Genomic DNA, 62,880 nt, shown 5'->3' with positions numbered 1-62,880 from the left:
CCATGGTAGATATCTGGAGAACAAAAAAGAAGATTTTAAAAATTGAATTGAGAGAGAGACAGAAAGACAGAGAGAGATCAACTTGTTGTTCCATTTACTTAATGCATTATTGTGCCCTGACAGGGATCAAATCTGCTGTCTTGGCATATTGGATGATGCTCTAACCAACTGAGTTACACAGACTAGGCCATAAAAGCAAATTTTAGGGTGGGGTATCAATCCACACAAAAAATGGGAAAAATACTGAGCTAAGTAAGCAAACATCTTTCACAAGTGAAGTAATTTTATCTTCTGCCCTCAGTAACACCAATGTGCTATTTAAAATATATATATATATTCTCTTGATAAAAGTTGTTTGTGCAATTTAAAACCATAAAATTCAGTTAATTTTCTACCAAAAGTTGATACTTCATTGTGATTTTTAAAAATTTCATGTCTTCTTAGGCAATATTTAGGTACATAAATGGCTGGCAGAGTGACAATATGATTGGAAGATTTAAATGATTGCCATGCCTTTTATGTCCTGTGTTCAGTCTAAATCCATTATTATTACTCAGGTAAATTTTTAAATGTTCAAATATATCATGAGTCCAAAATGTGCACTATTTCTTTTTACTAACCTAATGGCTTAAATGAAGGACCTGAGAGAGTTTTAGAAGAGTAAAATTATTTGGGAGCTTCATCCCAAAACTGTACATATGATAGGCCTTTTTACATGAGCATGGTATGTAATTTTGTAAAATAAAACTACCTTAAGTTTACCCTTTCAGTTTCATTAGTCTTCATCCCTTCCTATGTTTTCTGTTTATTTCTTTTTCTTTTTGCAAGTTGCTTAAATATGCATTTAAAAATAGTCTCCACAGGCCAAAATGTTTGAATTGTAATTTTTAAGTTTGTTTTTAAGCTGTCAATACATATTTACCAGTGTAAAAATAATTTTTGCAGCCATCAAAATATAGTACGTATTTAACATCTTTTAAAATACTGATTTATTTTGTTGATGACATTTTCAGATAAAATGAGATACTTAAATATATATTTAAATTCAAGGTCTTTCACCCTGTATAATGCATTTCCCATTAAGCCCACTGTCTTTCTTATTACAGGTTGTTATATTTTATAATTGCTTATAGACAATTATGGAATAACTCAAGACAATAATTACACAAAGATCATTAGATTTCCTGTTGTGATGTACTAACCTAGTGACTAGATGTAACATAGAATGTACAAAATAATCCCAGAAAGTTAAAATGGTGAAGAATTAAGAAGTAGTTATTTAATGTTGTTATAAAATGCATATTATCAAACAGTGATACTTCTTCCTCTGTTTACCCTTTGTGTCCTCCATCCATTTAAAAATATCTAAATGAATTACTGTGAATATGAAAATTGATGAAGAAGCTTTGAGGGGAAAAAAGATGTAAAAAATAACAGAGCAATGAGGTGGGACAGCTAAATATTTGACCGAAAGCATTATAAAATTCCAGGGACTGATACCGTGAAGAATGATTTCACACCTGGATACCTGGATATTTGCTGCCATATCAAATATCTCGGCTATGATTCATATCCCTAGTTGGAATCTGGGCTTAGGAAAGATAATATTGACAGTTGAAGTATCTGAAGTTTCCCTTAAGTTTCAAAATTAAAGATCAGCTCCTTTAATATGGTTTTTTGGATCATGTAGAAAAAGAGAAGGTATTACATATCATTGTTTCAGAGATATGAGCTAACTCAATTTGTATTTAAACCTCTTATTGGATCAAAGGTCAAGGGGCATCTGATGGTGGGGAAACAAGTGGATGTTCTATGTAGCATTTTCCCTGATCTCTGATCTCACTTAGTTTTATAACTAACTTATGATTCCTAAACATGGTAATATCTCCGCAGAACTGCTATGAACCAGAAACAGTTTGCACCCCAGCTGCATTACATATAATTTCACCTCACATTGAGAAATACAATTGGAAAGCAGCAGGGTTCCAGATACAGTTGCGTCCTTAAATTTTTAATATCAGCATACTACCTGAAGTTTAAAACAAACTTATGTTTATTTTTTGTTATTCCCTTTGTTGTGAGCTACATTGTGTCCCCTTCCAAATTCATGTTGTCTTCTTAGTCTCCAATTCACTTCAGAATGTGGCTGTATTTGAAGATGACGTCCTTAAAGAGGTAATTAATTTAGAATGAGGTAATTAGGTTGGGCCCAAATTCAGTATGACTGATGTCCTTATAAGAAAAGATTAGAACACAGGCATGAAGAGGAGCTCTTGTGAAGACACAAGGAAAATACAGCCATCTCCAAGTCAAAGAGAGGGGCGTCAGAGGAAATCAACTCTGTCAACACCTGATCTTGGACTCTCAGACCCTAGAACTGTAAGAAAATAAATTAAGCCATCCAGTCAGTGGTACCTTGTTATGGCAGCCCAAGCAAACTAATATACCCTTCAAGTATGTTTTAAAACATAAACACAGTAGTTGTGGGTTAATGTATTATGTGAGAATGGAATCGCCCTCTTATACATTTACTCCTAGAGGAAAATAAATCTTGATTTATACGTTTTTAATTAATTTAGCTATTCACAAATCTTTGCCTTAAGTAAAATGCCACTGTCCTAAAGCCTAGCCATTTTCCTCTACTGACCATTACTCCAGGATGCTATATTTTTACCTACCCTTGCTCAGTAGGGTTTAATGGAGTGGTTAAAGGTGCGGAATCTGGAGCCAGACTGTCTGGGCTCAGTGCACTTCATCACCAACTGTGTAACTCTGGGCGACAGTTTTCTCTGAGTTTCCACATCTAATACGTTACCTGACACAGGGCTGCTCAGTGACTCTTTTTCTAATGAATACAGATTTAATATGTGGGTAGGCAAGTATGTCAACCACCTAAGATGTAGTGTTTCCAGCATGTGAAACTTCATATCGGAGGTTCCAATATGACTTGGGGTGAGTCATTGACACAGCATTAAGGACACAGTCATATAGAGAAAATTCTCCTTTCAATTTGATTTAAATACTGATTAGTCAAGGAGAAAAATCTGGCTCTATTTTTAAATTCTTCTTTAATGCTTTCTGATTTCTGCTTTTAATCAAGAGATTCAAGTGCCTTAGCAGGTAATATCTTAGCTAGAATTGAATCACATTTGAATCACACTTATTTTTACTATTATTTTTTTAAATGTATGACAGGTCATAGTGCTTTCCATTAATGGTAAGATACAAATATTTTCTTTTAAAATATTTATTTAAAAAAGGTAATCGATTTAAAGAAAAGTACTCAGTATGTAATAATAACATGAGGCGAAGGTGATAATCAGTGAAGGTAATATATGGGTTTGGGCAACACTGATTTATATAAATCATTATGAATTATTGTGTTCATTGCATTTTAAGGAGGCTTTTAAGTTCATTCTCTAACAGAGGCGACAGTAGCAATTACTGCTGTATCAAGTAATAGTTTATAGCAGTTCCAGGAATGAACTAGAAACAGTACCATGGTGAACTGAACGCAGCTGCTATCTCTGTCCTCTGCACCAAACCCCGATAGTCCCGAAAATCCCAAGGGAGTTGGTGGAAGACAGACACTGGAATTGGTGTACAGACCTCATTCACGCTCGTCCTTGTCCTCTGCCTTATGCAAGGCTCAGCCCTCTGCAAGGCGAACATCTGTTGAAGTCTGAACTTGAAGATGATGGAGACATGAGGGCATTCAGAGTGCATGTAACTTTTTCCCACTTTCACTTTTGATCAAAACTGTTCTAGGATACATTGCAATCATTTTACCACCAGTGTCCTTTCAGATGCGCTAAAAGATTAGTTATAATCCCTGACGACACGGGGAATACATTCAGACTTCCATATTTTAAAACAATCCTATATCAGTCTGCCCGGTGGTAAAAGGCTACATCCCAACGTTAAGCTGAGAGCATAAAGATAACTTCTAAGGAGACCTCCTCCTCACGTGACTTTCCTAAACCCTTGCGCGGAGGCGCGCTAGCGTCGTGACGTCATTCGACGTGCGGACGTCGGCGTACCCCATTTGTTTACGGGGTTCCTAGGTTTTTTGAAGTGTGGTTGAAATCGGTTCGCAGGGCACTGACCACGGCATCTTCAAACCGAGCCGTGCGGCCGATGGCGCCGTCCAGTCTCGGGACGCATTCTTGACGCCTCTGTCGCGCGGGCGGATGTGGATTCTTGCGGGTCCGGGCTGGTGGCGCGGACGCGCGCTCGCGGCATGGGCTACCCCGGCTGCCCGTCGGGGGCTCCGCTGGCCTCCCGGCGCGCGGACGCGCGAGGCTGCTGGCGAGTCCTGGGGTCTGGGCAGGCTCTACAGTTCTGCAGAGCGCCAGGTGACCGCCCCTTAGTTTCTTGTTAGCCATGTATTAAAAATTGGGAAGGGTGCTTCTTACGAATTTGGAGATTTGTACGGCTTCGTAAGATTACCTGTGAGCGCAGGTAGCGTTTCTGTAACGGAGCCGGAGCTGAGAGAGTACGCGCGCCGCTTGGAGTTTAAGAAATCACCGCGCACCAGTGTGACCTTGCACAACTCACTTTAGGTGTGGCCTCATTTGTGATGTCCGTAACTTTCGTTGTTTATGCGAGGCTGAACGGGTTCCATGTCTTACTTTAATATTCCTAAAATATTATTGCGGAAGTTGCTACAATATCACCTTCATTTTTTTGAAATTTATTAGCCGTGTGACCTGGGTATGCTACTTGACCTTTCTGTAAATGTTTCTAAATTTGTTAAGATTATATACTAATAAAATATCGAAAGTCTTTTTGTGAGGTTTGCACGATGGAAGGCGTAGAACTTTTAGTCCAATACCTAGACTATAAGAAGCGCTCGGTGCGGCGTAACTTCTGTGGTGTCACTGTATTTTGTGTCAGCCAAAGCAAACTTGTGTAATTCTGACTCCTTGTGGTCGGAGAAGGTGGAGGTGCAGCAACTCTTAAAAGTGACGCTATAGATAATTATGAAGAGATAAATTTAGAAGAAAGTGAAGTTAATTGATTACAAGTTCCGAGTAACTTGAAAAAATAAGACTTTGCATAACATTAATTAGTTTTGCCCATTTCTAAAATGTAGAATTTAAAATGAATTTATATTGCAATTGAAAGTTCTTAAATATGATGCAGTCTGTGTAGATCTTTAGTTGTATGGTGAGGAAAAAAAGTCTTACAGAGCAAACAAATCAGGTTTAGTTGTTTTGCAGATTTTCTTTCAGATATAGTTACACTGTTATTGCCTTCCTTGTACAGGCATATTTATAAAAAAAGGAAACAAAGCTTATAAAAATATTTTTCATCGTAATTTTATGAGTTTTTCTTTTTTTTTTTGCTGATTATAAAATAACGATCTTATTGGAAAAATAAAATGTTTAGAGTACCAAAAAACTGACATATTTTACTTGAATACCACTTTTGTAGCAGTTTATAATGAGTCCCAGTAAAAATTAAAGATGTATGCAACTAAAAATCAGGAGTTATACTTTTGAATTTTATTGTTAAATAAGAGCTTTTTTCTTCCCACACGTGATCTTTTTCCTTCAGAGAGGTTGCTAACAAAATGGTATCTAAATTAAACTTTGAAGGCTCAATTAGGAGCACAGATTTTTAAGTAGACATAACCAGTGATTAAAACTGACACCAGCAAAGTATTTCTTTCTTTTTTTTCTTTTTTCTTATTTTCAGCTTTTCTGTAGCTTTTTTGGCCTCTAGGGGTGTTCTTTGGCTCAGTGCTCTAAGGCATTTAGTTCATGAGTTCTATCTAGGTATCTTGTGTTCTCCTTTCACGAAGATTCTGTTCCTCATTGACCCTCTTAGTGGTAGAAATATTATAAAGAACTTTTATTTAACCATAAAAGTCACCTTTGACAGTGAAACTAACATATTCATTAAGTCATTATAATTAGTTGCTTATGAGGTTAGCCATATGTGACTTTAATGTCAGAATAATAAAACTATAGGTGCTATAAATGAAGTTTTTCAAAGAGGGCTAAAATAACAGTCTGAATTAGTATACTTATTTCATATTGTGTGAAATTTACAATGAAATATATTTCTCCTTTCTAGGAAAAAATTGACATGTCTAGATTCCCTGTTGAAAATATTAGAAATTTCAGTATCATTGCACATGTGGATCATGGAAAAAGTACTTTAGCTGACAGGCTCCTGGAACTAACAGGTATTTTCATTTTACATTATTTAGTTGATTGATGGCAATAAGTGATTTATAATGCCTTTTAGCATGCTTTGTAAATTTGGTTTTCATTTTATATGCAATATTATTTCCTTTTAAAAGCGCATATAAATATGTGTTTCTATTTATAGGAACAATTGATAAAACAAAGAACAATAAGCAAGTTCTTGATAAATTACAAGTGGAACGAGAAAGAGGAATCACTGTTAAAGCACAGACAGCATCTCTCTTTCATAATCATGAAGGAAAGCAGTACCTTTTAAATCTTATCGATACACCAGTAAGTTTAATGTTAATTTTTTCTCCATTGTTAAAAGACAGCCTTGTAGTAATAATGTAAACAGGTCCTTGTTCAGTTTGTGAACTGAACATTAAACACTTGACTTTGCTTTTTGTGTTTTCATTGTTCTTCCGTTAGAGTAAATCGTTTTAGCAGCATGGGCTAAATTGAAGAAGCCTATTAACTTTTTACCAAGTGGAATTAGTAGATTTGCCATATTGGTCCTTCCTTAAAAAATTATAGCAAATGTTTAGAGGTATCAATATTTTTTGTTTCTTAGGGCCATGTTGATTTTAGTTATGAAGTATCCAGGTCACTCTCTGCTTGCCAGGGTGTTTTACTTGTGGTTGATGCAAATGAGGTAGGTACTTTTCTGTTTGGTTGTTTCAAGATGTTTCCTTAAAATGTGTTTTGGAAATAGAATTTTTTATGTTTAAAAAATAAGATTATTATATTACTTAACCAAAGTCATATGCTTTGGTCCTGTTAATATGAAATTTTATTATACTAAATTTTTGTGAAGCTGACTAGTTCATCTTTTAAAATTTTTGAGCTGATCAGAGTATTTGTTCAATTATTTATATTTATTTATATATTTTTAATCCTCACCTGAGGATATGTTTATTGATTTTAGTGAGAGAGGAAGGGGGGGAGGGGGAGAGAAAGAGAGAGAGAGAGAGAGAAAGAGAGAGAGAAACATCAATGTGAGAGAAAAACATTGATTGGTTGCCTCCCATACATGTCCTGACTGGGGATCGAACCCACAACCTAGGTATTTGCCCCAGCCGGGAATTGAACCCACAACCATTTGGTGTACAGGGCAACGCTCCAACCAACTGAGCCATCTGGCCAGGGTTGTTCAATTGCATTTTTTGTTGAAATATGTCATACATATATCCTACAATAATACTGCTCAATTTTTAACAGTTTTTAATTTGAGTTTTCCATATCAATTTTTAGCAAAACAGGAAAATGTATTTTTCAGGTCATTTTGAGTAGTTTTAAGGTAATAATATGGGAAGTGTTAGGTTTAAAGAAACATGCCAGTAACATTACCACCTTCTTTTGTGTTATAAATAATCCATAAAAACCTATTCAAGAGACAACCACGTAAGAGCTATGATATGCTATTTAAAATAAGCTTTTCATATATTCAGTTTCTCACACACTTTTCCTTCAAAAGCCAGAGGTTTTTTTGTTGTGTTAAACCTTCCCTGATTCTGTCAGGGAAAGTTGGTCTCTACCTTATATACATAATACTGAGCTTTATAAACTGCATCTCATGACTGTACCCTATAGTGGGCTTTGATGACTTTGAGGGTCTGTGTCACTTTTGTGTCTCTGATGCCTAACATAGTTCTCTCCAATAAATGCCCACTGACGGGAAAGGAATTTCCCAGAGAATAATCGATGCATGGAAGTATAAATACCATAGTTTGCCTTACACGTCTGCTTTTGCTAATATGTGGAATGGTCTTGAATTATAAGTTTTGTGATAGATGGTAGAATGAGCATCACAGTATCCTGTGTTTTGGTTTTCCAGGGTATTCAAGCCCAAACTGTAGCAAACTTCTTTCTTGCCTTTGAAGCACAGCTCTCAGTAATTCCAGTTATAAACAAGGTAATTATAATGAGACAACAATGTTATTTATTACTGTATTTTCTAAAAGTAAACTTAGTGTTTGAATATCAAGAGTACTATTTTTTAACATTTTTTTATTAAATATATTGTGAGATTTATTTCTTTGAATTGCACATGATAGAATTGTAACGCATACTCCTATAACCTTGCATGTAGTTGAAAATGTAGTTTCTCTAAATTACACAGAGCGATGGAGGGCTGCTTCTGTAGGAAAGGATGCTGCAGGATGGCTAAAATGTATCTGTTACACTAAACTATGTATGTCTTGGAAAAGAAAAGGAGCTTGTGATCTACATATTATACATGTATTGAAAGGTCTGTCCAGAAAGTATCCAGTCATATAATATGACAAATAGAGACATTTATTGAAGAAGATACAAGATACAAGAAAAACTATACATAGACAATGACACCTTAGTCCCCATTCACAGTAGGCACCTTGGGACCTCACAGAGTTAGTTCTCCCAGTCTCCATCAGCTGCCCTATCATATTTTTCTGAATCTCACTGATGGTCTGAAATCTTTTCCTTTTCAAAGGTGATTTTAGTTTTGGGAAAAGCCAGAAGTCACAGGGCACCAAATCTGGGCTATAGGGAGGCTGAGTGATTTGATGTTTTGCCAAAAAAACCTGTACGAGACGTGATGCATGAGTAGGCATGTTGTGATGAAGCTAACAATCACTAGTTGCCCATAGCTGTGGCCTTCTGAATCATCCGAATAGTTTCCATGGAGGAATGTTCAAGATTAATGCAAAATTTGATGCAGTCTTGTTGCACTGCTCCCTCGGGCATTTTAAATATGACCGTCACACAGTACACATGTTCACTACCATCCCCATTGACTAGTACAGTGAAGTTGTCATTGTTCACACATGCGCATTCCAGTCCACTTTCATTGTCTACGAGGTTACATCGATGTCATGCAAACTGTTTTTGTTACATTAACAATGGCTGGACTTATTCCAGACAGACCTCATATAACAGTTAAGTGCTAAACTGAGCCCTATGAAAAACCTTAACTTTTATTTTTTTTAAATAATAAATAAAGAATTTTAATTTAAAAATCTGCATTGCATCCAGTATGTTTTTTGATATTGGAGTTAAGTTTAAAAGAAGCCATGTTGACCTGTAGGTGAGACAGTTTGTTGTAGTAAGTTATATCTAACTTATAAAGTCTGTTTACATGGTGTTAACTGATAAGTTGTTATTGAACTCTTCTCCTGCTTGAGTAGCTAACTGCCTACATTTTTTGCGTACTCTGCTGTCTGCCCTCTGTTTTTCAATGGCTGTTTATTAAAATTGTATTTCTTATTCCTAGAATATTTTAATACTTTTGAAAGAAAAATAATATAGGGGCCAGTTATGATTTTAACTACCTCCAAATACTATTATTTAATATGTTATACACTTTATTTTTATTAAGACAATGAATTACTTTCTTTTAAGATAGATCTGAAGAATGCTGATCCTGAAAGAGTTGAAAAACAAATTGAAAAGGTGTTTGACATTCCAAGTGATGAATGTATTAAGGTAAAATACCTTTTATTTTCCCCAAGACTTTTTTTAAATTGGATCATTGGCCTAAATGAAATTTCAGAGTGCTCTTTTTGAAAACCCATCATTATATAGTGTTTTTATGGTCTTACAAAGTTCTTTTTATTAACATTTCATTTGCTCCTCACCAAAAATTCTTATTACATAGGACCGATAGAAATTATTCTTGTGATACAGTTGAATGAACCAGCTCAAAGATTTTATCACTTTCTTAAGATTACAGATCTAGTTGGCTGGTGTGCTCAGACTAAAATGTAGGTCTTCTGCAATGCATTGCAGTGTTGCCTCTATGGAAATAATTTCTTTGAAGAGCAGGTGCAACCTGATTTCAAGGCGTTGTATGTATTCTTGGAATTGACAATAGTTTCTTGTTTTGTTTTTTTTGTTTGTTTTTTTTTAATAAAAGAGCTAGCTAGAGTAATAATCTTAGAAAACAATAGATTTTATTTATGTCAAAGTTAATACTATTTTAAATTTGAATTTTTAAATTTACCTTTCTAATGCTCGTTTTGGTGTTAAATAGCCACAGCGCAACTGTGCTATGCTACATGCTTGTGTAGTAAGTATGTCAGTGCTCAGTGCAATATTAGAATGTTTAGCTTTCACTTTCAATCTTGTTTAATTTGTGCAAAAGCAAATTTCAGGTGATGAGATTTTTGTTTGTTTAACCTTAACTGTGGATTGATACGTACAACTTGGTAATGACTGAAAAAGCAGTCTTTTTTTTTTTCTTGAATACATACACACACACAGAATTCAATTGTTTTTTAATACGAAGTGAACCTATTATAAGGAAGTCCTGAAATTTTTATTTTATAACTTGGATTGTTATATTAAAGTTTAATGAACTATTCTAATTTTAATACATCTTTGCAAAATTCATTCAGATACTTATCTGATATGTGCCATCTAGGGGCACAGCAGTGAACAGGACAGACAAGATCCCATCTCATTGTGTTTATATTCTACCTGGGAGGCAGTCATTGAATAAGTAAAGGAAGAAGTAAGCATATTAATTATTGAATAAAACAGATGTTGTCAAGGAAATTCATTCAACAGCTTGTGTTGTTTCAGGTGGAATACCATAGTTAACAGTGGAAAAAAGATGTTATGCAGTGTAACTTAGGGAAGTCCTCCCTGAGGAACCTGAAGAAATTAAGACATGTGAGAATTGCATTCCAGGAAGAGGAGGGAGTAAGTGGAAAGACTTGACATGTTTGGCAAGGGTTGACATATTTAAGGAACAAAAAGGAGGCAATTTAGATGAGATGACTTTGTAGTAAGTGGGAATCTAGTCATGCTGGGACTGTTGCTGTACTACAGGGTTTTAAAATTATTTGAAGATAGTGAAAGGATTTTAAAGCAAGAGAGGAAATAAACAGATCATTCAGGTTGCCTTACAGAGAACAGATTGGAAAAAGGTAAGAAGAGATGAGGGAACAGCTTTCAGTGATAGCCTAGGTACAAAATGCTGGTGGCTAAGTATGTGATGGTGATGTTGGAGAAGTGGGCAAATTTAATGTATATTTTGTAGATATAATAGATTTGCTTGTGGGTTCATGTAAGGAAATGAAATAAAAGGAAGAATCGGGGAGCTTTGGGTTTGAGCAACTAATCCAGTATTTGTATTAAAATGGAGAGGACCTATGGATAAATAGATACGGGGGAAAGTAAAAAGCTCTGTACTGGGCAAGAGTTCAAAATGTCTGTTACACATCTAAGTGGAGATAATTGCATAAATCAACAAATCAGGCAGTCAGAGAGCAGGCTGGGTCAGAGATAGCTATTTAGGAGTCATTAGTATGTATACGCTATTGGGGCCATGGAAATGGATGCAGTTTCCTAGGAGGAAAGGGCAGATAAAGAGGAGTCCTAGGAGTCAGACTACCTTATTGTCAATTTTTACAGTGTTAGGAGTAAGAACTTGAGAAGGATTAGAGAAAGTATGATTCAGAATAGAAATGTGGAAGGATTGCGTTTTCAGGAAAGTGGGTATAATTCTCAGATTGTAACAAGGAGAAGGCAAAGAGGGTACAGCTGGATTTGTATATTTTGATAGGAAGTTTTTGATGTGTTCTGTTTCTTTAAATGAAATGAGAAGCAAAGTTGTCAACAGAGGGGAAAATGTGTAGACTGAAGGAAGATGGTGTGCATTACCTTACTGAGTGTGGTAATGAGAATTTACTAGGGGGTGCATCCTGGGACTGCCAGGAAGTGTTAACTATATAGTGAGACCTGTGGTCATGAATTCAGAAGATACTGGTCAGACCAGTTACTTGATATTTCTCCAGTTCCATTAAGCTGCTCTGGTTATAAGCATAGAAAAGGCATATAGTTGGACAGTCACAGTTGAGGTTTCACCATCTGCTTACGATAGAGAATAGAAGATGGTCGAACAGTGATTTTAAGTAGTGGACCTTGGAGTCTCAGCCAGAAAAGAGGGAGTGAGGACTAATGAATAATTCTGAAAAGTCGTCCATTCAGTGGATTAGAGGCTGTGATCTTAAAGGGTTGGTCAAACAAGGTACTAGAGTCAAGAGCAGTGGTTCTCATTAGGGATTAGTTTTGTGCCCCAGGAAACGTTTGGTAGTGTCTGGGGACGATTTTTTGTTGTCACTGTGATGGGTGGGTGCTACTGGCATCTTGTGGATAGATGAGATTCCACAGATGCTGTTAAATATCTTACACAGGATATGCCCCAAAACAGAATTATTCAGCCCAACATGTCTTTATTGCTGACTTGGAAAACTGATCTAGAGGTGTTGGAAGGGTAAGAGGTGGTATTCAGGGACTGGGTTTTCAAATCAGAATTTCAGAGACAGTCCCTTTACTGGTGATGGCAAAGGTCAGTCATGTACATGTGTTTTGAGTCTTGGCTTTTTCAGTGTGAGAACAATAGTATAACATGCCTTATATGCTACCTGTATGCTGTCCACATATTTATTCTGTCCACACAACAACATTGAGATTTAGGCAAAATTTGAATAATTATTTTATCAGATGAAGAACTTGAAGCTCAAGGAAATATGTATGGGTCAAAGTCATACATTCCATGAAGTCATGATTGTTAGCTAGCATTTTTGTACTCTTAGCCCACTACTCTTAAAACACCGTAATCAGAATGCTCTTGTAATTAATCCAAGAACCATGGACTCACCTAACTGTACTGCAAGGACATTCATCAATATACTTTATGCTTTGTGCTTACTTTTACCAAGTTCTTTAAACAAATTGATGACTGTTAGAATCCTTTATTTATTCTGATCATAAAGCTCTGTCACTAAGATAGAAGGCAGAATTTTAAGTTTAAGTGTTTGTCTTTTTACATATATATTTTTAGATTTCTGCTAAACTTGGAACAAATGTTGAAAGTGTTCTTCAAGCAGTCATTGAAAGAATACCCCCGTAAGTCTTTCCCTATTTTTATACTGTTTATCTTTAATAGTACTAAGACCATCAATTTGATCTATAGTTTTAGTTTAGTAGATATGGGAAATATACTCTTGTGGTCAAAGAAATAAATTTTTAAATTTATTTTAATAATACAGAAAGCAAATATAGTACAGAAAAATAAGAAAAATGATAGGGATCTTTTAACAATGAGTGTAATAAGCCCTGGCTGGTTTGGCTCAGTGGATTGAGCGTCGGCCTGCGAGCTAAGTGTCGCTGGTTCGATCTTCCAGTCAGGGCACATCAGAGAAGGAAAACTCTGACTCCAAAAAACCTCCGCTGCCTTGCGGCATACCTCTTCAGGGGAAAGGCTAAGGGAGTAAACCCCGACAGAAAATCCGGAGCCGGAGTCCCTAAGGCGGTTTGACGTTGCAGTCAACACCGGCAACTCCTGTGGCGCACCTGAAGCCAAGCTGTATTGACTCCGTCTTTCCCTTGGATCCTTCAGCTGCGAAGAGAGGGGGGGTCTGCTGCATGGGCAACAGCAGACCCTCCATATCACCCTGCCCAGGCTCTGTAGCTTCAGCTCCACTGGAGAGGACACTCCAGCGTCATCGCAAGATGTTGATTCAACACGGGAGGAGACGGATACCGTGTCACTCCCAAGTCGGACTGCACAACCATTCTCGGCGGTGCAGATAGACTCTTAAGAAGCTACACCATCGTCTCTCGAGACGGACGGCTGCCGACGACGACGTAATAAGGAGACTTGAATACATTAACAGTTACTGGTCTTTGCTTTAATACTAACAAATATATTTCATTAGTTTTATAAATGATTTTAAAAGTCGTATATTTAAAACTTGAGGTTAAATTAAAACTTACTTAACAATAGACATTATACCTTATTTTATAGAAAGATCTTTTTATTTTGGCTGTCAGTTTTCCTTTCTCAAGGACTAGAATAAATTAGGCATAGTATTTGAGTTAAACTAGTTATTTTATTAAGATTTTAATTTACTATGTGAATATTCACTTTTTGCTTGTTTTTAATAGTCCTAAAGTACATAGCAAAAACCCCCTGAGAGCGCTGGTGTTTGACTCCACCTTTGACCAGTATAGGGGTGTGATAGCCAATGTAGCATTATTTGATGGAGTGGTTTCAAAAGGAGATAAAATTGTATCTGCACATACTCAAAAGACTTATGAAGTTAATGAAGTAGGAGTCCTGAATCCTAATGAGCAGCCAACTCATAAACTGTAAGTAATCGACAGTAGTCATGATAATACACGTGTATATATTTCTGCCTCATGCTTTCTCAGCTTGGTATACTTAGACTGATTCAAAATGGAGACTCAGGAAAAAACAAACTGATTTTATAATGCAGTGACCTAGGGAATAATCTTTTGAAAGGAATGTAATGTGGGAAGGATACTGGAAATTTGATACATTTTTATGCCTTTTAGCTCGTCATAACTAATTTTGTGATCCTGTGCAGATAGGATTCTGTATTGATGTATTTGATGTGACAGGGAAAGAGAGAGTGCCATCATCCATATCCATATCCATATTCATACTGAGTATCATTTTGACATTTAATTTTTTATAATTAGGTTTTCCAATGTGAAAGTAGTGAAGAAAATGTCATAACTCTTTTCTTTAGCGTGGGATTCATGGTAGAACTTTGATCAGCTAGAATCCCTGCGTGTGGGGTTAGCGAAGTAGTGTACATTGGGAAAGCTGAGTCCTGAGCTCACGTACAAACACCTGAACGCCTGCTTGTCAGTGCTCCAGGTCCTAATGAGATAAGTTACCTCGGGCACATAGTTGGAGCTTTCTGTGGGCTTTGTTTTCTTATCTGTAAAATTGAAGATATTGAGCAAGGCGACTGTGTGGGTCACACTTGATAGTTTAATATCGTATGTCTAACACTAGCACATTTTGCTCATCACATTTTTTATTTGAGTCGTAAAGTAGTTTATCATAATTTTGTTCAAACATTTCTAAAGTCTGTCTTTATTCTGCCATATATAACATACTCACCATTACTTCAGTGTGTTATTATATAGGAAATTTGCTTTAAAAAAAAAAAAAAAACTAAACTAAAACTCTGAAATCTTGTGATTTGCTTTTTCCTTACAAGAGGAACATCAGATATCAGATTTGTTGAGAATTCATTTATTTCTGCTGTTTTTTTAAAGCACATTTGTAACACCGTTAATAGCGTTTTAGACTACAAGAAGTGTTTTTATGTTTCTGCACGTACCACTTTCACTATGTTTATATTTAGTTGGTGTTGAATATGCAAAGGTGAGCAGAGTCATAAAATAGGCCTTAGGCTTATTGTCGGCAATGGATTTTAAGGCATGGTATGTGCTTTTGCTGATTACCCTTAGAGTTTTGTTTGGAAAGTGATTTCCAGGAAAGGTAGAGCTTATTGTGAGTATGCACTTGAAACATTAAAGCAGTAAATATTTCCATATAATAATTTTATTTAGATATGCAGGACAGGTGGGCTATCTGATTGCTGGGATGAAAGATGTCACTGAAGCACTGATAGGAGATACATTATATTTACATAAGCAACCAGTGGAGCCCTTGCCTGGGTTTAAATCAGCGAAACCAATGGTATTTGCAGGTGAGGAGCTCACAGATTCAAAGGATGAGGGTCAATTTGTTCTGTCAATTAAAATAAAAATTACCGGAAATGCTCATTTTAAATAACAGCTAATTCCAGGATACTCTGTTTTTGTGTGTGTGTACTACTTACATATTAGCTAATTTCATATGTATATTAAAACTTAATGTGGGAAATAATTTCCTAATTTTTTTAGGACTTCTTAAGAAATGAGCTCTCTGATACATGGGTGAGCATAGGACTATGAATTTTCTGCTTGTTTCCTTAGAGAGTAGGTCATTATATTTGACGTATTTTTCTAATTGTTTATTACTGCATACCTCCCCTAAGCTGGCCTTTCTTTGTACTAGTGTAGACAAAGCAGAGACTAGTGTCATCTCACGTATGTGTAACTTCACAAACTTTCACTGCTGTGTGGAATTACAGACGTTTGGAAAAGGAAGACCTGATTGAAGGTCATCAAGTTACTCTGCTGGGTGTCCCTTCAGACATGTTTTCCTCCCTTAAGTATCTCTCATTGGGAATCATGAACTTTGTTTATCCCCATGGTTTGGCAAAGTCAGTCATTTGGATTTTGGAGGACCTGGCAGGTGAGGGCTTGAGGTGTCAGATGAGAGAGAATATGATGAATCAGTAACTTCATAGTTTTTGCCAGTGAATTGAAAAATGCAAAATTTATCTTTGATTTTAATGGATAATCTGTTGTAGGGAATTAAGAATTCAGCGTAGTTTTCATTTCTACTCCTTTTATCTATCTATCTGTTAATGGAGTCTCATTTGTGGTTGTGGAATGTGATCCACTTTTTTTTTCTTCTTGAAGTACACAATGTATTTTCCTAGGCCTAGTTCCTGATATTTTTGCAAAATCATAAAAAGATCACTTGGAGTATGAATCCAGCTGTATATTCATTAAGGCTGTGAGACTTGCAAGATATTTTAAAGTCAGGGTAATTTAATATTCATAGTTCTCAGCAAACTAATATCTTAGTGAATATAAGAAATCTTTTGACTTGTGATAATTAGAAATTATTATGTCCTTAGGAATGTACCCTATAGATCAATCTGAATATAATAACCTGAAGAGTGCTATAGAAAAACTGACTTTAAATGATTCCAGTGTGACAGTTCATCGGGATAGCAGCCTTGCTCTAGGTGCCGGTTGGAGGTAAGCTTCAATTACATTGTAGGGTTCCATGTTTATTGAAAAGTAAAGTTAAAATGGTTTATTACTGTTGAACATTGCTGAAGATAAGTTTCGTATTAATGTAAAGTGAAATAAAAGAATATCTTCCTAATTTACACTGTGGATTCATATTCTGGAGGTAAGCTTTACAGCAATTTTAAGTAGAATCCCAATGTATGGTGAAGGTGCCTCACACACCCTAGGCTTGGTTGGAAGTTGCTCTGTCCAGCAGAGGCTTCATGACCACGGCGGAACAGACTTTTACCCAGGACACTTTGTTATGTCTGGGGGAAGGAAGGTGACTGCCTCTCTAGTGGAGACTAGCAGCTAGACCTTCTTTCCTCATGCCTTTTATTGGGGAGGATACACATGAGAGATACAGGGTCAAGATTCATGAATCATCAATAGTTCGGAGGCGTTAGGGTTACAGCTAACAATAACAGATTACATGTACGAGTACAAGGGGCACAGTGACCAGTCTGTGTTATGGTTTATTAAACGTCTTGGCACCACACTGGCATTAGGTGTAAGGTTTCATACATTCCTATTTAGAGACTGTTTATGTTATACTACAGATAAAGAAAGCAGAGCAAGTTCTAAAGCATAATAAGCATTTTTCAAATCTAATTCCCATGGCAGCACTCTGAGTGGTTGTCAGTCATGTTCCACACACAGCCTTATGTTGGGACTTAAAGACAGGCACGGCCAGGATTGCCGGCGGCAGTCATGCTCAGGCTGGGGCTACAATTCCCCAAACCACGAGGAGCAGTTGCCCACACCAATACAACATGGGAATCTTATTTAATGAAATTATGTTAGCATTTAATTGCGTGTGACTTGCTTGAATTATTTCTGATTCACCCCTTCCCTACAAAGTAACAATATAGAACCCATGGGAAGTAAACATTTTGGAGTTTGGCTTTTTCTCCCCAGATTGGGATTTCTTGGACTTTTGCATATGGAAGTTTTCAACCAGCGACTAGAGCAAGAATATAATGCTTCAGTTATTTTGACAACCCCTACTGTTCCATATAAAGCTGTTCTTTCATCAGCAAAATTGATAAAGGTACTGTTGTGAACCAGGAAACAAGGGAAAACTGCACATGTGTGTATGTGTATGCTGAATGCAGGAGAAACTTGGTACACCATTAGCTGTCTACCTATTAAAACTAAAAATTTTTGTAATAGCAATAAAAATTGAATTACCTTATGATCAGTGATGGAGAAATTATGTGAGAGATAATTTATGCAACATTTTATTTGATAAAATATCCATATTATTAATACTAGTCTTACTGAATTAGTAATGAAAATACTGTTCTACATTTAGTACAAAGATAATGAATATAATTTTGGTCATAAGTAATTTATTAAAAAAATGAAGCATTCCTACTTAGCTGTAGGAAATTTTAGATTTTAAAATAATAATAGAGACAATACCGTATTCCAACTAAGTGGTAATCTGTTTATTTTAAAGAAATAGTAACTTTGGCATCTGTATCTTCCAACAGAATTTACTTAAGAAACTGATATAATGCCTTATAAAGGGTAGATTAAAATGTATTATTAATGTCATATTTTCCTAAATGGCACATGAATTATGGTTAGTAAATGTATATCACCAGAATATATTGCTTGTTAAGTGATACAGTTGCAGGGTTTGTAAATCTAAAGCATGTTAAGATAATCTAACTTTTAGGGGTTCTGCTGTTTTTATTAATTCCAACAACTTCAATAACAAAAGAAATTTTAACATACACTTTAAATTAAAACCTGGTAATTATTTAGTAAGATTTCTTTTTAGCTGTTGGTGATATTTCTTATTTTTAGGAATACAGAGAAAAGGAAATTACAATCATCAATCCTGCACAATTCCCTGATAAATCAAAAGTAACAGAATATTTGGAGCCAGTTGTCTTGGGCACCATTATAACACCAGATGAATATACTGGAAAAATAATGATGCTTTGCCAGGTAAATGTGATACAATTAAATATAAAAGTAAGTTTTCATCCTCTCAGGCAGTTTTGAAAGATTTCTCTGAACGTATAACAAGTTTTCATAAAGATCTGTATCTACATAAATACATACATATATAGATATATTATCTATCTTTGAGTATTTGATATTGCATTGAGTTTGAAATGTAATAGTAATACTTGACAGACCTTTACTTGAAAGGTGTTTTCCATTTTGCTTTAGTTCTCACCGTATTGTAATAAATGATTTGTTCCAAATACTGAATATAATCATAATCCTCAGAAATACGCACTTGAAATACTCTGACATCTATTGGAATGAACTCTTAAATGATGACTAATGGACTTGAATTTTAATTCTGTTATCACAAACTAGATTTTAACTTTGGTCAGTCACTTAATTTTACTGGACCTAAGTTTGTTTATCTGTAAAATAAGAAATTAGAACTTTGACTTTATCTGTAGTTACATGTGACTCATTGTTAAATACTTAATAATTTAAAAAGATAAAATTGTTAAATACAAAGGATTTAAATCCCTTGGTGTATACTGTAACTGAAGTGCAAAATGGTTTGCCTTGTATCTGTAAATAATGCTTGTAAATGTTTTCTAGGCCATCAAGGAAATATTCTTTCATTTTGTCCACCAATCATTATTTGCATAGGCAATCATAAACACATTTCATTCTGCCCTTTTTAGGCTCGAAGAGCAGTTCAGAAGAATATGATGTTTATTGATCAAAGTAGAGTTATGCTTAAATACCTCTTACCTTTGAATGAAATTGTGGTGGATTTTTATGATTCTTTGAAATCCCTGTCTTCTGGATATGCTAGGTAAATATTTAATGGGATATTCAGATACTTGAACAATTTTTTTTGAAATACTGATCAGCAAGAGTAGTCTCTTCTTTGTATTTTGCATTGTACTTAACATATTATACTTAATGTTTTTGTTGAAGAAAGAATTTTTAGCAACACTTTAGGCAGTAATCTGGTTTAAGAGAGTATTACTATCACTTTGCAACCTTCGTGGTTTAGAAACAAAACGTATTTGTAGTTTTAGGTGCCAGTTTCTTTTAAAAATACGACATTAGGAATACATATGTTCTTGTTCATAATTTGGAAAGATAAGTATAATTGAAATTTTATTAGACTTTGTTTTGTAAGTTAAACCTGTGTTTTGATTAACATTATAAGCTTTAGTCATTTTATTAACATTAATAGCTGACACTCAGTGCTTCTATCTGCTAGGTTAGGCTCTGTACCAAACACTTTTTTATGTACTAGGTACTATTAAAGTGCTTTACACGCATTAACTTATTTCATCCTCAAAAAAATCCTGTAAAGGCTGAGACTGAAGAACCATATCTGAAATCCCTAAGTCTCCTTCATTAATAGCTATTTGTCAAAACTGGAAATAGAAAACAGAAACCCAACTTATGAATTTGAGAATGACCCATTAGTATGTAATATTATTTACAACCCGCCAGCTGTGGGAAGGAAACATTTGCTTTCATTATCCATTTCCTAGACTAGCTTACCAGTATCCTTTCCTTCCCCCTTTAGAGCACTTTCCTGGCCTTTGCCCTTCATCTCATAAATGCAAAGATGGTAAAGTTTGTTCCTTACTGTGATCATTTAGATCCATTCATCTGAAATGTATATGTAACATTTTGATTGAAAGTTAAATCTTTTGGGGGAGGTATGGCAAAAAGTGTTTTGAAAAGAAAAAAAAAAGTACTCTTTTGGACGTATATGTTTATTAGTTGGACGTTTTTCCTTCTTAGTTTTGATTACGAAGATGCAGGCTATCAAACTGCAGACCTTGTGAAAATGGATATTCTACTGAATGGAAATATTGTAGAGGAGCTAGTAACAGTTGTACACAAGTAAGTTGAATAGAAACTAATCATGGAATGTGAAAGTAACCATTTTGATATATTTTTATTTAGTTATTGGTTGCTCTATTTTATTTGACAGCTACAGTTTGAAAACTTAAAGGTAAGTAATTAAATTTCCCTGTACTAGTTTTATCTTCCATTCTTTTTTCCATGCTTTCAATATTATTAACCCTTTGAGTGCCATGTGTAATTCAAAATTTGAATCAACATGAGAAAAAAGTGATATCAATATATAACCCGAGGTACAAAAAAAGAGAACAAAACATAAAATCCAAATTATTCCGTTGTTATTTACATTTATAGCCAATGGAAAAAGTCGATAGGAGCGGCACTGGCACTTTTGGGAAAATTTGTCAGTGTTGCTCACAGCAATGTTGGCACTCAAAGTGTTAAAATATAAGAGGAGAATCAAGTTACAATAGTCAAAAAGAATAGTATCATGGGAAGAAATATTTCCCTTACCAGGTAAGATAAATTAAAAAAAAAAAAGTTTTTTAAACTTTATCATTGGTTTAGAATTGAGAATAAAGGTTTTTTGTTTTTTTTTTTTTATAAAAAACTTATAATAATGAAAAATGAAATACCCTAGATGTTCAAGAAATAGTGGCTTGGTTAAAAGAAATTATGGAGCACTCATATAATTTGTTTTAAGCCATTAAGACTATATAGTGAGTTACTATTTAGTAACCTAAAAGTACTTATTAAATAAAATAGTACAATAAACTATATTCCAAACTAAAAGAATATATATGTAGAAAAATGACTAGGAGGATATGTTTAACATAACCATTCTAAAATGTTTAACAGTGATTTTGTATGGGTGAGGGGAAGGCATCAAGAATGGTTTTTATTCTCTGAAGTATGTTTGTTTTTCTATATTTTTGTACTAGATCATGTTATTTTTGCAATCAAAAAAGTTGATTTAGAGTAAGATGTTTATGATAAATTATATCTATTTGAACATTCTTAAGGAATCACCTTTACGTTGATTATGCATATGAACTAGAAAGTTAAAGTAAATACTTGAATTTTCTCAAATTCAGAGACAAAGCATATACTGTTGGCAAAGCCGTATGTGAACGTCTGAAGGATTCTCTCCCTAGGCAGCTGTTTGAGATAGCAGTTCAAGCTGCTATTGGAAGTAAAGTCATTGCAAGAGAAACGTGAGTTGAAATTTCTTTTTTTCCTGGTTGTGTTTAGAGATGATATACTTATAGAAAATGAAATATTGAAAAATTTAACTTAACACTGGCCAAAGCCAGCGATTTTCCATCAGTATGCCATCTGCTATGAATGAATCAAAATTATACCATTTTTTTGTGTGTGTCCTATCAGCAAAAAATATTTTTGTTGTGCTGCAGTGCTTTAGTAATTAGTGTAGTGTAGCATGAGATGAAAAGGGTTGAAAATTGCTAGTCTAAGCTTTATTACTACTCATAGAAACTATTCTGTGTCTTAATTACACTAATTTAAGTGATGACTGTTACTTTTAATTATGTAACATTTTTTGGTAATATTACTTAACATTTATTAATAGAATGTATATGAGTTTGAAAAATTGCTTTATTTATACTCATTTTATCAAATGACTTGAATTTCCTGGGTAAGAAATTTCTGTAAAGTTTTTATGGTTTTATCCCTTCAAGTATATTACAAACTAAAAGGAACTGAAACTAAAAAGCTTTTGGAGATATTCTTCCAAAAGCCAAAGTTAAGTTATGATTTTTACTTGAAACATTCCTCAGCTAGTCAGGTTGTAAATCAGATACTAGGCAGAAGAGAGTTGATAAACTGGGAACATCCTGGAAAGTGTAACGTAGAGTAGTTAGCAAACATAAGTGTGTTGAGGTAGGCAATGAGGAGAAAAGATTTTTATATCTTAGGAATACATAAAAATTGAGCTATTTTCGAGTTTCTCATCTTCAAAAATTCTCAGCAATATTATAAAAGTAAACCTAGATTAGCTTATAACTGCTTGGTTATATATATTAAAACTTAGGTTACCCTATAGTGAGTTCTATAAAACTCATATATTTTATATTCCTAGTCACTGTTGCACCACATTCAGTGGAGTTAGTAATGAAATAATAATAATTTTTATTTAATATTTTTGGAAGTAGAAATGGTTGTATTTTTAGGTTGAGCCAGAATTAACCTTACCATGCTTGAATTTAGCCTTATCGACACTACCACAAGCCTTGACCTTTTTTATTCTTAATAAAATACATGTTGGTACTCATGTTGAATTCTTTTTCTGTTTTATCCCAAATATATAAACTACAAGAGCATTTGAACTACCTAATTTTTTGCTTATGGCAGTTTAAGTAGGTCTGACATGATCATTTAAATCTTTAATAAAGGTGAGACTTTGAAAGTAAAGTACTTTTAAACAGTATAATGAAGTTATGTACTTACACAAAATTTTCTCTTTTACAGTGTGAAAGCCTATAGGAAAAATGTTTTGGCAAAATGTGTACGTATTTACCTGATAAATAATGCATCTACTTTATGAGATTAAACTTAAAGGGGTATAAATATATTGGTTTCCATTTTGGATTTTATAATACCCCTTATTTCATTTCCAAGTGTTCTTTTTAAATCGGTAAATTTTAGCTTGACTATGATAGCATATTCGTCTTGATGATGTTCTTAAATGTTTTTCATCTTATTTATAAAAATTTCCATATATGGAATACTATCTAAGAATGTGTAACAGTTATGAAGAGGAAACATTTCGTTGACCTAATTTATAACAAAAGATTTTGAAGACAATGGCTGAACACTGGAGAGTATGGGACTGAAATCCATCTCTCCTGCATTGGTTTACTGTTTCCTGTCTCATCTTTTAAATATATATATATATATATATATATGTACCCCCTGGCTGGTTTGGCTCAGTGGATTGAGCGTCGGCCTGCGAGCTAAGTGTCGCTGGTTCGATCTTCCAGTCAGGGCACATCAGAGAAGGAAAACTCTGACTCCAAAAAACCTCCGCTGCCTTGCGGCATACCTCTTCAGGGGAAAGGCTAAGGGAGTAAACCCCGACAGAAAATCCGGAGCCGGAGTCCCTAAGGCGGTTTGACGTTGTAGTCAACACCGGCAACTCCTGCGGCGCACCTGAAGCCAAGCTGTATTGACTCCGTCTTTCCCTTGGACCCTTCAGCTGCGAAGAGAGGGGGGGTCTGCTGCATGGGCAACAGCAGACCCTCCATATCACCCTGCCCAGGCTCTGTAGCTTCAGCTTCACTGGAGAGGACACTCCAGCGTCATCGCAAGATGTCGATTTAACACGGGAGGAGACAGATACCGTGTCACTCCCGAGTCAGACTGCACAGCCATTCTCGGCGGTGCAGATAGACTCTTAAGAAGCTACACCATCGTCTCTCGAGACGGACGGCTCCCGACGATATATATATGTATATATATTCCTTGCTCTGTTTCTATGAGAATCAAATGATAAAGGCTATTTCTAAATCTTTTGCTTAGGGAATGGCACATTTATGCCTATGCGAGTTTCTATATGAAACTACAGTTGTATAATCCAAAATTTCAAGTCTTGAATCAGTAAGGAGATTGATAATTCTTCCTTGACATGCATAATGTAGTACTTGGGTTCCTTGTGGATCTTCATCTCCATCCAAAATTAAATAAAGCCTTTATCATTCTTGAAGGCAGTAAAAATAGGATCTGCCAGGAAGGGTACTAGAGCGGTATATTTGCAGATGTCTTCATGATTCATGGGTAATAATTGTATGATTGTTGTATTGATGCCACTATGTAATTGTATGATTATTTTTCTATGGACTGATTTGCACTTCCAATTTCTAAATTATTTTTCAGTATGGTGGTGATATTACCCGTAAAATGAAGCTCTTGAAGAGACAAGCAGAAGGAAAGAAAAAACTGAGGAAAGTTGGCAATGTTGAAGTTCCAAAAGATGCTTTTATAAAAGTTCTGAAGGCACAATATGATAAATAATTGGTGTGAAAATAAAAGTTTTTTTTATGAATTAAAAATTGTGTATCTTTTAGTTTTCTTATAAATCTGTAATATGTTGACACAGAACGAAGATGATAAAAGAAACTAATACTTTGTATTGTCCAACATCACAGTTAATGACAGAGCTGAGGATCAAACTGGTTTCTTTCTCCAAACCCCAATTCTTAGCTACCATGCTTCATTGACTCCTATGGAAATATCTTCAATAGGGTTCTTAGTTCTTTCCTCCACAGAACCTTAGCTCCTAACTTAAGGAGCTAGAGTGGCCAGAAAGCAGTTTGCTGAGGAGCTGAGTCCAGGGACCTAAACTACCCTCCTCTAAGATCAAGGGCAGAGATGGAAAGAAGACTGTGCTTCAGCCTACACATAGAAAGCACAGTAATAATTGGTGAACCATACACCCAGACCGGTATCTAGCTTTTTCACTGTTATCACCTAAGTTATATAGTGTAGTCTGCAGTAACCGATACTTTGTTACCAGGTGTGACTGGAAGATGATCCTGATTGACTAGTCATTTAAAAGCCATTTATAACGCAGCTATTACAGCTTCCTTATCTGGAATTAAAGCAGTATTTTTTTTTTTTTTTACCCTAACAATTTAAATTATTTTTATTGAACTTTTTATATATTTACTATTTAAGTATTTTAAGCAACTTAACTGTAAATACATTTCAACCACAAAGGCGATTAAGCAGGTAATATGTAATGCTTATTCTACTGGACGGGCTTATAACATGCAAAATATTCAGAGGAAAAGGGGGTGTCTTTTACTCTTCAAGGAGCAAGACTAAGAAATTATAGGCAGAGTCATTGTCTCTTAACTTAAATCGCCTATTTGCATGATGGCAACAAACTAAATTAAATGCAGGCTCAATAGCCATTGTTAACTGTCAGAATATCTCAGATGCATGTATTCAGTTTCAGGTCTGGAAATAAGATTTAGATAACGTTTATTTATTATAAGCTTTATTGGAGTTAAAGATAGAAAACAATATACTTTTATTTGCAGTTTAATGATGCAAGTTCTTATGGCAATGTAAAGTATTTTACAATAACTTTGATATATACTTCATTATATTATCCTTTTAGACAAGTATGTAAGGAATAAAGCTAATCATTTATGAAGTTTTAATAATCAGAGAAGTTTCTTTAGAAGAACTTCCTTACATGTGTTACTAGATATAAAGCTCATAAATTGCCAAAATACTCATATTAAAAGCATGAATCCAAGTCATTAAATAAAAACAAGAGCACATTTGTAAAAAAAAAAGGTGCACAAAAATCATGCCCTTATTCACACTTTTCAGAAGGATGTATATATACTTTTAGGCACTGTTATCTCTTCAAATTTTCTGTACCTACAATATATAGCAGGACTTTTGATGTCCAGGATGCTACTGCAGGAAAATGACTTAAGGCAACCACGTGCAGAAAGCTTGTGTAATGCACAGAAAAATACAAAGAGCATTTCAAAAGTAAATGTTTGCATTGATAGTTCTGGCTTCATGTGATTAAAAATAATCTAACACTGGAGTCATATGAATGTATGTGGTGTAACAGACTCTTTACCTTTAAAATGACTTAAGATATTTAAACAGGCAGACATTTCATTTCTGTGCTGGTTTATAGAGTGGATATGTGGCTTCTGTACTTTAAAACAAATAGCTGATTAACTACGAAAGCCAACTATTCCTAAACCCTAGTATAAAATGGACACATTCTAAAAATGGAATGTTTAATATATAGGTATTGGACTTCAAAAATGACAATCTCCAAAAATTCTCCATATTTTATCATATTGCATAGGTGCAAATTCATCTATTATAAAAGTGTTCTGTTCATTCAAGCAGAATTTTGCTCCAATCTCCTTCAATGTCCTTCTTTCATACTGTATAGTGGATCCACAAGTTTATTGTGCACATGCATTAAACCTTGAAGAAAAAAAGCACAGTGCTAGTCGTATTTTAAATTTCAAATTATATCTCATTTACTTCAGAAAACAAAGATGTTTAAGTATGTAGGTTCCCATATGATATAAAATTGTTTATTTTTAAAATGCAAATGGAATTATTTCAGAAAGTTAAGTTTTAAATATCTAGTAAATACCAACTTACAATTATTTATGAATCTGTAGACCTAGAACGTGTACAAGTTGTTTGGGAGTAATCAGAAGCAGAACAGTTCCTGTCTTCAGAGCTGCATATTTTAATACCTACTTGGTTAATACATTTAATTACATGTAAGTGTTGAGTTTGATCCTCAGTCATTTCCTCTGCCAGATTCCAATGAAGAACTCAGAACTCTTGTTACACTAGGATAGACTTGCAAGCGATTTGGTCTAACCCAAAACATCCGTGGAGATATTTGGTCCACACCAAATGGTCCTTGAAATTTGGTTCTACCAAAAATGCCCATGCTGAGAAAATATCCCTGGGTTTAAATAGCCCGTAATGTTTATACTTTTGGTTTACAGAATTAATACATAAAAAGTACTCTCAAGAACCTTTTGGCATGGTCCAAATGTCTTCGTGGACATCTTGGACAGGATCAAATGCCCACTAATACTGGGATAGCTTTAGTTCTCCAATAGATCATTGCATCCATCCATCTGGCAAATGATTTTCCACTGTTTTGACGTATATACAATAGAGGTTGATTAAGAGCCACACCAAGGGAGGTTTACTAAAACAATACAGCAGAGAACCTATATTAAATACTGATCTTCCAAGTAGATTTAAATAATTGGTAATGCTTATAAATTGTTTTTATTAAAGTTTCTTGGGGAATATCTTCCAGTTACTAATGTCTTCATACATACATACTATATTTCTTTGAAGGAAACAAAAAGATTGTCCCAATTAATGAACTAAAGATTTTGTATTCTGAAAGTTAAATGAGTTAAACTGTTCATACTGTTAAGAACAAAGAGGCTGGAGAAATGGACTTGTAATTTTCTTAGGAAATGGGATTATTGGATTGTGGAGACAGCGTCTTGGTTAATAAGTGTTGTATTATAGATAGTCCTTGTCAGGAAAGCTGGAAGAGTACTCTAAAATCTAAACTGTGAGGCGGTCCTGTAAGAATTAAGTGAAGACAGGAACACGCAAAGAACACTTAAGTATTTAAGTAGTAGGAGAAAAACCATAAGCCACAAGTCTTAAAAGGAGAGAAAAGAGAAAATTCATTAGTGCACATCTGAAAGTGAGAGAATGCTAACTGCTCAACAGCCTACTTCATTATTAATCAGCATCTTAAATTTAACAGGGTCCAGATCAGTTTGTTCCCTTCCAAACCGTTTTTCTTCGGAAATCTTCGTATGCGGTGTTACACTTCAGTGAGCTGCTCAAGTTGGACAACTATAACCCACTGTTAATCTTCTGTTTTAGAATTCAGCAGCAAGACTAGTTGGCACTACAGACCTTCACTTGATGATGAGGTTCTCTCTTAAAAACTCCTAAGTTGAATTTGTCAAGTGAAAATGTGCTGAGCACTACACTGTAGAGTATGGGATGTTGACCCTCATGACCACGTGGCTGACTGGGCTGCCCTGCATCACAGGAGTATTTTACTGCATATCGATAGCCCAGGACAAGATCAAAATTCAATGCAGTTTTTACTGAATGTATCACTCTCGCACCCTTATAAAGCTGAAGGACTGTCTGCACTTTCAAAATGTATCCCAATTAGCCACAGTCCTTCATCTCCCTGCTGCCACTCTTGTTGAAGCCATTCTTCAAATTTAATTGCTTCCGACCCCCCAATTCCATTCCCTGCCCCCGTACTGTAATGCATGTGCCACACAGCAGGCAACCTAGTCTTTCTAAAACAGAAACTGGATTGTACAGTTTCCCTGACTAAAATTCTCCAGTTGCCCTGGTCACTTAGAAAACAATTTAGGTTTTATTCTGTTGTCTTTGTTTATCCTTCTATCCCCTGTCCTCTCACCTTCCCATCTGTATGCTGTACTCAACCCTAGGTTTGCTGCTATTACCCCAGAAAAGCTAAGCCTAGTTCCAGGGCCGGACCTTTATCGCTGCTGTTTGATTCAGCATGGAATGCTCTTCTCCCTGAGCAAAGCATCACTCCTTTTTATTTACTAGGTGACAGCCCAAATATCACCTTAAAATACACATTCATGCCACTTTCTGAAAAGCAATTCGCATTCTTAGAAAGTATGATTTTCTACTATGTCTCTAACTAGAAACGAAGGTCCAGGACCTTCTATTCACTGTTTTAAGTCCAGGGTCATTACACACAGTGGAAGCTCAATAAACATTTATTTTAAAAAGTCCATGAAGCTTTAGTGAGATGGTCATACCTAGTAGCATTTTTTAATTTAAAAATCAATCTAGAACATATGATAGAAATAAGTTAGTAAAACACAGAAAAGAGACAAGAGAAAGATTCTATAGTTCATGGTCCTTAAGTTAGGACAGAGGAGGATCACGGGCATTGACAGAATGGCTAGACCTTAAAGGAAAGGATGGCTGGGGATCAGGGTAAATTTATAATATTGGAAGCAGGACTGCAGAGGGACACATGTTAAGCCTTCTGTGCAGCTAGAAGGAAAGAAGAAGGGTCAACTGGTTAAAGTGAGTAATGGGAAAAGTTTAAAACCTGCAAAAGTTGGAGCAACAACTAACCCAGGAAATAAAAGGGTTTTGTGTAAGCTCCAAACTAAGCATGAAGGCATTTCATTGGTTCAGCCTCCGCCTCAGGTATATATGGCAGCCATTTAGCTCTCTGACCTTATTTATTAAATGAGCAATCTCAGCTCAAAAATTCAAAACATATTACAGAAGTCTTATAATGATGTTTCATTTATATATGTCTTAAATAGTATAATATCTAATAGTTGAATGTTTCCATAGTGATAGGTCCTATAAAGTTATACAACTGCCCCCAAATGCTTACTAGTGTTTTGAAGACAAAAAGCCTGTGATAAAAATTCGTGAATATGTGGACGAACCAATAAATGTTTCATATATTTCATTCATTAGAGTGTTTTACGCAAAGCTATCCCTGAGGCTGGATTTTAAATCATCAATTTACTTCTCAATATGTAAAACTATTTTTCTCAGGGTTAATAAAACCCCCTTCCCATACCCTTTTGGTGCTATAAAGGCTGCTACAGTTAATTTTATACCCTTATAGGGAAGAAATTAGCTCTTGGATGTTCAAATGTAAGAGTTCTGAGGGAAGCCAGAACAGAATTAATCCATAAGCATTTTTTCAATGAACATTCTTTGTGTTCTTCATGGAGGCTAGTTTTAAACTAAACTAGCCATTTTGCCCATGGCCTACATTCTAATATTGGGATTTCCAAGGTTAAAAAAACAAATAACAACAACAAAAACCTAAGGTACCATCATTGTTTAAAAAAAAAACGTTAAACACTCCATATTTAAACATAACAACAATTAAACTCAGAATGCAGGAAACAGTTGACACTGAACCACCTCTGACTCCTAGGCTGACGACAGTCAGAAGCTGCCACCTGACAGAAATCACGTACAGTACAGCATCAATCGACCTGGAGTCCTGGGACATAACTGAGTTGGAAAAGGTTCAAGGAGTCCTCAATTCTCCCGCATTAATCTATAAACTTATATGTATGAATGTGCATTTCTTTGAGGATAGTTCCTTTTCACCAGATTTTCAAAGTGGCCCATGTAGCAAAAAGGTGAAGAGCCACTTACAAGTCAACCCTGGTTTGCCTTTGTGCTCTTAATCTATACATTTCCTTTTGTTTTTGAAAGGATAATTTAGCCCCATTTTATGAACACCCATTAAATGTTCTTTGTTCTATTAACAGGAACTTTTTCTCCTGCTATATTAGCTCATCCTTACATATGTGTTACCCTTCTTCCAGTGTTTTCAATACCGGCTGATTAGTTTTCTTCAACGATTATTTATAACTATCTTCCTTATTCAATATCCTTTGGATTTCATTGTATGATTTACATAGTATAGCATTTAAACTGATAGGGTTTCATAGTCATGTGGTCATCTACCCATCTGCCTATCCAACCACCCTAACCTTGATCAGGTGCCTCCAGTGTACCAGGCACACTCCTAGATGATGAAATAATGTAGTAAACAAAACTAAAGCCCCTACCTTTGTGAAGCTTTTATTTTAATGCAATATATTACATTTTATCTTCTCAAATCATGTAATGAGCCAACTTTTTGTGAAGAATATGAACTACTTTCAGTCAGGGATACTTCTTATACTTTTGACTAACCCTGTGTTAGACAATGTGCTTGAAAACACTTTAACCCATGTTTCTTGGCTGATGGCACTAACTGGAAAATATAATTTACATTTACCAAAAATATTACATCAACGGAAATATCTGCTAATGAAAAAGATTTACCAGATGATATCTCCACACAGAACCAATCTTTCTTAAAACAGGATTTAACTGAAATGTTTAATCCATTTTCACAACCAGTATATAAAGAGCAGTAAACTGGAGGCTGGAGGGAACCAAGAAGAGAGGGCACAACAAAGACAGTGGTACTTTCAACCATGGGGTTCAGAAGATGTTTTGTCTTCTGGAGGATCAGCTTTTAAGGATCATTCTTAATACAATTCATCTATCATTTCTTACAGCTTTGATCATGGAAAAAAATACATTAGAGCTTTAAAACACAACCAAAAACATCAGGATAAACATTAAAAATTCAACTCCTTTATAAATTTTTCTCTTTTAAAGTATACATTGGCTATATATTTTATACGTAAGATAAAGCCACTTCCCAACTAGAAATTTTGAACATTTTATTAGTTGATATTTGGATAATAAGAATTTACTATGACTTAAGATAAAAACTGGTAACTTTCTGCATAAGAATTTGATAACATAAATAACTGCTACTTAAATAATAAATAAGTAAATTATTCTAATGAGTATTGAAAAATGTATAGACTTCCTGACATGTTGCCAGAAGAAGAAAAGTTAAATATCATAGACTATAAATGTCAATTTTACAGTTTGAGCTCAATGTAAACTCATTCAACCACTGTCAAGGTATTGGAACAGGAACTAAAAAGGATGAAATAGAACAAAAAAAAAATGTTCATTTAAAATAAATATTATCTCGCCCTATCTGTTGTGGCTCAGTGCAGTGAACTCTGGCCTGAGAACAAAAAAGGTCACCAGTTCGATTCCCAGTCAGGGCACATGCCTAGGTTGCAGGCCAGGTCTCCAGTTGGGGGCATGAAAGAGGCAACCACACAGTGATGTTTCTCTCTCTTTCTACCTCCCTCCCCTCCACTCTCTAAAAATAAATAAATAAAGTCTTTAAAAATATATTATTTCAAGCACATAAAACATAAGCTTTACTTTAAAAAGCAAAAACTATGTTTTCTTGTGATATTCTTTTATATTTCAAAAGGTATACATTAAAATAAACTTCCATTTACTGATGATTCTTACTGTTTTAAATGTCATTAACCAACATTTTCTTCAGAAGCTAAATAAGCAAAACCCTTTCAAATTCCTGTGGTACATTTTAATGATGGCAGAAGAAAGGGTAGTGATGGAAATGGAATTTGAATGACAGATGATAATTGTAGAATTCATATCCTACAGTACATAGTGAAGTGGTAGAATAACTCAATGAGGGTAAGACAAATATAAAAACTACATTTATAATATTATAAAATCTTATATTTATTTATAATATTACAAATGTAGTTTTTATAGCAATTATTCTACCCTTTATCAAAATACTTGATTGTAGATGAGCCCAGAACAATACCTCAATTCCATTTTTCTCCATATTGAAAGAGGGATCCTGACAGAAGCTAAGATTCTGAGCTTCTTCAGAAATACCTATGGCTCAGGGAAACACGCAGTGTCCTCAAAAGGCTCTGCAGCAATTCTCTCATGAATACTAGCTGTGCTCTTCAAACTGTTTCAGAAAGGTTTATAATCTGGAGGAGGAACTGAAAGAACTAAACACATTTAATCATCTAGTTCCCTTCTATTTTTACATTTTCTTTAACATACGTCTATGCCTTTTTGGAAGCAATATAGTTTAGATCACACCGTATCCAGAGTTTACCCTTCTATGAGGTACAACCACAGTGGACAAAAGCCTGGCTCACCCGCCCAGCTCACCCATGTGTAAGCTGTATGACTTCGGGTACATGACTTAATGAATGTCCACTTCACAGAAATACTTTTGAAGAGTATTTTGTAAAACAGGAAAACTCTCACAACAGATAAGTGCAAATACAAAACTATATACACATGATCAAAATGTACAAGTTAGACTATTTTAACTGTTTACCAAACTCCCCTTTGTGCATCACCTTTCAGATTTTTGCCATATTCACACACTTACATGAACTATGAGTTACCCATATCCTTTAGATTGACTTACTGTTTTTAAGGTTATGTACTATATTTCATGAATATGAGGCACTGAAGACTTTTAGACACACCATTATTTTATGTACTACTAAGAAAAAAAATGCTACTAGATACACTACAATAGGCCACCAGTTTTAAACACATCCCAATCTTACACAAGATAAAAGTAAAAAAAAATGTGTGCGGCAATAAAATATGGTAACTTCTTTAACGTTTATATCCATGAAATACAGGTTTGATTGGTATAATTGTACTAATATGTGTTAAGTAAATACCTAGTTACTGAAGTAAAAATTAAAAATTTATATTCACATATTACATACTTTATGGATTACTCACCTACACATATGACCAATTACATATTTTTATATCAGCTATATAAATATGGTGCTTTATAAAGAGTACCTATTTATATAGCTTGTTTATGCTTGTATATGTATGTATATTTATACATGGAGTTGACTCTTAAGCAGGAAATGAATGGCTTCTAAACTGAGTGTACTCAAAATTTTCCTTGAAAATCTTTTAAATTATCCATTACATCAAGCACAGGTGGTTTTATACACATAACCTGGTATGATGAGGTTTAAGAATTACCGAAACAGACTGATAGACTGCAGGAAGAAGCAAGAGAGAAATACATGTGCAGAAGTCTGGGCAAACTCCTGCTTACTTGTAGAGTTTATGCCATACTGTTTGACATTTAACAATTATAACTTTAATATGTGGGGATAATTTGTTTGAAATTGTGAAAATTAAATGAGATAGTGGGCAATCTATCTTATCTGCTGATTAGACTCTAAACACAGATACATACCTTGGGGAAAGAGGTGGGACAGATAAAAAATCAGAAACGACATATATACACACATACACACACACATTTCCTTTGGGTTATTTAATCTTGTGTATTTGATATGAAATTAAAAATCTTATTAAACTTTGGAGTTCAAGAAAAATCTTGTGTATTAAAAATATAGAATGAAGAGATTCTCTTCATGAAAATAAATAGGATATTACCTGAAAGCGATTGTGTGAGGTGAGATATTCCTTGAATATCGTTTCTATACTTGAAAGAACTGGCTATATGTCAGCACATTGCCAGTTTTTAATAGACCACAGTGCAGGCTGTAACTCTACAATCATATTAAGTTTCAACTGTCATCTATAAGGGAACATCCTCACATTCTGCTTTTGAAATTTCAATGCTCACCTTTAAAGTACTTCACAGTTTTAACTCTTAATTCTAAGGTAGCATCCTCATCACACACAAAAATAGTTCGGGGATGCTGCTGGAAAGCTGAAACAGTCCACATGTGGTTGACTCCTTCTTCTATTGCTTTGTAGAGAGCAAATGCCTTATGTGCGCCAGTTATGAGGATCATTACCTGAAACATCATGAACATTACTTGTTAATTCTTAGAACATTGCAAATAATGGAGAAGCTCTATTTGTTTTTAAAAAAGTGACCTTAGCATCAATATTGTTCTGATGATAAAATAAAAATAAATAGCCCCATATTTCTTCATAGTGCGAGGTATTTATTTCTATTCTTTAAGGTAATAGGAAAATAATTAAGTATGAAACATACTTGTTTCAAAAGAATGCTATAAAAATATTAATGCACTAAGTCCTTGGGAAAATGATAAAGCCCTTGAATAGTTCTGCCAAAATGGTTTTCTTTATAATCCTACTGGGAATGAATACTTGACATGAATGGCCTCATATAAATGTGTTGGAAAATTTTACCAAAAGAAAAAAACAATCAATATTTGAGTAATTCTCTGTTCATTTTAAGAATCAGCACAAGAGGTGCATTATAATTTAAATCTTGCTAAATATAAAGAAATGGTTGCATAACTTTCAGTTTCATATTTTAGAAATAAGATTGTTCTAAATCTGCTTTTCAATTTATTTATACAATAAATTGTAGTCTTTGAAAGGTTTTTCGTACATTGATGACTTTTAGATGAAAAACTCCTACACTGTGAATAACAGTTCTTTCTGTAAGTTCAAATCTAGACATATTTTCATCAAGATCAGTTACGTAGTACTCACTCCCTTGTCTGTACTCTTTCCTCTGAAACTGCCCATTTGGCTGCCAGAAAGGTATGAAGTTCAGGGTTCCCCTATAATGTAACCACTTATAATCATGAGCTGACTGCTTTTACTATTTTCAGGGAAGGAAATGATAGTCCAATTAAAATTGTAAATTAGACAGGGTCTACTGTTTAGAGCTCTGGCCTTTTAAAATATACCAAATTTAGAACAGATCCAGTCCTAGATGAGTTTTCTGCTGGAAACCAACATCCCCATACAGTCAAGAAGCACATTACGTTAAATTATTCTGAACCTCCAAAAGTAGTTTTGTATTAACTATCATTGCATCTTTGTCCCAATAGTTCTTTACAAGAATATTTCACTTAAAAACAGACCAAATATCATCAGGGTGATTTTAGGACCTCAAACTAATAAGCAGGAGTAGGCAAGTCAAGGAGTACCCCAGAAGAGGTAGTGCCTAATTCTTAGTTTACAGCTCAAAAGACTTAATTTAGTTGAAGTCTAAACATGGCGATGAGACAAAAAGGTTCCTGAAAGCTAGACAATGTAAAGTGTAAGATGCAACCAAAACTTAACTTATTAGGTACCATAATTCCTCCAATATCTACGAATATCAAAGGAAAAACATTAATTCTTACTTCTCTAGCATCCATCACTGTCCCCACACCAACTGTTAGAGCCATAGTTGGCACCTTTGATAAATCTCCATCAAAATATTTAGCATTTGCTAAAATGGTGTCCATTGCTAGAGTCTTTAATCTTGTCCTTGATACTAAACTGGATCCTGGTTCATTGAAAGCGATATGACCGTCCGGACCAATTCCTTTAAAAAAGACACACACAAATATAGATATGTAAATAAGGCTTTCAAAATTCAACATGTCTTAAAGAGCAAAGAAACAATTATAATCATGCTTACCTTGTTTATCTAATAGCTGAATTCCTATTGTTGCTTCAAAATATGTTTCCATATGTATTTGATTCAATAAGCATGTCACTTTTTTATATGCTTTGCATTGAGCTAGCATGATCCCATTAGCAGTAAAATCAAGCATGTCCTCATATTAGAATAATACATTTATAAAGCATTTCCACGTGCATCATCTCAACAACAGATATATTTAGCAATCCTGTGAGACAGATTAGGCTTATCTATTTCCCTTACCTCCCCCAACTTTCTTAACCTCAGAAGGACTCACTGATGCTCCAGGATAATATATGACTTATGCATGGTAAAACTGTGTAATTACTGAGACAACTGAAATCTGAATTTTCTGATTCCTACCCAGTGGTCTTTCTTTACACTCACACTTTAACTTCCTTGGCTCTAGTCTGGCTGGGACAATTAATTCCTCCTCCTTCCGGTAGTACAGTTCCCTCGTTATAAAAATGTCGGAACTGGACAAGATATTTCCTAGGGCAGTAGCTTTCTTCAAATTTTTTGTTACTACAACCTCTTGTAAGAAATACATCTGAGGCTGCAATCTAGTATATGTACACACCCATGCTCACATAAATACGATCAAAACGAGAATTGCATGAAACAATATCCTTTATTAGGAGCCACAGAAGCTACTTTGGATTACAATCAATTTCATTCACATACCATACAAAAGGGAAATACTGGTCATGACTGACTGTATTGATTTTATGACTTAATAGGGAGCGACAACTACAGTTTGAAAATCCTGCTTCAAGGAGATCTACTGTTGGCTCTAATACTCTAAGATGGCCTCTAAAATTCAGGTAAAAATATGACATTCCTTATTTGAAGGATATTGCTGGTATACCTTTTTATAAAATCAAGACTCTTTCTATGGCATAATAAATCAAGTTTCACTTACATGTACTAGCTAATCAGATTTCAGGTAACCTCAATAAAAAAATACACCCGTCAGATCTCTGAGTCAAAATATCTATTACATTTATAATCTGCATATTTATTTTAATGATATTGTATTTTACTGACTCCTAACAAACAAATCTGACAAATTACTCCCAGGCTAAAACAAGATAAAACATGACAGAGTAACCTGGTTTTGAAGGAATAAAAATGAAATGAAAACCTTAGGAAGCAGATACACTACTACCAAAGCACAATAATCTAGGAATTTTTAATGTGGACACATAAAGCCAGACCTACATGTGGTTAATATGTATGAATTGTTTCCACTATTAAGCATGTATCTGCTTATAAACACAAGTTTTAAATTATAGATATGAATCTTTCTAGACTTGTAAAACTGTTTTGTTTCACCTCTTTTTTTTTTAAATTATTTATTTGTTTGTTTGCTTATTTTATTTTTAGAGAGAGGGGAAAGGGGAAAGAGAGGGAGAGAAACATTTCTGTGTGGTTGCCTCTCACTCGCGCCCCCAACTGGGGACCTGACATGCAACCTAGTCATGTGCCCTGACTGGGAATCAAACCAGCGACACTTGGCTCGCAGGCCAACACTCAATCCACTGAGCCACAGCAGCCAGGGCTTTGTTTCACCTCTTAAATAAACTTCTCCCCAAATATTTATATTTCTCCATGTATGTAGAAAGAGGAAAGGATGGAGCCAGAAAAATAAAAGTTCTGGGAAAAACAGGAAGTCCTCCAAGATCAACATTAGTGTTCCTACTGGTGATTTGGGTCACACAACAGAGTACAGCAAAACTGAATTCATCAGCAATAGTTCATAATGGAGAAAGGCCCTTACATTCCTTTACAGACCAAGAGTAACTATCAGAAGTTGAGCTTCCTGATATAAATTATATTTTTAAAATGTTCATAGTGTTTTACAAAGCGTTATAAAACTTTCTTAAAAATAATTGTGAAATCTAAAAACAACAGCTAATTCTTGCTCAGTCTTGAAGTCAAAACTAAGATATCAGAACCGTTATGAAACACCCCTAAAACCTCAGAGTCTGGATTACATATACAGGGTGGGACAAAAGTAGATTTACAGTTGTTCATATGGGAAATAATAAATAGTAAATAACAATACAAGAATAACCTGTTTGGCGTTCTCACAACTGTAAACCTTTTGCCCTACTCTATGTCTTTCTTGTGTTACTATCGTTCTGTGGGGTAGACTGTGAACTTCATGAGAGTGAAAACTTTATCTTCATCATCACTGTGTTTTTACCATTTAGATCAACACATGACAGACAGGAGGTCCTCACTAAATAACGGGTGAATAAATAAATGGATGGCTGCTATCCTTGAATATGCTCCTAGTTTCTCCCTGCTTCATCTGCCCTGCTCTGCTCCTCTCGAAACAGGGATTAGATCAGTCATAATACCTACATGCCTCTTAAGCAGAATGACTGTGGTCTAAGGATAAGTAGTTGCCCCAACCTGAAGCAGAATTTCTTTCTGGAGATTCTGAAACCTGACGAGGGGTAGAGCTGAGGCATCTGATGACAGACAGCAATGTGGGAAAGGGTTAATGAGTCCCTGCTTTGGAGATACGAGGCACCCCGGTTCTTGTTCCCCGAAAGACTTGGTTTAATTCAACTCTTCTATCCAGTCTGTGAACTACCCTACAATCACTCCAATTACTTCACTTTTGGTCCCATTAGTAGACTATTGTTACTTGCAAACTAAAGTATCTAATCAGGTATCCAAAGGAAAATGTTAAAGCTTTCCTAAATATTTTTTTATTATCTCTTTTTAAAAACAAATTGCCTCATGATAATTTTAAAGTTAATAATGCCTTTAGAGTGTTATTTATAAAATTCCACATTTGTATACTTTACTGCTGGAGAGCATGATACGCCTTAATCTCAACATCTGAAATCAGAGGAAGAAGAACTTGTGAGTGTGTGTGCCCTCCTTTCTCTTTTCTCCTGAAGGAAGGGACTCCTGCTACATTCCCCAGCAGTGCAGCAGTGTGGCTTAAAATTCGTAAACTCCCCATTCTGGCCTGTAATCTCTAATCCAACTTTACCTTTAATAAAGCTGACATTTTGATCCCATTTGGCTCAGTTCTTAGTGTTTTTATTAACCAAACCCTGGAACAAAAGAAGGGTAAATGGTAAGACCCAGATACCAAGCCTCATCTTGAAAATCCAATGATGAGAAACCTACCTAGATCAACAAAGGCAAAGAATCAAATAAGATTCTTTCATGAGTACACATCCAATAATAGGGTACCAAATGGGAAAAAGGTCGAAGAAAATGAAATAAGCTAACCCTTCATTCCCTATACACAGCATAGTTATGTCCTTTGAATGGTAAACATAAACTGTCAGACCGTAGACCATCACGACTACAGTGAAGATGCTAACGGAAGAGGCAAGGAAATCCTCTTTAAGTTCTGTTGCGAGGGGCACAAAAACTACAGAAAGCTTAAGACAAATTGGTTAAAAAGAAAAGGAAAGTTCTTTTTAATAGTAGAAGTGAGTGATAAATAATTACAATTTATGCACCATTTCTTCAAAGGGAAAAGTAAGGTGACTTATAGTAAGTAAATGCACCAAAAAACTTTAGCTAAAAGGAAATGAGAAGTGACTTAAAGCTATTAGGAAAGAAGGAAGTTCTATTAGAAATCTTTGATAAGCGAGATTAGATTCAGCCTAAAATATTATGCTAAGCTATAGATGCTTGCTGAAAAGCAGGCAAAAGGACAAACTGGAATTAAAAACTTCTTATCAGTTTTTTTCCCAGTAAGTTCTATTTCCTGACATTTAGTCCACTAAGGGATTTGACACATGGGTCCTTCTGTAAAGTCAATAAATTAATAGGAAAAAAAAGTGTTCGATGAAGAAGAAAAAATTAAAAAAAAAACAAAAAACATTTTTCATGCACCCATTTTTAATAATGAATCTCTAAACTATAATCCTTTTTGTATAACAGTAAATGAGTGAAAATATTTCATGATATAACTAAAGTAAACAGTTTAGGTATATTATATTAGAGTAAGTCTACTGATTTTGGTATAGAGTTTAGAAAATTTGAAGAACACAGGGGTAATGCACTCCTTAAATGCTCTCAAGTATCTGTTGCCTTAGCCTTGATATTGGCAAGTGCAAATAGTAATTATCTCAGAAGTGAGCCATGTAGACGAAAGGGAAGTACAAATGTTTCCAGGAATACTGAGGTACTATTAGCAAATTTTATGTAAAACAGATAAGTTTTCTATTTTGAAAAGCAAAATAATCAAAGATTCTTGCTCAAATAAAAACCATTTCATCGACACAAGAAAGTAATTGATATTGGTTCTGCTAGGCAGGTGTAAAAATTTCCTTAAAGAGAGAATTTTGATCTTGCCAGATACCTTCATAAGTAGGTAATTCAGTTAAAAAGCAGGAAATCAAAAAAAAAAAAAAAAAAAAAAAAAAAGCAGGAAATCTAGTGAATTAAGAAACAATTATTTCAGCAACTATTGTTCAGAGAGAAAGACCGAACTAACACTATGGTGTACCAACAACATACCAACCACTGTACAAGACATTTTATAAATGTTGTAACACAGTTAATTGTTCCAAACTTTGGAATGGTTAACATTAATCCTGTTTTACAAATGACTTAATTATACTGAACCTCAGTTAACTTCCCAAGGTTATACAGATAATAAGTGGCCAAAACAGGATACAGATTTACGTCTGATTGTAAAACCCAATTTTCCCCAAGGGTAACCAACTGACTCAACCATACTTGGCCACCTCAACCATAAATTAGCCTCATACAGCTCTAGTGCAGATCTAATTCATGTAATTTCAGCAGCCTTCTAATAAATTAATTATAAGATACATCCAAAGAACTTACTTTTAATTCAGAGCTTTAGTATGCGTAGTTGAGAACTAAAGAATCTGCCAAAAAACTACTTTAGTTTCAGTGTAGTTGATGTTATTCTGATGTTACCATATTATATTGATGGTAATGAATTAGCTGTCTCAAATGTTTCATATTGATGACAGAAAACTATGTTGTCATTACAAAGGAAGAAACTCTTCCACCTATTTTCAATAATTATGCACACACAAACACACATAAATTTCTAATGGAATTTAGTCAGTTCAGCATTTAATCATTTTGGAGTTTATTAAGATAATTATACTACTCAATTCATATTAACTAAAGTCTGCTAATAAAATCTTACATCTTTCTTAACTGATTTTTTATTGAGATAAAGCAATTTAAGTGACTAGTAGAGAAATGCTAAAACCCACCTATTCCACACTCAACTTTTAGAAATTTAATCCTTTAATATGACAAGGAAGCTGGGTTGGTGTTTTAAAAAAAAGGGTAAGAATATCATTTAGAAAAAGAAACTCATCAGTTGCTTTGTAAGATGAAATACATGATCAATTCTAAGGAGGTAATTAGAAGAATTCGGCAGGGATTGCGATCCATTTCTCAAATCATGATTTGAACAATTCCAATTTGTTAACTTAAGATTACTTTTTGATGAAAATAAGGTAAATTAGAAACCAGTAGCTGAGTAAACATGTATTGCAGACAGTCACAGGTGTTCTTTTTACTACGCACTGGTAAGACTATTTTAATTCACAGCACTTAAACCAAATATTAATAAGTGATTAATGACAAAATGTCTTACATACCTCCAACAAAAAGATCAATTCCTCCAGCTTCTTTTATTTTCTTTTCAAATGCATCGCATTCTGCTTGTAAATCTGTAGCATTCCCATCAAGGATATGAGCATTATTAGGATCTATATCAACATGCTTAAAAAAGTTATTCCACATATAAGAATGGTAGCTTTCAGGATGATTTCTGGGAAGTCCTAAATACAAAGTTAATAAATATAAATGTAATTATTTTCACAAATAAATCTAAAATTTACTTTTCTGATTAAGTTCTAGATGTTATTTAAAATACATCTTTCTACACCACTTTCAATTTAAAAGCAATTTTTATGTGAAATATATGTCAGGTATTATTTTAACCATAATATATGTATGCTAACTCAATTAATTTGTACATCTATAAATATATTATCATCATTCCCATTTTATAGGTGAACAACAGAAACACAGAAAAGGTATATAACTTTCCTAAAGTTACATGGCTCATTGAGGGTCTGAAATTCAAACACAGAAGTCCAGTTCATGTGTTTTTAGTCACTATACGTACTCCATTTGTCAAACACGCAAAATTTTAACCAATGGAACTGATTATGTGTTAAACTCAACATAAAGTAATTAACCATACAACTAAAATGTTGGTCCATGTTTCTCCTGTATTCTTCCTATATGCCTACAAAGTATATTGAATCACAAGAGTTCTTTGGCTATCACTTAGGCTACCATTAAAAATGTTGTATTATATTTAAATGTTAGCACAGTTATATGCATCACAGATCTTTCTAGTTAAGCAAGTTACAATCAATAAATTATAAAAGCTTCAAAGCTACAAATATAAATAGCCTTAAACTTATGAAGTCTTTATTTTACTAACTACTTTTATATTTATATATTACTTTATTCCCCACAAGAAGACTGGTTTTAACTTTGCCTTAAGGAAGAAAAAAAAAGAAAAGAAATGTGAACAGATTAGATCAAAGTTACAAGATCGGTAAATTGCTGAGCCCAAGATGAATAGAGACCTTCTAATTTTTAGTCTCATATTCTTTCTACTATATTGTGCTATTATTGCAAAAATAGATTTTTAAAAATAATAAGTCCCCAAACTCATCACAGGCTATATAATATACTCTAGAAATATACTCACATTATATTCAAAACATAATTGCAAATTTTATTAAATATTCTCACAATATATTAATTTTACTTAAAACATAATATATATAACATATGCAAATAAATATTCAAATAATATAGCTTACCTACGTATTCATCCATGTTAAAAGTCTTCACATATTTAAAAGAAAGGTCTCCATTCTTGTGGTATTCTATTAGTTTTTTATAACATCCTAATGGTGTACTCCCTAAAACAGATAAAAACTACATTTTCTAACATAACTTAAAAATCTAATGAAAAAGTTTACATTAACTTTATCCTATATTGCCACTATATTAGGCAAATGATTAATATAAATATGCATTCAATTAAAAAATATATGATGAATTAGTCTCTTTTCAAGGTACATCAAAATTTTAGTAAACTAGAATTTGCTGATAGTTAGAAATCTGTCAACAGAAATTATAGTTCAGAAAATTATTCTTGAGTTGTTAGGTATTTGGAGTTAATATGTATATTCCAAGATTAGAAACTTTTAGAGAGCACATTTGAATTTTTTTAAAAATCTACCTTTTGAGAAAAAAAATTTGAGGATTTGTAGCTAAAGGATACATAAATGGACCAAATGTTCACCATATACTGAAATCAAAAGGAAAGCCAACACTAAAATTAAATATTGTCCCAACTTTCAAAATTGGTTCTGAAACTGGCAACAACTGAGTAAGGAAACTTAGCCTGTAAGTCTTTAACTGAAGCTCCTGTTCCTCATTGTTACTATGTGTTATTTTCAGTATGTGTCAGCAAAATGCATTATGTAAAATGACTTCTAGAAAATGGGATCTTGACTTTGCATACTTCATCTGAGTTCCTGATTTTATTGTTTTATAAATGCAATTCTTTACATGGCTTATAAAATTAAGAGGATGTTTGATAATCCTTCATGATATGGTACAATAAAGATAAGTCAATTTAGCCACTTGAGAATGGCCTCCCTTTGCTTTTTTGAACACACTGTACTTTTTCATTTAGCTACAAACTGGAAGGCAAGATTGGCTGCATTCTTATAGCAAGTGTCCTGGTCCTCCCGTTCCTGGCTAGAGTGTTGATTCCTAGTCCACCCATCACCACAAAACAAGGCGCCTGCACACAAAATTTCTACAGAACTGGCAGGCAGAAGAAGTATGATAGAACTAAACAGTCTCTGGCAAAAAAAATAAAATTGTGTATATGTATTTATGTATATGCATGCATGTATACACACACACACAGGAAGCATATTCTAGAGTAGTAAAAGGACTGCCTCTCATTTGAGAAGACAATAATAGAAGTGGCTATAAATAATACATATCATATAGACAGATTCAGAGAACACAAGACTATTAGATTTTCTTAAAGTTAAGCATACATATTGCTTTGAAATGCAATTAATAATTTAAAATTTATGTTGTTGAATTTTACAATTCCTTCTCAAAGAACTACAGCCCACTAACATGAAAAATAACTAAAGATGGATAAATATGCCTTTTCTTTTTTCTTATAAAAGCATAAATTCTGGGCTATCTTTCAATATCAAGGGCATAGTTATAGAAATCCCTCCTTAATTTAAGGATATATAAATAAAAAAGTGAGAAGTCACAATGATGATAACAAAAAACACACATTTTTCCACTTTTTAACCAAAGTGGCTAAAGAAAAAAAATGAAAGATGTGGTATAGTGTGTTTTGATTTAAAAAATTCATTTAACTATTTGCTTTGCAATACTCACTTACTAACATAATCAATACTTAGCAAGGGCTTACTATAATTCTGATAAAAATTAAGACTGTTTCTACCCTAGAAGAACTCAAAAGATGTGTTAGCAAGTACAAAGTAACTATAACACAAGGAAAACTATTATACATAACCTATAAGGAGTCCAGAGAACTGTAGTGAATCCAAGAAAACTATAGTTGCTTGTTGGAGGAAAAATCAAAGAAGATGGCATTTCAACTGAGTCTTGAAGGAGTGGAATCCCAATAGTCAAAGATGGGGTAAGTTGTAGTTGAGAACAGAAAAAAGATGGGGGAGGAGGTTCAAAGATGGCACTTGTATGCCTTATATGTGCTGGATACAATGCTAATGTTTTCGTACATGATATGTACATCTCACAAACTTGGGAGGTGGCATTATCTTTCCTATTATGAAGATAAAAGAACTGGGTCGAAAAGATTAAGATTAAGGTGTTGCAGGAACTCAGATCTCTGGGTAGGGGCACGTTTACATGCTCCTCCGTCCAGGTGTCCTGTGGCTCAGGAGATAAGCTGGCCTTGTCTCCACATGCGGCTTTAGGCTGTACAGGCCACTGAGTCATGGAATCCTGAGAACAAAGAGGTCTGTTAAGTACTCCATCTGCCTCCTTGTAAATAAAGTCTTAATTGGAGCTGGCCGTGAGGACTAGCCAGTCTGTTTTGTATCCTTGATAGGTGCTATCTAAGCCATGAGTTACCCTAGCTGTATTTTACACGTTAATGATACATTGTAAGAATTCTTTCACTATTGGCTGTAGAGCTCTCCCCCCTGTTCTATTTTTGTAACTTCTGAAATCCTAATAAAAGAACTTGGGGTCTCATGCTCGCTGCTGACTTGCCAGAGTGTGCACTGACCCCCTGATCGTCTCCATTCTGCTTGCTGGAATTACTCGCGTGTCCGGGATCACGATTAAATCTACATTAAGGAATTTGCTAAATATCACATGGCAGTGAAGCCAGAGATTCAAGAGTTTGTTTGGTTCCAGAGCTCATATGGTGTTCATTACATAACACGCTAGCAACATGAGTGAAAGTAAAGCCAGCAAGTTCAGGCCTATTCTTTAAACTAAAAGCAGGCTAATTTGCCTGTCATGATTCAGTGTAGGGGAACAGTGGGAATAAGTCAGGGAAGTAGGTCAGGCCCATAGCAGTCAGGCCCTTAAAAGTCAAGCTTGTTAAAATCACTTCAATCTATATATACAGAACAGATATAACTCAGAAATTGTTCATGGTTGGAGGATAATTACAATACAGCATATTACTTGCTCACATTTCAAAAGCACAGAGAGTAGGGGGCATGATTAACACAGTCAGTGGTCAATGAAAGAGAAAAGCAGAGACCCCAGCAAAGGTTTTCCACAGATACTCTCTTGGCAGGTATATTACTAGGCAGTTATACTAGCCAAAATAAAGCAGAAGGCACATATCTAAATACACAAAAACATGTTTAGTACTGTTGGCATTTATGGCTCTGAAGTTCTTCTGCCCTCACACTCACATCACAGTTTCTTTCTACATCATAATTAAGACAGTGATTACATTAGGAACCTGAATGCAGCCCAGGTTTACAGTATGCAAACTGATACAAACGCCATGGTTCAACCACTGGAGCTCACTAATCAGAACAGTGGTTGCCGAGAAGGCCCAGTAATGATGTGTATAATTTTATAAAGCGCCTCTTTGCTATTTGCCATTCTCATCAAGACCCACTGCACTGGACCGAAAAACAAAAAGCAAAACAGCAAACAGACAAAAAAAAAAGCCACTTTGGTGAACTAGAGAGTAACTTTCATAAAAATGATGCAAGTGCAAAAAAATATTATGACTGTACCTTTCATGTAGTTGGCATGTGTCGGGAGTGGGGAGGCACAGGAGAAGAAAATAAAACACATTTATGGGAGCTTTAAATTTATATAGTATTTGTAGTATCCGAGGGACTTGCACAGCATTCTTATTTGAGCTCAGAAGAGAATATAAGCTGTTATTATCCTTATCTCTCTAAAAGGTAAGGTGACTGAGGATGAGGAATGTAGAACAAATGCCTTACAGTAAGCAAGAAAGTAGCAGCTCTGATTCTGGGTCCAATACTCTTTCCTGTGGAAGTCTCCAGTATCAAGTAAAGTGCCACAAAATTAGTGACACTACTTGATTATTTTTTAAGGAAAAACTTAACCGAGAACTAAATCCAATAAAATATGTAGCAACTGCTTATGTTTATTCTGTCATGAAAACACACCAATCTGTAATTTTTCATTTATAATACTTCTATAAAAGAAAGAAAATAAACAGAAATAGCAAAAGGCTAATATGATAATATGAAGCAGCTAAGGTGAAATTAAGAGGCAACAGCACATGCTGTACGTACCTCTTAATGGTTAATAAGAAGTATAATCTAATAAGAAATTATATGAATAGTGAAAATGACATCCCTAAAAACAAACAAAACACTACAAGAAAATGGTACAAAAAAATAGTATCACCATCACTTAAGTCAGGATATTTCTTTTTGTATTTTGGAGTGGCAGGTGAGATAGAATTTAAACAAAGAAAACAGTAACAAAATATAGATGATAGGTATGTAGGTAGATAGATAGATAGAAAGATTTATTTCTGGCTTTATATACTAATATATCCAATCAGTGATGTGTTAATAAATGAACAAGAAACATTTTACTAAAGGAAACCCTTCAATTCCATAACTTTAAAGATCTAAAAATGGGGGAGCAAAGGTTTATTACCTGTTGGTAAACCCAGTGTAAAGTATCTGTCTTGTCCAGGTTTGAACTGAATGATGCGATTACAGATGTATTTGGCTGCCCATTCACTAGCCAAGTCATAGTTATCAAGAATGACAAGCCTCATTACGGTGATGCACAGCTCCCAGGACAATAAGTTCAAACCTGAGAAAATTCCATTTAAGAAGACTTGAAGTCATTTACAGACATTTAAATAGAAGTAAGTGTAACACACTGATGAATTAAAAATAGTCATTACTTACAAAAGACGTGCATATATCAAATACAATCTGTACTTTGAAAATAGTAAGACCAGCTGTTCTCTTTTGAACAGATCTTGGTTTCCAGGAAGTAGGCTAGGTCATATAAGTACATATAATAACTGTAACAACAATCTGCTAAAGTAAATTTAATGCCCAGTTTTAGCTGAGGACAGAGACTCACATAATTTAAGGTCACACAAATTGACAAAGCCAGAATTCATATGAAGGCAAATTTACTTACTATAAAGACATCACATTGTCTCTACAAGGATACTGTATAAATCAAAAGGAAACAAACCCAAAGGAAAACAAAGCAATACTCATTTCTTGATTGCGAGTTAATGGTAGTAATTATTATTCAGCAACTTTTTGGTTATTTATTAAAATCCAGAATTCTCCCTACAGATAATATAAAAAAACCAAACCTCTCTTTATTAAATAATGTTTTTATAAAAGTGATACCTGCATTTAACATTTTTTTCAATCAATATAAAAAGGTAAAAAGGAGTTAAGAAAAATCAACCCAAATCCTACCACTCATAAATAATTCTATTAGGTTTACATCATTCCAGATATCTAATGCACACAAATAGAATGTATAGAAATAATTTTTAATGATGGGATCATACTAGACACGCTATTATTAGTACTTAAAGATACTTTTATTTGAGATTATTTTCATTTTTAGATCTATGGGGATAACGTTGCTTAATAAAATTATATTGATGTTCACATACTATTTTTAATAGAAAGCATAACACTAAATTTTTCCTGCATTCAACAGAAGAAAAAGGAAACAAAGTGAACTGAAGAACTGCTGATCTTTGGGGGAAAATTTTTCTTCACATAAAGCAATATCGGTTCCTAAAAGAATATTTTACAGTTAACAGAAATTATTAGACAAATATTAAGAGCAGAACCCTTTAAAAACTATATGCTTCCATTTCAGACAATGTGGTTTGACCTACTATTATGAAAGAAAAAATTGCACTCTTGTACTTTCTTACATCCCAATTTCTGTAAGACATATTATTTTTGTGTTGTCAAGATTTATAACACTTACACTATAACCATGATTCATTCCCACATTTTGATTCTGTTTTCTATTTCTACAATCCTAGATTTAACTTAGTTTTATATTTAAATGGATTTGTCACCCAACCAAACCTTATAGAAGCTGCCTCAGCAGCAGCAGTCCTGAATTCTGTACCCACATACTTGACAGAGAAAAACAAGTCAAATTCTTGACATCAACAGGGGTAGGTTACAATGAATATATAGAACCTAAACAATGTCCTTAGGAACAAGACAATTTAGAAATCCAGCATAACAACAAAAATTATGATCACCAACATCTAGAATTCTGGCACAGTAGCAAGAGATAAACAGCATTTGCTTATTAAACATATAGATTCCAGGCCCCTCTCAATGGGCATCATGTTTCTGAAACGGGGTCCAGGGAATCCTCACTTTTCTTTTACAAGCATCACATATGATTCTTACTACCTGGTTAAATTTGGAAAAGAACCCCATACCGGATGACTGCATTGGAAAGAGGTTCCAGTAAGTGAGATCAGGTACAGGCAAGGCTTGTCTGTTTATGTTTTAAACCCTTTGGAGTCCCAAATGAATCACCTCGCCCAGCGTAAAGCAGAAAGTTTTTGCCACAGTTCCGCAGATTAAGTAATGTGTTTTTGCCAGTTCTCAGAGATGCAAACTCCTATGGCCTCGGGCAGTTCTCTGGCATCACAACCATACAGCACTCAAAAAATGATACAGCACCACGCCTGCCTTCATCTTCCCCAGGTGCTGATTCATTTTGGATGGAGAAAGGGTTGCTGAGCACAAATCCCAGAACTTTAGAGCTGAATGGGAACTTGTACAGACACGGGTTTCACAGAGAGCCCAGGATCTATGCTAGAAGCTGGGCTTGCAGAATCGCTGCGCCGGGCTTTCCCCTGCACCGCACGAGACCTGACCTGAAAAGGTCCCTGCAGCCGGGACCAGGAAGGGCAAGTGCGGGGCAGACGTGCCGGCTCCAGACAAGGTGCCACGAGCTGCAGAGAAGGGTGTGGTCGCTGCCAAAAAGAGGCTGGGGCTGCGGACCCACCTGCACTGCGTGGCTGCTGGGCCCAGTCCCTCCAGAAACTACAGCGAGAAGCAAGTGAGGATCATTCACAAATTTTTAACAAGTGTCAGGAGAAGGCTGCCGGAGAGGAGGCGCCAGGGAAGTCCCCTCCCTGAGGCCCAATTTTGAACGGGACGACCAACCGAGTTTGATGCTGGTCGCCTTCCCTCTCCGCCCCCCTCCCCCTTCGAGGATCCCGGGACCCCAGATTCGCCCCGGGGGTCCGTGTCTCTGTCTCGTACAAAGCCCACCAGAGGGGCAATGACCAGCCGGGTCCCACCGCCCAGCTCCCCTTGCGGCCCGTAGTCCTGGACTCACCCGCCGTCCCACCAGCTCTTCAGACGCTGGAACAGCCAGAACAGCCAACACCTAGCAATCCCCGAACGACCCGGGGGACCGCAGGTGGAGCACGAACCCAAAGACCCGGATGCAAAACTAGGCGCAGACGGGAAGGCGGCGCGGCCTGCGGGCGGTGCGCATGCGCGTGCCCCGGCTCCCTAGTGATGGGCGGTGTGGAAGTCGGTCTGGGTTCGGTGCAGCTGGGATCCTTTCCTGCGTGGGAGTGCCCGGTTCCTGAGCTATCCCCTTGCCGTTACCCCCTGCCCCCCCTTTTCTTAATATCTTAGAGCTCGAATTGAGGTAGATTCTTTGGGTTTATGAAATTTAGTACGCTTACAATGCTCATGCAAAAACACACTTTGGTTGTTGCTCCTAAGGGCCATGGGAATTCATCTCTCTTTGCCCCAAGCAATTGGATGCCATCTACTTTGCAAGTATGATGACAGCTAATAGCTTTTTTGTCAACAAGCTCATTAAAGCTAAGTTTGTTAAATGCTCCAAAAGGCAAAGTATTCACGACGGGAAACCTCAGAGGGGCTCAGTGAGAGTAAACCCAGAAGATTTTAATGGGATCAGGTCTTGTGCTGAATGAGTCTGAAAGGAGGTAGACGAATCAGAATCACAGATCTTCGTTGAGGAGGAGAGAAGGAAGAAGCAGTAGTCACTGTAAAGGAGGGTTATGTGGTTTCCGTAGGCCTCATTAGGAACACCATTAGAGTTTTGTTAGCAACAATACAGTCTGCCATCAGCATAGAGTGACAGAGTCAAGTCCTGTTTCCCTGGACACTAGAAAGTTAAGGTAAATGTGAAATGCAGTGTCTTCACACTCTTATGTATAGATCTGCACTTGGTTTGTAAATCCGCCTTCTCTGGGTCAAATGACACCCTTTGCTTGTGTTCTGTAGCCAAGAGTAGGATGCTCCATTCTCAATGACATGACTTCAAAGAGCAAAGTTCCCTTTAAACTGGTATTAGAAGAACAAGTTTCTTAACACTAGTATTTAATTAGCTTACAAAAGCAGTTTTTTTAACACCTGGCCAGTACTATAATGTACCATTTAACAAAAGTCTATTGTGTATTTGCTGTGGTCAAAAAGGCCTACAAATAATAAAAAGAGCTTTGCATGGAATATTATTGAGTGGGATATTTAAGAACGCATTCTTTCTCAGTGGGTTTACTTCTTCTTCATGAGTTCCTGATACTAGAAAAGTAAGTTCTGCCCCTTCCCACTATAAATACTGACTATTGTTAATTCTTCCCTGACCACATTATATCACATTCTGTTTGCCTTTTCTTTAAGTTAGTGCTTCTCACTTCTTGCAACCTAAATGGCATGCCCTTTGTACCAAGATTAAAGCAAGCAGTTACTTCCATCAAGAGCAAAATATTTAATTCTAAATAGGAAAATTGTGTTTGAGAAGGGCAGGAACGGGTAAGCTGAATCATTCACTTTTCCACTCAATAAACATTTACCAAGACCCTATTATGTACCAGACATCAACCCGAGTAAAACAGACACACAGTCCTTGCTCTCAGTGAACTAATAATTTTGTGGGGATACAGACACCACGCAATAAATATTATTAAGGCAAAGTAGTTTCAATCATGAGATTCTAATTAAGATACTCCTTTATGTTTGGGAATTACTTGAGCACAGGAAGGACCTGTGTCAGTCATGTCTTCCAAATAAAGCCCCAAAGAATGGCAAGACTCATAAAAAGATCCCTAACAAAAGATTTAGATGAAGGTTTTTAGTAGGCTTCCACTCAAGGATAGACTTTGAGTGGCATTGAAGCAGTAGAGTAGAGATGACTATGTATAATAGGTGACAGGGTTACATACCTGATGAAAGCCCTGGTCTACTACAGGTCACAGAGAGAAACAGGTCACCTTGTGATCCTGAGTAGCTGACATAGAGCTGCAGTTAGCTGACTCAGAACCTGAAATAGTGTTTCAGTCAACATGTATTACACAAAGGGAGGCCCATTAACAAAGGACGTTTCAGCAGATACCAATGGGGATATATACTTAAGACAGTAAACCATGAGATACTTATGCCTTGCGGTGGATGTCAGAGAAGAGAAAATGTTCCCAGGACAAACACCTTTGCTGATGTAGACACCGGTAGCATCCCCACTTTAGATGCCATCTTGGGTTGAAGGTTGAAAAGAGCAATACCCACACATGACAGAATTTATGCTTAAAATGACTAAGAAAACATTAAACAATTGAGTGAACCTGCAAACAGATGGTTTAAGATTCCTGCTCACATGAGAATGAGTCTTGAGGAAAAGATTTAAATAAAAGTTATATTAAAGATGTATATTAAATAGATATTAAAAAAAAAAAAACAAGAAATGACATGTTTGAATTTACAGCCTATGAAATTTCCATATGCCACAAAATATTTTAGCAGTGTATACTGTGAGAAATGCTCACACTAAAAACTGGGACACAAGTCTTGAGCAGCAAAGCGAGGTGTTTATTCACGAGTCTGCAGAGTCGCGTGCACCACCAGCCAGGAGAATGTGCATGCGAAGTAGACAAAGAAAACTGGTTTTATACTAATGCGATTAGCTCCCCTGCCCTAACACAATTAGCCCCCACCCTCTCCTTCTCCCCCGTTTCTCCATTACTGGTTATAATCTGGGTTCACAATCTAACAGGATTAACTACTTAACTCAGGGTGTGATTAACTAAGGGTAATCTACTTATAGGTCTATCTCCAACTTATTTGCAAAGTTATCTAGCTACATCCTCCCATTTCTCTGGTTTGGTGACAGCAATCTTCCCCCTTTTGATCCCAGAGATATGTGTGAGGAGCTGGAGAATGTCATTTCCTCGCCCCTTTTAAATGATTCATCTGTTAATTATCTCCTGCTGGTTTGAGAGTCACTGGCTTGCCTCTTTATCTTTCACAATACCGTGACCAGATTTGTATGCAAAACAAATTTTACCCCAAATGCCTGCAAAGAATGGACTGAAGATAATAGGTAGCCACTTAAGCTTTATGAATGCCATAAAAGACCAGCAGATTGTGTTTTAGAGAGTAGGAGGTAGACTGGGTAGTCTCATTTTATATTTTTCCTGTCCCAGCCCTAGTGTTAGGCACTAATGGCTGATAGTTCTGGTATATTTTTAAATAAGAAAATCGATGTTATTTGTCAAACACTCTGCATCTATAGAAATGATGATATGGTTTTCCATTTTGGTCTGTTGGTGATATGGCGATTGATTTTTGAACATGAAATATATTTTGTGTAGACAGAAAAAAGGGTCCACATACTAAACCTGGCAAGCACAGGGGAGGCCTGCCTGGCAGGCCTTACAATCTCAAAGACCTAAAGCAACCACAGAGGGTGGTCGGAAATTAAAACTTCCTATCTAAAAGTTAGCGGTGGCCAGTAGTCATGTCCTAGGCCAGTGTCTTTCTTGACAGAGGTCAGTCTTTACCTACCGGAGACTGTCTATTGTGTTTTTCCATCTAACATAATATACCTTTGAAATCCCAGAGTAATCTGCTTTTCCAGGCTCCTCAGGGCGCACCCACTGCACCAGAGCAGGAGACCACAGGACCACTCATTGCTCTCTTGTTCTCCTGCATACCATCTCTGCATGCTGTAAATGTTAATTGTTACCTATCTTATACCCAACAATGTGAAAGAAGTGTCTATCTGTTCTGCATTTTATTTAATCCCAGAGATTTTCCCCTCTTTGCTTTCTCCTGTCTCCCTGTTCTGTCACCAGTGAATTTTATGTAACCCACTTACATCTTCTCCTTTGATTCTGATGTATATAAAAGTGGTAAAACTGTAATTTTATGGAGCATTTTCTCCATCCATTGATATTTTACTTCCTGGCAATTGTCGTCAGTTTGGCTCAAATAAACTCATAAAAATTCTTACAGGTTTGGAAGTTTCTTCTGTCAACACTTGCATTGCTGAGATAAACTTGATGTGGATATGATTTTTCTTGGACATTGTCATGGCCTTTCAGCCAGAAGCAACTAAACATTTGCCTGTAAAGTTTTTGACAAATGCTACTTTCTCCTTTGGTGTGGCTTTAGCACTACACTGGGCAAAATAATGACAAACCTTTCAATGACTTCTTCAGAGGTTCCGTTTTTTATCTTAAATAGAGAGGTTAAGTAATGTCTCTTTTTTGGTAAGGAGGGTTAGAAAGTGCTCCAGCCTGGCTTTGTTACCCCTATCCCCTGCAAGATTACCAATGATCTTGGAGTAAATGATAGACTAGCAAGTTAAAACACACAAAACTGACTATTCTTTATGATATTCAGTTAACTTTCATGAATACTTCTCCCTCCTCCGGGTTGCTAAAACTCTCTAATCAATCTCTAGAATTCTCAAAATGTTAATTTTGATAGTTCACCAGTTTTCTCTTTGCTTTCATGGAAGGGCAGATTTTTGGATATCCATACCCTGACATCTTAGTTGTTTTTTTTCAATTGATTCCTTTTTGAGTGAGATTCTATAGTTTGTTTTCAAGGAACTTTGAATTTCTCTTGCCAAAATTCTTGGCATAACATTGTTTATCATATTCCTTTGTTATCTGTGAGCTCATAGTGAACTTCCTCTATCTCATTTCTGATGTTGATAAATTGTACCTTTATTTTTTTCTTCCTCATCACTGTGTTCAGATGTTTATTAATTTAGTCAATCTTATCAAAGAACTAAATTTTGGGTTAATTCAGTTTTGTGCTGCTTTTTGTTTTCTATTTTATTGATCTCTACTGCTTTTGTGACATCTCCCAAGTTTTGATATCTCATCTTTTCATTTTCATTTAACAGAAGATTATTTCTAATCTCCTTTTAGATTTCTTCTTGACCCATAGATTATTTAGATATATGTTCTTAGTTCTCAGATATTTCAGTGCTTTTCCAGTTATCTCTCTGCTTTTGATTTCTGTTTTACTTTATTTGAGGTCAGATAACACTCTTTGTATGACTCAATTCTTATAAAATGAATTAAGTCTCATTTGTAGACTAGATTATGGTATATATACATGTGCACCTGAAAACAAATGTGAATTCTGATATTTTGGGGAAGACTGTTTTATAAATATTAATTAAGTAAAGTTGGTTGATAGTGTTCAAGTCTCCAATATCCATACTGATTTTGTATCTATTTAGTTTATCAATTAATGAGAGTAGTGTTGAAATTACAGTTATTGTGAATTTGTCTACCTTTTATTGCATTTTATCAGTGTTTGGGTTGTGTATTCTGATACTCTGATACTAGATACATAAAAATTTAAGTTTGTTATATGCTATTGATGAATTAATCACTTTATCATTACGAAGGGTTCTTTGTTATCCACAGTAATATTCTTTGCTCTGAAATCTTCTTTTCCTCATATTAATATCATCACTCCAATTTTATTTTGATTGGTATTCAAATAGAATATATTTTTCATTCTTTCATTTTTAACCTGTTCTTATATTTATGTTTAAAGTTGTTTTTAAAAAATAAAACACGTTTATTGAGGTATAATTGATATATAAAAACTGCATATATTTAATTTTTACAATTTGATGAGTTTGGGTGTATGCACACACCCATGAACTCTCACCACAGTCCTGGAAATTAACATCCCCATTGCTTGCAAAAGTTTCCTTATGCTCCCACCCTTTTAAGTGTGTCATAAGAACAGTTAACAGAACTACCCTCTTAACAAAATTTTTACCTGCATAGTACAGTATTGTAGACATAATAGGTACTAGGTCATACAACATATCTCTAGATCCTATTTATTTTGCATAACTGAAACTTTATAAACATTGAACAACAAATATCTTTTTACCCTGCCCCCAACCTCCAACAACCAGCATTCTATCTCTGCTTCTATGAATTTGGCTATTTTAGATATATCATGTAAGTGCAATCATGCAATATGTCCTTCTGTGACTGGCTTATCTCACTTAGCATAATATGCTCCAGGTTCGTCCATCTTATCACATGTAACAGAATTCCCTTTATTTTATGGCTCAATGATAGTCCATTGTATGCATATATGATACTTTTATCCTCTCATCTGTTGATGGATATTTCGGCTGTTTTCCTGTTTGGGATATTATGAATATGGGAGTGCATTTATATCTTTGAGATCCTGATTTCAGTTCTTTTGGATAGATACCCAAAAGTGAGATTGCTGGATCATATGTTAATTCTGCTTTAATTTTTGGAGGAATATTTATAGTGTTTTCCATAGTGGTTACACCATTTTACATTCATATCAACTGTGTCCAAGGGTTCCCATTTCTTCACATTTTTACTAACATTTATTATATATATATTTAAATAATAGCCACCCTAACTGGAGTAAGATGATATCTCACGGTGGCTTTGATTTGCATTTCCCTTATGATTAGTGATATTGAGCCCCCCCCCTTTTTTTATGAAAATAAACTTTAAAGACAGCCAGCTGCACTAGTTTATAGTCTACCAACTGAGCATTGTGATTTTCCTTGAATCACAATTTTTCTCCTTAGGATCAACCTCCTTGTCATTAAAGGGACTGCATTAAGTCCAGTTTTAATTTCTGCTGTTCATTTGCATAAACACAACAAGAGCAGCAAATGATCATATATGATCTTTAAGTCTACTTTGCTGGAACTTACATTAGGAACCTTTAGGGTGACCTTCAGTTTGCCCTTCAGGGCACAGAAGCTGAGCAACATATCTGTCATTCAGCCTTGCCTATAAGCTCCAGGCTTTTCCAAATCCATCAGGTTTTCCATTGTACCTTAAGGTTCCTTCTAGCCATCTATTGGGAAAGCAACCTTCGTTCCTTCCTTGGAAACATTGCCATGGACCACACAACCAACCAAAGTACCAGGCCTTTTTTGTCGTGGGCTTTTATTACCTTCGAAAGTCAATCCCAGTTCCTCAGGGCTTTTTGGTAACAACCAGAGCCCAGGCATGCCTCCTTTAGGTATGCCATTCCAGTCAAAGTCTTGGTTAAGAAAATCTCAATTAACAACTGGTCTTATAGTTTTATGCAAAGAACCTTATATCATTACTTCTTCAGAATGCCAAATTCTGGAGGGATCATGTAGGGAGAAAAATATACAGTGTGAAGGTAAATCCTTGTCCTTCTAATATTCACTAAAATTGCATTTTCATACTTTACATTTTCTTTTGTATACTTTCCTACATGTGAAGGTTATTTTTTTTGGGGGGGGGGGTTGCTGCCTCATTTATTTATTTATTTTGCTTTCATTATTTTTTTCCACTAAAAATTTTTGTTTGTTTGTTTTTCTATTACAGTTGTCCCACATTTTTCCCTATTGCTCCCCTCGCCCTTCCCACCTCTTCTCCCACAGTCAGTCCCCACCCCATTGTCCATTTCCATGGGTCATTTATACATTTTCTTTGATTAGACCCTGGCCCTACTTACCCCCTCCTCTCCCTCCCCCCGCCCCCCTTGTCACTGTTAGTCTGCTCATTGTTTACATGCCTCTGGTTCAGTTTTGCTCATTTGTTTGTGGTGTTCCTTAACTTTCTGTATTAGGTGATATCATATGGTATTTGTCTCTCATTGCCTGGCTTATTTGGCTAAGCATAATTCTCTCTAGTTCCATCCATGTTGTCACAGATTGTAGGAGTTCATTCTTTCTTTCTGCTACATAGTACTCCATTGCGTAGATGTGCAATAGTTTTTTGATCCACTTTTGTACAGATGGGCACTTAGGTTGTTTCCAGCACTTGGCTATTGTAAACAGTGCTGCTATGAACATAGGGATGCATAGGTTCTTTTGTTATTATTGATAGGTATTTATTCATTGTCATTTTTCCCCTTTGTAATCGTGTTCCTCTCTGTCTCTCTCTGTTTCTTCATCTTCTTAAAGCAGACCCTTTAGCATATCTTGCAATACTGTTTTGGAGATGTATTCTCTTAGCCTTCTTTTGTCTGGGAAACTCCTTATTTCACCTTCCCTTTTGAATGAGAACCTTGCTGGATAGAGTAGTCTTGGTTGTAGGTCTTTGTTTTTCATTGCTTGGAATATTTTTCCCCATTCCCTTCTGGCTTGTAGTGTTTCTGTTGAGAAATCTGATGATAGCCTTATTGGAGCTCCCTTGTATGTTATTAACTGTTTCTCTTGTGCTGCTTTTAGGATTCTCTCGTTGTCTTTTAATGTTGCCATTTTAATTATGATATGTCTTGGAGTGGGCCTGTTGGGGTTAATCTTCATTGGGACCCTTTGTGCTTCCTGGACTTGTGTGACTTTTTCTCTCATCAAGTTAGGGAAGTTTTCTGCCATTACTTTTTCAAACAGGTTTTCTATCCCTTGATTCTCTTCTTCTCCTTCTGGTATTCCTATGATACGAATATTATTATGTTTTACATTGTCCTGCAGCTCCCTTAAAACTTCTTCATACTTTTTTAGTCTTTTATCATTTTGTTGCACTGTCTGGGAATTTTTTTCTACATTGTTCTCCAGCTCACTGATCTGACCTTCTGCTTTCTCTAGCTTGCTTTTAATTTCTTCTACTGTGTTCTTCAATTCAGAAATTGTATTCTTCATTTCCTCCTGGCTCTTATTGGTAGCTTCTATGTCCTTTTTCATGCTGGTGTAATTCTCAGTAAGTTCCTTGTAGTTTCCTGGAGTTCTATGTAGTTTTCTTTGAGCTCACTAAGCTCATTAAACTTCCCTATAATCCATGTTTTGAATTCCATGTCTGATAGTTTTGTTTTCCTCTGTTTCATTTAACACTCTTTCTGGGGATTTCTCTTTTCCTTTTGATGGGGGGTTGTTTCTCTGTCTCCCCAATTTTGTGACTCTTATTGTTTGTTGCTGCTTCTTAGATTGATCTGCACTTCCTGGATCCACCCTTGTTGGCCTGAGCACCTCTTTATGTTGCCCATTTCTGTGTTTTCTTTGGAGAAGTTTCTCTTCAATTCAGTCAACTATTATTTAAATGAGTTATTTGTTATTTTTCTATTGAACTGTAAGAGTTCCTTATATATTTTGGATATTAGCATTTAATTGGATATATGGTAAACATATATTTCCCCCCATTTTCTACATTGCCTTTTTTATTCTGTAGATTACTTCCTTTGGTATGTAGGTTTTTGTTTGATGTAGTCCCACTTGATTATTTTCCTTTTGCTGCCTGTGCTTTTGGGGTCTTATCCAAGAAGTCATTGCCAAATCAACATCAAGGAGCTTTTCTTCCAGGAGTTTTACAATTTCATGTTTAATATTTAAGTCTTCATAATACTTTGAGTTGATTTTTATGTTCAGTATTATTATTTTGCATGTGGGTATCCAGCTTTCCCATTACCATTTTCTGAAGAGACTGGCCTTTCTCTGTTGTGTATTCCTGGCTATCTTGTCAAAGATCAACTGACAATGTATGCTTGGACTTATTTCTGGGCTCTCAATTCTGTTCCATTAGCCTTTGTGTCTATCTTAAAGCCAGTTACATATGTCTTTAATTACTGTAGTTTTGTATTATATTTTGAAATTGAGAAGTGTGATGCTTTCAGTTTTGTGTTCTTTCTCAAGGTTGTTCTGGCTCTGTAGGGTCTTTGGTGGTTTTATATAAATTTTAGGATAGTTTTTTTCATTTTTGTAAAAAATTCCTTTGAAATTTTATGGGGTTAGCATTAAATCTGTAGATTGCTTTGGTTAATATGAACTTTTGAACAATATTAGGTCTTCCAGTCCATTAACATTAGATGTCTTTCTATTTATTTGTATCTTCTTTAATTTCATCAGTGTTCTGTAGTTTTTAGTGTATGAGTACTTTACTTGCTTGGTTAAATTTATTCTTAAGTAATTTATTATTTTTGATACCATTGTGAATAAAATTGTTTTCTTAATTTCCTTATTTGTTATTTTTGTTAGTGTAGAGACATGAAACTGTTTTTTGTTGCTTTTTTTTTAAGTTGATTCTATATCTGGAAACTTCACTGAATTCCATTATGGGTTCTGTTTTTTTGTGGAGTCTTTAAAGTTTTCTGCAAACAGAGATAATTTCCTTCTTTCTTTCCAATTTGCCTGCCATTTTTTTCTTTTTCTACCTAATTGATCTTGCTAAAACTTCCAGTATTATGTTGTCAATAGAAGTGGTATGACTAGACATCCCTGTCTTATTTTTGATCTTAGAAGTTTCCTGTTTTTCACCATTGAATATGACGTTAACTTTGAGTATATCACATATTGTCTTTATTATGTTGAGGTAAATTCATTCTATACCTAGTTCATTGAGAGTTTTTTATCATGAAAGGTTCTTGAATTTTGTCAAATGCTGCTTCTATATCTATTGAAATGACCATGTGGTTTTTATCCTTTGTTCTATTAATGTGGTATATTACATTAATTCATTGACATATTTTGCACTATACTTGAATCTCAAGGATAAATCCTGCTGTGGTCATAGTGTTATGATAGTTTTAATGAGGTGTTGAATTTGGTTTACTAGTATTTTGTAGAGTGTTTTTGAGTAATTTTCCATTTTTCTTAATTTTTATTTATGTTCTAATCTTTATTATTTCCTTCCATCTGCTAACTTGAGCATTGGTTTAGCCTTGTTCCTTGATGTATAGTTAGGTTGTTTATTTTATTGCTTTTTAAAAGTGTTTAAAATTTTTAAATTATAGTTGTTGTACAATATTATATTAGTTTCAGGTGTACAGCACCATGATTAGACATTATATAATTTAGGAAGTGATCATCTCAATAAGTCTAGTAATCACCTGACACCATATATAGTAATTACCATATTGTTGACTACATTCCCCATGCTGTACTTTACACTTCCATGATTATTCTGTAACTACCATTTTGTACTCCTTAATTCCTTCATGTTTTTTACCAACTCCCATCTCGTAACTGTTAAAATGTTCTCTGTATCTATGAGTCTGTTTCTGTTTTACTTGTTCATTTATTTATTATTATGATGATATTTTAGATTCAATTTATAACTGAAATCACCTGGCATTTGTCTTTCTGTGTCTGACTTATTTCACGTAACACGATATCCACTAGGTCCAACCATACTATTGTAGAAAGCAAGACTTTATTCTTTTTTATGGCTGAATCATATTTCATTATGTATATAAACCACTAATTTTTATCCATTCATCTATTGATGAACACTATAGTTCCTTCCAAATCTTGGTTATTATAAATAATGCTGCAATGAACATATGGATGCATATGTCTTTTTGATTTAGTGTAATTTCTGGGTCATTCTTTGTCTCTTATTATAGGATTTGTTTTAAAGTCTATTTTGTCTGGTATAATTATCGCTATCATATCCTATGTTTGTTTGATGTTTTTATTTTCATGAAGTGTCTTTATCATCCTTTTACTTTCAGTCTCTGTGTATCTTTTGATATGAAGTGAATATCTCATAGATAGTACATGTAAGAGTCTTGTTTAATTATTCATTCAGCCACTATATGCCTTTTGATTGAAGCATTTAATCCATTTGCATTTAAAGTAATTGTTGAAAGACATGTATTTATTGCCATCTTATTATTCATCTTGATAGCTTTGTTGGGTAGAGTAATCTTGGTTGTAAGGCCTTGCTTTTCATCACTATTAATATTTTATGTCAATCTCTCTGACCTGCAAAATTTCTGTTGAGAAATTAGATGATAGTGTATGGTACTCCTTTGTATTAACTAATTGCTTTTCTCTTGCTGCTTTTAAGATTCTCTTTTTGTCTTTAACCTTTGGCATTTTAATTATGATGTGTCTTGGTGTGGTCCTTGTTGGGTTCATCTTGTTTGGGACTTCGCACTTCCTGGACTTGTATGTCTATTTCCTTAACCAGGTTAGGGATGTTTTCTGTCATTATTTTTTACATAGGTTGTCAATTTCTTGCTCTCACTCCTCTCCTTTCAGCACCCCCATGATGTAAATGTTGGTACACTTGAAATTGTCCCAGAGGCTCCTTACACTATCCTCATATTTTTGGATTCCTTTTTCTTTATTTGCTGTTCTGATTGTGTGTGTTTTGCTTCTTTATCTTCCAAATTGCTGATTTGATTCTCTGCTTTATCTACTGTACTGTTGTTGATTCCCTGTAAATTATTCTTCATTTTAGTTAGTGTATTCTTTATTTCTGACAGGCTCATTTTATATTTTCTATCTCTTTTTTTTATATTTACTATCTCTTTGTTGAAGTTCTTACTAAGTTCCTCTACTCTTCCTGTAAGTTCATTGAGCATTTTTATAATCAGTGTTTTGAACTCTGCATCTGGTAGATTGCTTATCTCCATTTTGTTTAGGTCTTTTTTCTGGAGTTTTATTCTTATTTTAATTTGGGGCATGTTTCTTTGTCTCCTCATTTTGGCTGCCTTCCTGGGTTTGTTTCTGTGTTTTAGGTAGAGCTGCTGTGCTTCCTGGTCTTGGTACAGTGGCCTAATGTGTAGCAGGTGCCCTTAGGGCCCTGTTGCAGTTGAGGCTTGATAGCAGTGGCATATCAATGGTAGGAATTTACCCCCAGGATGATCCACTGTGAGAATTGGCCACAACCATCATGGAGGATCTCACAGAGGATCTGCTGTGCAGGGGCTGACACCATACATGGTGCAGAACTCACCTCAGTGGCTCAGGTACCCGCCAAATACATTCCTTGAGTTTGTTGCTCCTGGAGGTGGTTGCGTGTTGGTTTGGTGGTAGCTGGTTGATTGGTGTTTCATGGTGGTCTGAAGCTACCCACCAGATGTACTGGTTCTGCGGCCTCCTGGGAGGTGCAGGCCAAGGTGTGCTGATACC

The 62,880-nt window shown here is 35.2% G+C and overlaps 2 protein-coding genes across 2 annotated transcripts; one reads left to right on the top strand and one right to left on the bottom strand.

Moving 5' to 3' along the window:
• Nucleotides 1–4,056: 4,056 nt before the first annotated feature.
• GUF1 (GTP binding elongation factor GUF1) lies at nucleotides 4,057–24,784 on the top strand. The gene is made up of 17 exons (XM_090266921.1): nucleotides 4,057–4,355; nucleotides 6,082–6,193; nucleotides 6,340–6,488; nucleotides 6,769–6,849; nucleotides 8,032–8,109; nucleotides 9,576–9,659; nucleotides 13,024–13,088; nucleotides 14,130–14,333; nucleotides 15,573–15,712; nucleotides 16,754–16,877; nucleotides 17,829–17,961; nucleotides 18,726–18,869; nucleotides 19,574–19,707; nucleotides 20,661–20,762; nucleotides 21,818–21,937; nucleotides 23,211–23,247; nucleotides 24,615–24,784. The coding sequence occupies exons 1-17, from the start codon at nucleotides 4,191–4,193 to the stop codon at nucleotides 24,750–24,752; spliced, it is 2,010 nt and encodes a 669-aa protein (XP_090123047.1). The 5' UTR covers nucleotides 4,057–4,190; the 3' UTR covers nucleotides 24,753–24,784.
• A 1,522-nt stretch (nucleotides 24,785–26,306) lies between these two features.
• Nucleotides 26,307–47,554, bottom strand: GNPDA2 (glucosamine-6-phosphate deaminase 2). Its single transcript, XM_090266920.1, is given in 7 exon segments — nucleotides 26,307–26,648; nucleotides 26,650–26,705; nucleotides 34,372–34,546; nucleotides 35,858–36,042; nucleotides 41,772–41,954; nucleotides 43,017–43,118; nucleotides 47,398–47,554. Coding segments are annotated over 7 exon segments (861 nt in total). The 5' UTR covers nucleotides 47,522–47,554; the 3' UTR covers nucleotides 26,307–26,612.
• Between the last annotated feature and the right edge of the window lie 15,326 nt (nucleotides 47,555–62,880).

This window comes from Furipterus horrens, unplaced genomic scaffold (assembly GCF_987537825.1).
Source record: "Furipterus horrens unplaced genomic scaffold, mFurHor1.1.pri manual_scaffold_2, whole genome shotgun sequence".
In the NCBI taxonomy this organism is placed as follows: domain Eukaryota; kingdom Metazoa; phylum Chordata; class Mammalia; order Chiroptera; family Furipteridae; genus Furipterus; species Furipterus horrens.
The sequence above is the reverse complement of the archived record's forward strand: the minus strand, read 5'-3'. Positions and strand labels throughout refer to the sequence as shown.

What these genes read in the sequence shown, in the direction of transcription:
- GUF1 (XM_090266921.1), top strand. Translation starts at nt 4,191, where the DNA reads ATGTGGATTCTTGCGGGTCCGGGCTGGTGGCGCGGACGCGCGCTCGCG. An exon ending in ACAGTTCTGCAGAGCGCCAG is followed by an intron (nt 4,356 to 6,081) that starts GTGACCGCCCCT and finishes TCTCCTTTCTAG; the next exon opens with GAAAAAATTGACATGTCTAG. An exon ending in CAAGTGATGAATGTATTAAG is followed by an intron (nt 9,660 to 13,023) that starts GTAAAATACCTT and finishes ATATATTTTTAG; the next exon opens with ATTTCTGCTAAACTTGGAAC.